Source organism: Triticum aestivum, chromosome 5A (genome assembly GCF_018294505.1).
Source record: "Triticum aestivum cultivar Chinese Spring chromosome 5A, IWGSC CS RefSeq v2.1, whole genome shotgun sequence".
Classification (NCBI taxonomy): domain Eukaryota; kingdom Viridiplantae; phylum Streptophyta; class Magnoliopsida; order Poales; family Poaceae; genus Triticum; species Triticum aestivum.
In genome coordinates, this window is record NC_057806.1 from 57522788 (window position 1) to 57594876 (window position 72089).

At 46.9% G+C, this 72089-nt stretch overlaps 1 protein-coding gene across 1 annotated transcript; it reads right to left on the bottom strand.

Moving 5' to 3' along the window:
• Positions 1–38908: 38908 nt before the first annotated feature.
• Positions 38909–44761, bottom strand: LOC123102307 (E3 ubiquitin protein ligase DRIP2). Its single transcript, XM_044523610.1, has 7 exons — positions 44249–44761; positions 42498–42597; positions 41175–41496; positions 40644–41038; positions 40491–40541; positions 39665–39737; positions 38909–39389 (listed from the first exon to the last, which is right to left on the bottom strand). Exons 1-7 carry the CDS (start codon positions 44559–44561, stop codon positions 39225–39227), a joined length of 1419 nt encoding a protein of 472 aa, XP_044379545.1. The 5' UTR covers positions 44562–44761; the 3' UTR covers positions 38909–39224.
• Positions 44762–72089: the final 27328 nt, after the last annotated feature.

Consider the following 72089-nt stretch of genomic DNA (forward strand, 5'->3'; position numbering starts at 1 on the left):
TTTTCGGGGAGGCTTTTAAGCCAGTGACGAGCTGGCCCCTTGAGCTTGAGGGGTAAGTACTTGATGGCGTGGAGATCATCTCCTCGAGCCGTATGGATATGGAGGATATAATCCTCAATCCAGACCCCAGGGTCTGTTGTTCCGTCGTATGCCTCTATGTTTACGGGTTTGAATCCCTCTGGAAATTCATGGTCCAGCACCTCGTCGGTGAAACATAGGGGGTGTGCGGCACCCCTGTATCTAGGTGTACCGTGTTGTTCGGATGTTTGTTGTGTTACATCGTATGCTGGGGCGCGCTTGCGTGGTCCATAGATGGACCTGGTTGCACCGTCCTTTTGGTGCGAGCCCTCGCGTGGATCGCGTATTGGCTTGTGGGTGGCATTGTTTGCCGGTCTATGTTGGTCGTGAGGTCGTCTATCCGGCCAGGTGGCCGTTTTTATTTTTGGTTGTGGGGGGTCTGAGGCCTCCTCATCGAATTCAGGTAGCTCTTGGTAGGGCGATTGCCGCCGTACTTCGCTGCTGTGTTGAGTACTTTGCTCCATCTGATTTGGAGTGTGTCCTGCGCAGCCTTGAGCCTTTGCTTCTACTTTTTCAGACTCCTCGCGGTGGCAACAAGCCTTTGTCGGGCATTCTGCTGCTCCGGGTGCCTATCCGGCGTTATGTCGTCTGGACTATTATCTTTGATAGAATTGGTTTGTTCGGTTTGATTCTCCGTATTGCCGTGGTCCGGCAGTGGTTCGCCCTGCTCCAACGTTGGGTCTGTATGATCGTTATTTTTGTCGAGGCGGGATTTGGGGCGGCGCTTGCACCGCCACTTTGACTGCTTCTCGAGGGAACAAGCCTTCGGTGCGTCCTTCCGTTCCTCGTCATCGTCTTCTTTTGGTGTGTCCACCATGTATATGTCATATGATGAGGTAGTCATCCAGCGCTCTGTGGGCGGTGGTTCCTCTTCGCCTCCCGCATCGTTGTCCATACTGTCGATGTCTTCAGAGTCGAGCATGTCGGTTGAGTCGTCGACAGTGGCTATTAAGTGTGTGGTGGGTGGGCGTCGAATTTCTTCGTCATTCGCATCCCAATCCTGTTGGCCATAATCCGGCCAGGGCTCTCCTAACAAAGAGAGAGACCTTAGTGAATTCAGAATGTCACCGAAGGGCGAGTGCTGAAATATATCCCCGGCGGTGAATTCCATGATCGGCGCCCAATCGGATTCGATTGGCAGGGGCGCAGGCGGTTCGGAGTCAGAAAAAGAGTCCGGCACCTTGGAGTCACGGGCTGCACAGAGGGTTAGGCAGGTGTTCGGCTCGATCGCCATTGAGACTGCAGCCCCTGAGGCGGTGTCTAACCACCCATCCTCGATTGGCGCAGTTGGCTCTGAGCTAAGGGTCGGAGCTGATGCGGGCGCAGCCTATGGGGTACTGTTCGGCGGCAGAGCTAGGTCATACCCATCGTGACAGTGCGGCGCGCCCGGCTGTGGCTCGAATCCGTCGAAGATCAAGTCTCCACGGATGTCGGCTGTGTAGTTCAAACTTCCAAATCTGACCTCACGGCCAGGGGCGTAGCTTTCAATCTGCTCCAGAAGGCCAAGCGAATTAGCCCGCAGTGCAAAGCCGCCGAATATGAAGATCTGTCCGGGGAGAAAAGTCTCACCCTGGACCGCATCGCTATCGATGATAGTAGGAGCCATCAAGCCTAACGGCGACGACACATGGGAACTCTCAATGAAAGCACCAATGTCGGTGTCAAAATCGGCGGATCTTGGGTAGGGGGTCCCGAACTGTGCGTCTAGGCCGTATGGTAACAAGATGCAGGGGACACGATGTTTTACCCAGGTTCGGGCCCTCTTGATGGAGGTAAAACCCTACGTCCTGCTTCATTAATATTGATGATATGGGTAGTACAAGAGTAGATCTACCACAAGATCAGAGAGGCTAAACCCTAGAAGCTAGCCTATGGTATGATTGTATGTTATGGTTGTTGTCCTACGGACTAAAACCCTTCAGTTTATATAGACACCGGAGAGGGTTAGGGTTACACAAGGTCGGTTACAAAGGAGGAGATATCCATATTCGTATTGCCTAGCTTGCCTTCCACGCCAAGTAGAGTCACATCCGGACACGAAACGAAGTCTTCAATCTTGTATCTTCATAGTCTAATAGTCCGGCCAATGGAGATAGTCCGACTGTCCGGAGACCCCCTAATCCAGGACTCCCTCAGTGACCGAATGTTTTTCGGAGTCCCAGATGAGATCACGGACATGACGAGGAGTCTCGAAATGGTCGAGAGGTAAATATTGATATATATATATATATATATATATATATAGGACGATGGTATTCGGACAGCGGAAGTGTTCCGGAGGGTACCGGGTACATATAGGGTCACCAGAAGGGGTTCCGGGCACCCCCCAGCAAAGATATGGGCTTATGGGCCAAGGGAGGGACAGACCAGCCCACAAGGGCTGGTGCACCCGTCCATCAAGCCGGCCATCCCTAGGGAAAGGAAAGGGTGGAGGGAAAGTCCCTCCTTCCTTCCCCTCCTCAAGGGAGAAAGGAAAGGAAGGCGCCACCTCCCTCTTCCTTCCCCTGGCGCATATACAAGGAAGGGGGCCGAACCAGGGCAGGAGCCCAAGTGGGATTTGGCCCCACTTGGGGTGCCCCTTAGCCTCGCCCCTCTCCCTCCCACCTATATATATGAGGAGGGGGGCGCCTAGAACATACAACATGAATTGTTAGCCGTGTGCGGCGCCCCCCTCCACAGTTTACACCCCCGGTCATAGTTTTGTGGTGCTTAGGCGAAGACCTACGAGAATCACTTCACCATCACCGTCACCACGCCATTGTGCTAATGGAGCTCATCTACTTCCTCGACACCTTGCTGGATCAAGAAGGCGAGGGACGTCATCGCGCTGAACATGTGTAGAACTCGGAGGTGTCGTACTTTTGGTGCTTGATCGATCGGAGCTAGAAGAAGTTCGACTACATCAACTGTGTTGTCAAACGCTTCCGCTTTCGGTCTACGAGGGTATGTAGACACACTCTCCCTCTCTCGTTGCTATGCATCTCCTAGATAGATCTTGCGTGAGCGTAGGAATTTTTTTGAAATTGCATGCTATGTTTCCCAACACGTCTTTCATTATTCTTCGCATTACATTCCATTCTTTATATATCATTCGATGTGATCTGTTTTGCCAACAATCGTCCAAAAAGGGGGAGATGGTTGGTGCAATATCTACCTAACTTGTGTTTTGGAGATTGTTGACAGCAACAGGTATGGACTGATTTGTTTGCTAGTGCATACAAAGAGAAAAAGTCCATACACAACCGAAGATAATGTTGTCTCTGGTGCTGAGTTCGAGGAACTTCACCGAAGTGTATATGCGTTGTAGAGAAGAACGAGCTATAATTGTTGAAGCAATGAGTCGAGAAGATAGATGCGAAGAAATTGACCCCTCGAAAGTTTTCTGTTGATGTCGGTGTCAAAACCGGCATATCTCGGGTAGGGGGTCCCGAACTGCGTGTCTAAGGCGGATGGTAACAGGAAGCAGGGGACACGATGTTTACCCAGGTTCGGGCCCTCTTGATGGAGGTAATACCCTACGTCCTGCTTGATTGATATTGATGATATGAGTATTACAAGAGTTGATCTACCACGAGATCGTAGAGGCTAAACCCTAGAAGCTAGCCTATGGTATGATTGTCTCTTATCCTATAGACTAAACCCTCCGGTTTATATAGGCACCGAAGGGGGCTAGGGTTACACAAAGTCAGTTACAAGGGAGGAGATCTACATATCCGTATTGCCAAGCTTGCCTTCCACGCTAAGGAAAGTCCCATCCAGACACGGGATGAAGTCTTCAATCTTGTATCTTCATAGTCCAACAGTAGCCCCTGAACCAGGCTTCAATGACGATGAGTCCGGCGTGCAGTTTTGTCTTCGGGGGTGCAAGGAGGGTTCCTCCTCTGAATACTTCATAGAAGATTTTGAACACAAGGATAGTGTCCGGCTCTGCAAAACAAGTTCCGCATACCACCGTAGAGAGAATAATATTTCCAAAAATCTAATCTGCTGACTCGTTTTGATAGCATGACATCATGCCATGGCCCGGTCTTTATTCGAACCATTTTTCTCAACCAGCGCTGCACATATTGCGAGGCGGTTTTCTTGACCCGTCTTGTCAAAGCAGAGATCGTGTCCCCCTTATTACGGGATTCTCATCAATACGGACGTGGGTAACCCAATCGTGTCTGTTAGTATGACTCCTCGACTTCAGGCAAGTCCCAAACGGCCACGAGGAGGACGCTTGATATTCATCGTCTTTACAAGGAAGCCGAGGCCTGTCCTTTTTCCCTCTCGTGCTCAATCGAATCCTTCCCCCGCCTCGAGTTCCAACACCCAAGGCTCAGGTCAGGCGCTTCAGACCTTCAACCATGTCCGAATCCAACCTCCAAGGTCGGTGGATGCCTTCCTCATCAAGAAACTGAGAGAGGCCAGGTATCTGACCGCCAAAATCTTGCACAGGCTGCCTGCCCGAGGGCAGGTCATCCCCACTCCCGAACCCAACGAGAGTGTTGTGTTCATCTCTCACTTCCTCCGAGGGCTAGGCCTCGCTCCGGATCCCTTTGTTAGGGGGCTCATGTTCTATTATGGACTGGATTTCCATGATCTGGCCCCAGATTGCCTCCTTCACATCTCGTCGTTCATCGTCATGTGTGAGGCCTTCCTTAGCATTACCCCACACTTCGGCATGTGGCTCAAGACTTTCAATGTGAAGTCAAAGATGATCGAGGGGCGTCACGCAGAGTGCGGAGGTGCCGCAATAAGCAAAATTGCTGATGTTCCGTGGCCAGAGGGCTCCTTCCCAGAGGTGTCCAGTTTATGGCAATGGGAGTGGTTTTATATCACAGCTCCCCGAAGTGCCAAGTGGGTAGCCGCCCCTGCCTTTCGCTCGGGCCCTCCACCACAGCTGACGTCATGGATCAACAAGGGGCTGAACTGGGGGGCAGTAAATGATGTGCCGATATTGCAGAGTCGCATCCGAGATCTCCTTGAGAGAGATGTCAGCCTGGTCAAGGTAATGCAAGTCATGCTAGTTCGTTGAGTCCAGCCTTACAAACGTCGACCCCTTCGTATGTGGGAACTCAACCCGGAAGGACCGCGAACTATTCAGCACTTCCTCGGCATGACGCTCGAAGAGATGTACAAATTGTTCTTCGGACCCCAAATAGAGTGTCCGGACACCACCGAGGATGCGGGTCTAAGCTGTAATCGCCCCGATACCCAAGTAAGTAATCCCATGGCCGAACACGTTGTCTTTCTATTTATCATAACATTATGAAAAGTCGCTCTTTGACCAGGACTGGATAACAAAGGCGAAGATGATCAGGTGTTCGGCCCCCCTTCCCGAAGGCTTGGCCAATCCAGTGCTAGACAGAATGCTCGAGTCGGCGCCTTGTCAGGCGCTCTCAGGGGAAGATAAAGGGGGGAATAAAGAGGCTGAGAGCAGGCCTCACACATCATTCATCCGAACCGGGGGAATTAGCGCCTCCGCAAAGGAGGACAACCAGGGAGAAGGATCTGAAATCCCCTCTCCCCAAGGAAGGAAGAGGACCACCTCTGAAGACCCAAAAACAAAGGTTTCCAAATGGGGGAAGAAATCTTCGCCAGAGGGTCCTGCCTCGGAGGGTATCCTTGCCGCACAGTGTCCACAAGGGGATCAGCCCTCTACCCAGCTGTAAGTGAAAAGGTACTTAATAGTAAAAATATCTTACATTACTTCTGAAGATAATAAGCAAAGCATATATCTTGCAATTCGGATCGTAGCCCTTCTTGACAGAGTTTGTCTTCAGGGGATCTTCTTCCGAAGATGATGGAGAGCGAAACACCTCCCCCTGCCACCCCGCCTCATGAGGCGGGCGACCCTAAAGTGTCATCGCGGAGGGTTTCTCCTGATCCGCCAAGGCTAGAGGGTAATCCTTTGGCCACCCGAAGTCCTCAGTATTCGGCTCCTAAAGAGAGCAACAGAAAGAGTCCGGAATCATACCGTGTGCGGTCGGACGCACTGAAGGATCTTCTGGAGCAAGAGGCCATCTCAGAGGTGCATCGTACGCTAATGGGTATGGTGATTGAAAGGATTTCATCCGTCGAAAGCGGGTTGCATGAAGCTTTTATGAGTTTGCTGAAAGGCTTTGAGGTACGTGAAATAGTGTATGTTTTTGACAGTACCGCACACATTAGGTGTGCCCTATGCAGATAGTAGCCCCTGAGACTCTGGTTGCCGTCGAAAACGGCGGCAAACAGAGGATCATATTCCCAGGTAATAACCAGACCGCCTTGATGTGCAGGTGGCTCAAGGTCCGGTGGCTAGCCGGACTGATGAGTTTGCCGAGCTAAAGCGGCAGCTTGATGCGGCAAATGCCGACATCGTGCTTGTCAACAAGCGGCTTGACGAGGCACAGGGTAAGTGATTTCTCTGGTGATAAAATCATAGTAAGAGGAGCATGATGCCAGTATCTTTAATATGTTGTGACTGCAGATGGAGCTGCCATCGTGGAGACCATTCGAGCGGAACTTGCCCGAGCCAAGGAACAAGCAAGGAATAGTGATGCGACCGCTCTAAAGGAGGTCGAAGAGCTGAGGGCCGAACAGGCCGCGCATTGCCAGAGCAAGGAAAGAATAGCCAAGATGGCCGTTGAGTTGACAGATGCCGCTGACCGTTACCAGCTTCTTGAAAAAGAAAGCCGAGCGAAGGCGACGGACCTGGAGAAGGCCATGGTAGCAGCCAAGGAAGCCCGCTCCAAAATCAGAGCGATGAAGGAGGAGCTGTGTAAAGCTGCAGATATCGCGGCTAGCAAGCCCTTTTTGTTGTAGACTAAGTTCGGAGATCCGAAGTATGCTCCTCTTGATCAACTATGGAGTTCTATAGACTCATACGTGGATTTGGCAGCAAGTGCTGCTAATGCGGCCGAGTTCTTCAAGGATCAAAAAGATCGTGAAGTGGAAAATTTGTTCTGGTCACAGTTCCATGCTCCAGTGCGTCCGCTGCTGTTGAATGAGCGAATGGCCGAGTGGGACGAGCTCCATAGGTTGTCTGGACTTGCCATGAGGTCTTTTGTGGATCATCTGTGGCCGGAAGGGCCAAGGCCGAATAGTTACTTTAGTTTAGTACAACAAATCCTTGGTGTTGTGCCACATATCAACGCTATGAAGAGGTCGGCGTGCATAGAGGGTGCGTGGATGGCACTTGCCCGTGTCAAGACATATTGGGCAGAGATGGAGGCCACCACTATTGCAAACAAGGTTCGGCCGTGGGCCAAGTGGCTGCCGAGCACTACTTTGAAGAGGTCCTTGAAGGCGCTCGTTCGATAGAGGCGCAGTGCTCGAAGAATATTATGTTCTAGTGACATGTATTCCTATTGTAAAAACAATATTTTATTGAATTATGAAGGCTTTGTTTATACTTTTGCCTGAAAGTATTATGATGCCTCCTGTGCGGCCGTTTATGTATATGTGTATATAACCTAAAAGATTGCAGTCGTCGGCTTCAGCCCCCACGCATATAATGCGGGGGTGTTCGCAAAAAACGCGTATTCACACTTGATCCGATGTCTTGGTCCATGAAGGAGGTGGTAGCGCAGCGAATGAGGCAATTGGACAATATTGCTTTAACACTTTCACTTAGCCATAGGAGTTTGACGGTGGGACTACTATATAGCCCCTGGTACTTCCGTGCTCGTCCGAATACGGGGCGCGTACATACATGACCAGGAAATGGCCCTTCGTTAATGCGGAGGAATCCCGAAGATTCCGCTAAGTCATCAAGTGGTTGACCAGTCTCGCGCTTTATCATGACCGTCAGTTTTCGGCTTTCTCTACTGAGCTGCTCATCCGGATGAACCAGGGCACAATCACAGTAGTTCTCCCAGTGCCGCCTTAGCCGATAGGGTGGAACGTAAGGTAGCAAAACACGGGAGCCGGGCAAACCCAACATTTGACCAAAGACATGATTCGGAGCTGATGCATATAAGGCCAAACTCGCGACCCCGAACACTCCCTAAGGTATTCGGTCTTTATAATATATGTCGGGCTGAACAGTGCCCTTAATAATAAACCTCGAGTGTCCAGGTACGTGCAATATCCTGACGTGGCCACATGCCAATAACGTCAGCATCCTTCTCGGTTGTATTGAGTATCCGGAGGATGTGAACAACAAGAGACAGTAAAAAAAGGTTTACACAGGGTCTTAATCTGAAAAGAAACCTTTGAGCGGGTCCCTGCTGCACGTCTGCGCATGTGTCTCCGTTGTGCCGTGTCCTGGACGGGTGTAGCACGATTGTCATCTGTAAAAAAGAAGAACTTAGGTGAAAGTTGTCGTGCCAGAAAATTGGTTATTATCAATAAACCATTGAAATTCAAAATAAGTCAAGTTGAGCAGAACTAGCCCTGATTACATGCGGGAAGCCCCTGGTACCGTCGATGAGGGTTTAACCATCAAACCAATCTCATGTATATGTAGTGGTGCGCCGGACTCGTCTAACCGTGTATGTGGTCTTGATGACCTGTCATTTATTCTGGTTGGTGAGGTCGTCTAGTGCTCGGCTGTTAAGGTCGCCGCACATTCTTCCGCGCGTAGAGAACGCTCAATATTTCCACTAACTGTGATGGTGCCATGTGGACCGGTCATCTTAAGCTTGAGAGAAGCGTAATGTGGTACTGCATTAAAATGAGCGAAAGCCGCTCTTCCGAGTAGTGCTTGATAGCCACTTCGGAATGGACGATGTAGAAAGTTAACTTTTCGCTTCGGAAGTTGTCGGGCAAACCGAATACAACCTCTAGTAATAGAGAGCCCGTACAGCAGGCCTCTGGGCCTGGTATTACTCCCTTGAAGTTAGTATTATTGTGGCTTATTTTTGTTGGGTCTATCCCCATTTTGCGGACCGTGTCCTGATATATCAGATTTAGACCACTGCCGCTATCCATAAGGACTCGTGTGAGGTGGTATCCGTTTATTATTGGGTCTAACACCAAGGCAGCCAATCCTTCATGTCGGATGCTTGTCGCGTGATCCCCGTGATCAAAAGTGATCGGGCAGGCCCACCAGGGGTTGAACTTAGGGGTGACGGGCTCTATGGCGCATATGTCTCGGAGTGCATGTTTGCTTCTCCTCTTCGTCACATGGATCATGTTTACTGTTTTAACCTCTGGTGGGAATTTTTTTTGTCGTCTAGTGCTTTGCTGGCGAGGTTCGTCCTCGTCTTCGCTTGCTGTCTCCCCTCCCCCCTTGTGTTCGGCATTTAGCTTACCGGACTGCTTGAAGACCCAACATTCTCTGTGGGTGTGATTTGCAGGTTTGTCGGGGGTGCCATGAATCTGACATAGTTTGTCGAGAATCTTGTTTAGGCTAGACGGTCCATCTCTGCTACCTTTCAAAGGCTTCTTCTGCTGACCTGGTCGAGAGCCCCTGAATCCGGCGTTGACCGTCGTATCATCTGGGTTGTCTTCTTTATTTCGACGCTTGTTTTTACTCCGTCGTGGTTTTCCATTGCCATCCCTGACTTCGGATGTGCTTGGGTCGCTGGTGCTACTGCGGGCTAACCAGTTATCTTTGCCCGCGCAAAAGCGGGTCATGAGGCTTGTCAGGGCTGCCATTGTTCTCGGTTTTTCTTGGCCGAGGTGTCTGGCGAGCCATTCGTCTCGGACGCTGTGCTTGAAAGCTGCTAAGGCTTCGGCATCCGGACAGTCGACGATTTGGTTTTTCTTAGTGAGAAACCTGTTCCAAAGCTTTCGGGCTGACTCTCCGGGCTGTTGAATTATATGACTTAAATCGTCTGCATCCGGAGGTCGGACATAGGTCCCTTGGAAATGTCAGGACCCCGATTCCAAGTCACATCGATCTAGCCGGTAACACCTCATATCACATTGCGGCCTCACGCACGGTATCCCCACGGGTGTCGCCTTACCATGGCTCGGGACCGTTTGCACCTTTTGGCTCACGTATATGATAGTGTCGCTAGCATCCATATGACAGAGAACCCGGGCCGACATGGCTAGTCGTGAACCCAAAGCGGCACAGACCTATGGAGACAGGCATACATGAATCACATCGAGCATGTCGGTCATTAGTGTGTGAATCCGGGCTGTAGCACTGGGCTAATAGGACTCCGGGGAACCCATGCTGTAGCAGGCTAGGCAGGACTCTAGAAGTCACCGTGTGACATTTCCCCGAAGGGACAGACATAGGAACGAAGTGAATCACATGTCGGCCAGTCAAGTGTCATCAGCAGTAGTGCTGGGCTAGCAGGACTCCGGTGAACTGGGCTGTAGCGAACTACTATGGCTCGAGGAGCACTAGACTACATTTCCCCATAATAAAGGCTACCAAGGATAAACAACTAGATTGTTGGATCCCACACATACCAAGCATTTCAATCATACACACAATATGCTCGATATGTGCAAATACAACATGGCATCACAACAAAACTCTACAACTCAAGTACTTTATTTAAAGGCTCCAGAGAGCCATACATAACATGTTCATACAGGCAGGGGTCACATGACCCGACACTCAAGTCATACAAGCATACAAGCACATGCGGAAGCAAATAGTCTGAGTACAGACACTAGAAAGAAAGAAGGCTTCTCGAAGCCTGTCTATCTACATAGGGCCCTCCATGGCCAGGATCACCACCTGGGTGGCAAGTCACTCATCGATGTCGAGATCTACATAAAACCCATCGGAGGGGCGGTGTTGTCGTCTGAAAACAGTAATTAAGCAAACATGAGTACAAAGGTACTCAGCAAGTCTTACATCAGAACCTACCATACATGCTCATTCTCAAGAAGGTGGTGGAGTTATTGCAGCAAGCCAGCTTTGACTCTTGGCTAAGCTATCCTACGGGACACCACTAGTAAAATAGTTTTCGCACACGAGTCCACTAATCACCAACACAATACTCCACTGGGGATACTCCCTCGTCATCCTACGAGAGGGCCATCCTCGGTACTCACACTTATCTTGAGTCTTTTAGTAGTATCCATTAACTTGTCTGTGAACTATATAGGCAACCAAGTAGTCCTTTACTGCGGATGCGGCTATTCGAATAGTTTTATACCCTGCAGGGGTGTACTTCATCACACATGTTTCCACCACTTAGCGTCTGCACACGACATGTGCTCGGCAGACTTCAAGCGAAAGCCGACGTGGGTGTAGACCACGACCTGACTAACCGCACAAGTCTCTAGTCCAGGTTTATCGCCTATTCAGGTTCCATCCGCAAGGAAATCTGGCCGGGGTGTCCTCAACGGCCCCAAACAATGTGTGCAGGGTTGCCGAGACACCAAACTGGCGACTCGGTACACCGTGCCATGGTGTATCTACCGCATCATAGCCCACCCCTAGGGTCAGCACTACGCACGGCCGCCAACACATAACCTACAAACACCAGAAACTAGTTGCAACTCCTGGACAGAAGACGAGAGGGGTCAGTAAGTCGAGCGGGGTCATATTTCAGGGCCCAGTGTGTGGTAGTAGCTGAATCTTAAATCACGCATATAGATCTCAGTTCTTATGGACGGCCTCAATGAAACAACCCACCATGTACTCCTACATGGCCTCTCATCGATACCTTTACCAGAACATGTTCAACACATCCCTCACATTACCGACATAATCATTTCACTCTAGCCCATCACCCAGATGAACCAGACCTGACACAACTCTAAGCATAGCAGGCATAGCAAGGTAGGAAACACATACATGGCTCAATCAACTCCTACACATGCTAGTGGGTTTCATCTAATTACTGTGGCAATGACAGGTCATGCAGAGGATAAGGGTTCAACTACCATAGCACACAGCAGTTTGAAATGTTGTTGTCTTAATGCAGTAAATGAGAGCAGAGGCGAGAACATGGGATTGTATCGATATGATCAATGGGGCTGCTTGCCTAATGTAGTGGTAGTAGGGTACTGCCCTTCAGACGGATATTCGGAGTTATCCTCGGAGGCAGAACCTACCACGAAAGACACACCAAACATAATCAACACATGACAATATGCAGCAATATGATGCATGCTATGACATGGCAAAATGAATGTGTCTTGGCCTAATGCAAGCTAAAACAGAAAGGAATGAACCCATTTGAATCAAAGATTCAAATGTTAGTTCATTTAACATAGCCATATTAGTGCATTATCTTATTTTGCTTAAACAGCAAGGTTAACTTGTTTTGTCATGCATGAAACCATTACCAATGGATAGATTGAATTTTTCTGATCAAAATTCATATATAAATTTTTTTCATTTGGAGTTACAGATTAATTTCTATGATTTTTTAAAGTTTGCAACAATTTCTGGAATTCTCTATATAAAAATAAATCCAGAAATTAGTTATTGCGTCAGCAGTGTGTCAGGGTGGCGTCAGTGGTCAACGTGGACGTCCAGGTCAACCTGACCAGTGGGTCCCGCATGTCAGCAGTTATTTAAACTAACTAAATTTAGTTAAAACTAATCTGGGTTAATTAGCAGAGAGGGGGCCCACTTGTCATAGACTCAGGGGAGTCAACCTGGGCCCACCCAGTCAAGGTCAACGGGTCAAACCCGCCGGCGTTAAGCCGCCGGCGAGGACAAACGCGGCGGAGGGCGTCGGGGTTCCTCCTCCGGTGACCAAATGGTCGACGGAGGGCATCTACGTGCTGCTGGTGAACTTGCGCGCCGAGTGGAGCAAGCGGTGTGTGCGGGGGTGGCCAGAGATGACGCTGACGTCGAGCCAGGCGGCGGCCGGAGTTCGGGCGTGCATGGAAACGGCGTTAGGAGGCACGGCAGGGGGCGCAGAGGGGTGCTACGGCCTCCTGGGGGTGCAGTGAGTGTGTTGGACACGATGGTGTGGCCGGTGGTTGGCCGGAGACACGTCGGCAACGAGCTCGGCGGTGGCGCGTGCGGTGAAGCTTCATGCAGTTGCTACGGTGCACGAGAAGGCAAACAGAGAGGATGGGGAGGTAGTTGAGCTCATGGTGGTCACGTAGGAATGGACGGCGCGGTCGGGGACAAGCTGATGCGGTGGCGACGACGAAGAGGATCTCCGGCGATGGCGGAGTTGGGCGAGGTTGTTGCAGAGGCTGCGGGGCAAGCGAGCGCTCGGGGCTCGGCTTGCTCGAAGGAGTGGAGGGCGGCGGAGCTTCTGGACATGGTGGCTCGGCGCGGGGACGACGGAGGGCGCGACTACGGCGGCGGTGCGGCGGCAGGTGCATCGACCATGGTGCGAGAGAGCAAGGAAGAGAGGAAGGGGGCGAGTGAGGTGTCCACGGGGTCGGGGCGGCGACGTGGAGCCTATTCGGTGTCCAGGCGCATGAAGCGGCAAGCTGCTGGCGCCGTGGCGAGCTCGCGCTTGCCGACGTCAGCTCTCTGCCTGCCTGGCGGGGATGAAGCAGCTGGCTGGCATGGGCCAGCACAGCGCTGGGCCGGCTGATGGGCTGCGGCCAGGTAAGTTCTCTCCCTCTCTTTTAATTTCTGTTTTCTATTTTTCTATAGGTTTGTGGCTTTATTAAAAATAGCTAGGCACTTCTAAAAATCCTGAAAATAATCAGAGGCTCTGTTTAGAATATGTCCAACAGCCCACACTTATCTTCAGAATTATTTGAGCATTTAAAATATTTACTAGCATTCAAATGCCCAAATGCAAATTACATATGATTTAATTCAATGACCTTCTGTTGACCTAGAAAACTGTGCACCAATTTTGCCAGAGGTTCTAACCAAGACAAAGAGAGTGAACTTTTTAGAAGGGCATCTCAGGTTCATTGAAAATATTTTTAGTAAACTTTAGTTCATTCCAGAGGGGGTGCTGGGGGTTCTGTCTTCCCCAATTCAAGTTTCTGATGAAAGGTAGACATGATGCAACACTCTAATGCATGACTAGCTAGGATGTGACAACTCACCCCCACTCAAACGAATCTCGTCCCGAGATTTAGAATCCACCGGGAAGAAGGTGGGGTACTCAAGTCGAAGACGATCCTCCCTTTCCCAAGTAGCTTCTTGCTCGGAATGGTGTGACCATTGAACCTTGAGAAACTTGATATTATGGCGTCGAGTGGTACGCCTGGCTTGATCAAGGATACGAACGGGATATTCCCGATATGAGAGGTTATCTTGTAGATCAAGCGTTTCGTGGTCCACTCCACAAATAGGATCCGCGAAGCAATGCCTGAGTTGAGAAACGTGGAAGACATCGTGAACTCTGGAAAGATTCGAAGGTAGTTCCAATTGGTAGGCAACTTCTCCTCGTTTGGCAAGAATGTGAAAGGGTCCAATGTAACGAGGAGCCAACTTGCCCTTGATACCGAATCGATGGGTTCCCTTTAAAGGTGTAACCCGAAGGTAAGCCTTCTCGCCAACTTCATAAGACACAGGCTTATGCTTGCGGTCATATTGACTCTTTTGGCGAGATTGGGCCGTTTTCAATTTCTCACAAATAACGCGAACCTGCTCTTCTTCTTCCTGGATCATATCTGGGCCAAAGAGTTGTCTTTCCCCGGTTTCTGACCAATTAAGAGGCGTTCGACATTTTCGTCCATAGAGAACTTCGAAAGGAGCTTTGCCCAAGCTAGCTTGATAACTATTGTTATAAGCAAACTCCGCGAATGGAAGGCATTTCTCCCAACCCATTCCGAATGAGATGACAGAAGCTCGGAGCATATCTTCCAGAATTTGATTGACTCGCTCTACTTGACCACTTGATTGAGGATGGAAGGCAGTGCTAAAAGAGAGATGAGTTCCCATAGCATTTTGGAAACTTTCCCAAAATCAAGAGGTGAAGAGACTCCCACAGTCTGAGTTAATTTCCAATGGGACACCATGAAGAGACACTATTCAGGAGATGTATAAATCAGCTAGCTGGCTAGCGGTGATACTCTCACGAACAGGTAGGAAATGGGCTACTTTGGAAAGACGGTCGATCACGACGAAGATGGCATTATTCCCTCTCTTGGTCCTGGGAAACCCAGTAATGAAATCCATACTGATTTTATCCCATTTCCACTCAGGAATAGCCAAAGGTTGAAGGGTGCTAGCAGGCCATTGATGCTCTGCTTTAACACGACGACAGACATTGCAGCTAGCAATGTATTGAGCAATTTCTCTCTTCATCCTAGTCCAGTAAAACCTCTGGCGTAGGTCTTGATACATTTTGGTACTACCGGGATGAATGGTGAGAGGGGATTCATGAGCTTCCTTAAGAATCAACTGGCGTAAATGTTGTTTCTTGGGAACCACCAAGCGGTTCTCGAAGAAGACAACACCTCGCTCATCCATGGAAAAACATTTAGCAACTCCGCTAGCAATGTTTTCCTTAATCCGGGATATGCCCTTATCACGTTTCTGCACAGTTATGATTTGATCTGTAAGGTTAGGCTTCGCCACCAGGGTGGATAGGAATCCTCGAGGAACAATGTGAAGATTAAGCTTACGAAATTCCTCATGGAGAAGTGGTTGACTTTGTTGTAACATCAGGTTGTTACAATAAGATTTACGACTTAGCGCATCAGCCATGACATTGGCTTTGCCCGGGGTGTAAGTTATTCCTAAGTCGTAATCCGAGATCAACTCGACCCAACGTCGTTGCCTAAGATTCAAATCCGGTTGGGTGAAGATATATTTCAAACTTTGGTGATCGGTGAAGATCTCGCAACGATTACCGAGGAGGTAATGTCGCCAAGTTTTAAGTGCATGGACTACAGCTGCAAGCTCTAGATCATGTGTGGGATAATTTTCCTCATGTGGGTGTAATTGCCGTGAAGCATAGGCAATTACCTGACGATCTTGCATGAGTATGCAACCTAGTCCTTGTCGCGAGGCGTCGCAATAGATAATAAAGTCCTTGGAGAAATCTGGTGGTACCAGTACGGGAGCAGATGTCAGGCGTCTTTTCAGTTCCTGAAAGCTGAACTCGCACTGTGGGGTCCACTCGAACTTTTTATCTTTCTTGAGGAGTTCAGTTAGAGGTTTAGCAACCTTGGAGAAATTCTCGACGAAGCGGCGGCAATAGCTCGCTAAGCCAAGGAAGCTCCGAACTTGCTTGACCGTCTCAGGTGGAGTCCAATCAAGGACGGCTTGAACTCGCTCGGGATTGACAGCAATACCCTTACCAGAGATTACATGGCCTAGATAGGTCACTTCTGGCAACCAAAATTCACACTTGGAGAATTTGGCATAAAGGCGATGCTCTCGAAGTTTCGTCAATACCAGCCTTAGATGTGCGGCATGTTCCTCTTCATTCTTGGAGTAGATGAGTATGTCATCGAGGTATACTACGACGAATTTATCCAAATACTCCATGAAGACCGAGTTCATTAACCGAGAGAAGGTGGCTGGGGCATTGGTTAGACCGAAGGACATAACGGTGTACTCGTATTGGCCATAACGAGTAACAAAGGCCGTTTTGGGAATGTCCCCGTTTCTGATTTTGATTTGATGGTAGCCCAACCTCAAATCCATCTTGGAAAAGACTGAGGATCCAGCGAGCTGGTCATACAGATCGTTGATCCTGGGAAGCGGATACTTGTTCTTGATAGTGACCAAGTTGACAGGTCGGTAATCTACAACCATCCGATCCGTTCCATCCTTCTTCTTGACGAAGAGGACGGGGCAAGCCCAAGGAGAGGAACTAGGACGGATGAAACCCTTTTTCAAGGACTCATCGAGTTGGTTCTTAAGCTCGGCTAGTTCTAAGGGTGCCATCTTATAGGGTCTTCTAGAAATTGGAACGGTTCCTGGAACAAGGTCTATCACAAACTCGACATCCCTGTCAGGTGGAACACCTGGCAGTTCTTCTGGAAAGACATCCGGAAAGTCCCGGACTACCGGAATATCTTCAAGGTCTGGAAGGGGGTTGGCAATTAGGGAGTAAAGCTGGCGCTTGGCCACTCGAGTTAAGACATTGACTGTCTTGCCCGATGGGTGAGTAAGTTGAACGGTTCTAGTGGCACAATCAATCTTAGCGTAATGAGCTGACATCCAGTCCATACCCAAGATGGTGTTTATGTCCGAGGACTTGAGAGATATTAAGGATGCAAGTAAGACAAGTCTATCGACAAGAATTTCGTTTCCATGGCTTACTCTAGAAGTTTTCCATTTGGAACCCGGAGTTTGAATTACCATGGAAATGGGCATGTCACAGAATGTCGTATTATGCAATCGAGCATAGCTATCAGATATGAATGAATGAGATGCTCCAGTATCGAAAAGAACAGATGCCGGATGGCAATTAACAAGGAGCGTACCAAGGACGACGTTAGGATCCTCATGAGCCTCCTCGGCTCAGACATAGTTGACATGGCCACGTGCAGTGGTGACCGGCTTGGCGTAGAATGTCTTTCCCGCTGGCTTACCATGACCAACCAACTTTCCAGACTGACTGGGGTTGTTGATCTGGGGACACTCTCGACTATAGTGACCCGGCTCTCCACACTTGAAACATGTCACAACATTGGGGCGTGGAGCAGCATTAGCAGCAGGGCCACCATAGGGCTTGGGCGGTGCAAACTGCTGGTTGGGACGAGGCGCCTCAAAGGATGGCCTCGGAATGAACCTGGGTGGCAGTGCCGTGCTTGGAATCCACACCCGGCGCTTCTGAGATCCAGAGCCGGATGAAGAGCCAAAATCACGAGAGTGCTTGCGTGAAGCGTCATAGTCAGACTGGCCTGTCTCAGCACTGATGGCTTTATTGACCAACTTCTGAAAGGAGGTGCACTCGTGCAGACGAAGATCGCGGCGAAGCTCAGGGCTAAGTCCCTTGCGGAACCTTGCCTGCTTCTTAGCGTCGGTGGATACCTCTTCAGGAGCATATCGTGCCAGATTCCCAAATTCACGACTATATGCATCCACAGTCAGTCTTCCTTGGGTGAAATTGCAGAACTCTTCCCTCTTGCGATCTATGAGACCTTCCGGGATGTGATGCTCACGGAAAGCCTCACTGAATTCAGCCCAAGTAGTGATTTGGCCGACCGGGCGCATAGCTTCAAAATTTTCCCACCAAAGGCTAGCAGGGCCTTCGAGGTGATAGGCAGCATAAGTAACCTTATCAGCTTCGGCTACGTTGGCAGAACGTAGCTTGTGGGTGATGCTGCGAAGCCAGTCATCCGCGTCGAGGGGCTCGACGGAATGGTTAAACTTTGGTGGGTACAACTTGATGAAGTCATTGATTGACACCAAGTCATTTCGCTGATGGCGTGCAGTGTTCTGCTCAATCCGCTCCAGCAAGCGGTTAGTCTCACGCTTGTTTCTTTCCGCCTCCAGCATCACTTCGGCCAGAGAAGGCGGGTGAGGCAGATTTTCACCCCTAACTGCACTGGCTTCCCCCTGCTCCGGGGCAGCAGGGTTGCTGCGGGTGTTGACCATCCTAGGAGAAAACAAGACAACGGTTTAGATAAGGATGGCACAACTTAGCAAGGAAGTGCAGAATGTAATGGATAACACGGAATGCAGAGATGTTCATCCGTATGACATGGTAATATAGAACTGCCATATATATACCAACGGTCATACACACCATACATAGTTTAGTACAAGCCCAGGCTACAGTACAACTATGATGAAAGACGTTACATCTCATCGGAGGCATTCCAAGCTCCTATACATTATTTTTCTACACCTCCGGAATTGATTACACACTAAGTCATATTCCACAAGTCACGCAGGACAGTGGAAATACAACTATTACAATACTAGTGATACTACTACTAACTCAGACAGCTCCGTAGTAGTCCTCATAGAAGTCACCTCCATAGCCTGGAAGTTCAACGTGATCATCCGGGAACAGACGGTCCTGAGGAGCTTGTGGACCATAGGGGCTAGGATGAGGTCTTGGACCAACAAACGGTGGCCTGCGGGGACCACGGGGTGGGGTGATGCCTCCCACATCACGCCAATCCACCATGTCTGGCAGAGCAGATCTCACAGGATACAGATCCCTTGTATCCATACATCCAGCTTGCACAGCAGGTGCAAACCGAGTCAAAGTGGCCCAATGATCAGCACGGGTGTTGAAAAGCTCCAGTCTCAAGGCCCGATTCTCTCGGTCCTTATCCTCGAGCATCTCGACAGTGGTGCGAGTTAGTGAGTCCTCACGTGTGGAGTCAGCATAGATAGCCTGGAGATACCCTTGCGCTCCCGGGAGTGAAGCTGGCATATAACGGAAGTCGGTGTTCCGAAGCAGGCCAGTCCGGACTCGCATGATGGTCATCATGGAATAGGCAGCATCCTGCACAGCCATCTCAACAGTAACCCCGAGTCCATAGGAACAGTGGAGGGGCTCGGTAGATCCAGGATAAGAAGGAAATATCCTGATGGTGCAGAAATATTGGCTTTGATTAAAATCTTGGAATTGCTCTTCGACAGTGTATTCGGGATACCAACGGTAACCCGTCTCGATCATTACCCGGACTAACATAGCAGTATGACCGGGCACATCGAGGCACCGGGTCAGGCGAACCACTTGGTTTTGAGCATGAGTGGTCATCTGAAAGCACAACCACAATGCAAAGACATTAGAATTTCTAGGGAAAATTGGACAGCATAACAGCTGTAAATGCTTAGAAAAAGATTTGAGACATCCACAACAGTTTGCAATACCACTCAACAACATCATATCAAGGTTCTGATTCAACTGGCAACATACTCAAAGTGGTAGAAACTGAACTGAGGCTGGTAACCAACAATCCTATAAGTTACTACGGATTAGTAACACGTGAACCTGACAGAAGAAGAGAGCCTAGTCCTTAACCCACGTTGAATGAGAAGAGAATGACTCAGATCAGAGGGCATAAGGTAAAGGAGTAAAAAGAGCCTTACGTTCCCTCCCACAATCAATTCCCCTACATATAACTAAAGCATTTCTAGACTCGACATCGACCAGTTTGGCTCAACGAACCTACAGGCAGTCCGGCTCTGATGCCAACGCTGTCAGGACCCCGATTCCAAGTCACATCGATCTAGCCGGTAACACCTCATATCATATTGCGGCCTCACGCACGGTATCCCCACGGGTGTCGCCTTACCATGGCCCGGGACCGTTTGCGCCTTTTGGCTCACGTATATGATAGTGTCGCTAGCATCCATATGACAGAGAACCCGGGCCGACATGGCTAGTCGTGAACCCAAAGCGGCACAGACCTATGGAGACAGGCATACATGAATCACATCGAGCATGTCGGTCATCAGCGTGTGAATCCGGGCTGTAGCACTGGGCTAACAGGACTCCGGGGAACCCGGGCTGTAGCAGGCTAGGCAGGACTCCGGAAGTCACCGCGTGACATTTCCCCGAAGGGACAGACATAGGAACGAAGTGAATCACATGCCGGCCAGTCAAGTGTCCTGAGCAGTAGTGCTGGGCTAGCAGGACTCCGGTGAACCGGGCTGTAGCGGACTACTATGGCTCGAGGAGCACTAGACTACATTTCCCCATAAGAAAGGCTGCCAAGGATAAACAACTAGATTGTCGGATCCCACACATACCAAGCATTTCAATCATACACACAATATGCTCGATATGTGCAAATACAACATGGCATCACAACAAAACTCTACAACTCAAGTACTTTATTTAAAGGCTCCAGAGAGCCATACATAACATGTTCATACAGGTAGGGGTCACATGACCCAACACTCAAGTCATACAAGCATACAAGCACATGCGGAAGCAAATAGTCTGAGTACAGACACTAGAAAGAAAGAAGGCTTCTCGAAGCCTGTCTATCTACATAGGGCCCTCCATGGCCAGGATCACCACCTGGGTGGCAAGTCACTCATCGACGTCGAGATCTACATAAAACCCATCGGAGGGGGCGGTGTTGTCGTCTGAAAACAGTAATTAAGCAAACATGAGTACAAAGGTACTCAGCAAGTCTTACATCAGAACCTACTATACATGCTCATTCTCAAGAAGGTGGTGGAGTTATTGCAGCAAGCCAGCTTTGACTCTTGGCTAAGCTATCCTACGGGACACCACTAGTAAAATAGTTTTCGCACACGAGTCCACTAATCACCAACACAATACTCCACCAGGGATCCTCCCTCGTCATCCTACGAGAGGGCCATCCTCGGTACTCACACTTATCTTGAGTCTTTTAGTAGTATCCATTAACTTGTCTATGAACTGTATAGGCAACCAAGTAGTCCTTTACCGCGGACGCGGCTATTCGAATAGTTTTATACCCTGCAGGGGTGTACTTCATCACACATGTTTCCACCACTTAGCGTCTGCACACGACATGTGCTCGGCAGACTTCAAGCGAAAGCCGACGTGGGTGTAGACCACGACCTGACTAACCGCACAAGTCTCTAGTCCAGGTTTATCGCCTATTCAGGTTCCATCCGCAAGGAAATCCGGCCGGGGTGTCCTCAACGGCCCCAAACGATGTGTGCAGGGTTCCCGAGACACCAAACGGGCGACTCGGTACACCGTGCCATGGTGTATCTACCGCATCATAGCCCACCCCTAGGGTCAGCGCTACGCACGGCCGCCAACACATAACCTACAAACACCAGAAACTAGTTGCAACTCCTGGACAGAGGACGAGAGGGGTCAGTAAGTCGAGCGGGGTCATATTTCAGGGCCCAATGTGTGGTAGTAGCTGAATCTTAAATCACGCATACAGATCTCAGTTCTTATGGACGGCCTCAATGAAACAACCCACCATGTACTCCTACATGGCCTCTCATCGATACCTTTACCAAAACATGTTCAACACATCCCTCACATTACCGACATAATCATTTCACTCTAGCCCATCACCCAGATGAACCAGACCTGACACAACTCTAAGCATAGCAGGCATAGCAAGGTAGGAAACACATACATGGCTCGATCAACTCCTACACATGCTAGTGGGTTTCATCTAGTTACTGTGGCAATGACAGGTCATGCAGAGGATAAGGGTTCAACTACCGTAGCACACAGCAGTTTGAAACGTTGTTGTCTTAATGCAGTAAATGAGAGCAGAGGCGAGAACATGGGATTGTATCGATATGATCAATGGGGCTGCTTGCCTGATGTAGTGGTAGTAGGGTACTGCCCTTCAGACGGATATTCGGGGTTATCCTCGGAGGCAGAACCTACCACGAAAGACACACCGAACATAATCAACACATGACAATATGCAACAATATGATGCATGCTATGAAATGGCAAAATGAATGTGTCTTGGCCTAATGCAAGCTAAAACAGAAAGGAATGAACCCATTTGAATCAAAGATTCAAATGTTAGTTCATTTAACATAGCCATATTAGTGCATTATCTTATTTTGCTTAAACAGCAAGGTTAACTTGTTTTGTCATGCATGAAACCATTACCAATGGATAGATTTAATTTTTCTGATCAAAATTCATATATAAATCTTTTCATTTGGAGTTACAGATTAATTTCTATGATTTTTTAAAGTTTTCAACAATTTCTGGAATTCTCTATATAAAAATAAATCCAGAAATTAGTTATTGCGTCAGCAGTGCGTCAGGGTGACGTCAGTGGTCAACGGGGACATCTAGGTCAACCTGACCAGTGGGTCCCGCGTGTCAGCAGTTATTTAAACTAACTAAGTTTAGTTAAAACTAATCTGGGTTAATTAGCAGAGGGGGGGCCCACTTGTCATAGACTCAGGGGAGTCAACCTGGGCCCACCCAGTCAAGGTCAACGGGTCAAACCCGCCGGCGTTAAGCCGCCGGTGAGGACAGACGCGGCGGAGGGCGTCGGGATTCCTCCTCCGGCGACCAAATGGCCGGCGGAGGGCATCTACGTGCTGCTGGCGAACTCGCGCGCCGAGTGGAGCAAGCGGTGTGTGGGGGGGTGGCCGGAGATGATGCCGGCGTCGAGCCAGGCGGCGGCCGGAGTTCGGGCGTGCATGGAAACGGCGTTAGGAGGCACGGCAGGGGGCGCAGAGGGGTGCTACGGCCTCCTGGGGGTGCAGTGAGTGTGTTGGACACGGTGGTGTGGCCGGTGGTTGGCCGGATACACGTCGGCGACGAGCTCGGCGGTGGCGCGTGTGGTGAAGCTTCATGCAGTTGCTACGGTGCACGAGAAGGCAAATGGAGAGGATGGGGAAGTAGCTGAGCTCACGGCGGTCACGTAGGAATGGACAGCGCGGTCGGGGACGAGCTGATGCGGTGGCGACGACGAAGAGGATCTCTGGCGATGGCGGAGTCGGGCGAGGCTGTTGCAGAGGCTGCGGGGCAAACGAGCGCTCAGGGCTCGGGTTGCTCGAAGGAGTGGAGGGCAGCAGAGCTTCTGGACACGGTGGCTTGGCGCGGGGACGACGGAGGGCGCGACTACGGCGGTGGTGCGGTGGGAGGTGCGTAGGCCATGGTGCGGGAGAGCGAGTGAGGTGTCCACGGGGCCGGGCGGCGACGTGGAGCCTATCCGGTGTCCAGGCGTGCGAAGCGGCAAGCTGCTGGCGCCATGGCGAGCTTGCGCTCGCCGGCATCAGCTCTCTGCCTGCCTGGCGGGGACGAAGCAGCTGGCTGGCATGGGCCAGCATAGCGCTGGGCCGCCAGGTGGGCCGGCTGATGGGCTGCGTCCAGGTAAGTTCTCTCCCTCTCTTTTAATTTCTGTTTTCTATTTTTCTGTAGGTTTGTGGCTTTATTAAAAATAGCTAGGCACTTCTAAAAATCCTAAAAATAATCAGAGGCTCTGTTTAGAATATTTCCAACAGCCCACACTTATCTTCAAAATTATTTGAGCATTTAAAATATTTACTAGCATTCAAATGCCCAAATGCAAATTACATATGATTTAATTCAATGACCTTCTATTGACCTAGAAAATTGTGCAACAATTTTTCCAGAGGTTCTAACCCAAGACAAAGAGAGTGAACTTTTTAGAAGGGCATTTCAGGTTCATTGAAGATATTTTTAGTAAACCTTAGTTGATTCTAGAGGGGGTGCTGGGGGTTCTGTCTTCCCCAATTCAAGTTTCTGATGAAAGGTAGACATGATGCAACACTCTAATGCATGACTAGCTAGGATGTGACAGGAAATTAGCCCGAAAAGCGTCCTCGAGCTCCTCCCAACTTCCAATTGAATTTTCGGAGAGGCTTTTCAGCTAGTGCCGAGCTGGTCCTTTAAGCTTGAGGGGCAAGTATTTGATGGCATGGAGATCGTCTCCACGAGCCATATGGATATGGAGGATAAAGTCCTCAATCCAGACCCCAGGGTCTGTGGTCCCGTTGTACGCCTCTATGTTCACTGGTTTGAATCCCTCTGGGAATTCGTGATCCAGCACCTCATCGGTGAAACATAGGGGGTGTGCGGCACCCCTGTATTTAGATGTCTCATGGCATTCGGACGATTGTAGTATTCAATTTTGATTTTGTGCCAGAGCGCGCTTCCTAGATCCATAGATGGATCTGGTCATACTGGATTTTTGGCGCAAGTCCTCACGTAGATCGTGTGTTGACTTATGTGCGACCTTGTTAGCCGCTCTATCGCGGTCACACGGTGGTTTATCCGGCCGGTTGGCCGTTTTATTTTTTGGCTGTATGGGCTCTAAGGCCTCATCGTTGAATTCGGATAATAGCTTACGCTTTGGATAGCTCTTTGTGTGGTAACCTCCACCATACTTTTCTTGTTGTTGAGCACTTTATTCCACTTGCTATTGAGCGTATTCTGTTCGGCCGTAAGCCTTTGCTTCTGCTTCTTCAGACTCCTCGCTATGGCAATAAGCCTTCTGCGGATGTTCTCTTACTCCAAGTTCGTTTCTGGGATGATGTGTGCATCTTCGTCTGGACTGTTTTCCTCCCCAAAGGGGGTTTGATGAGGTTTATCCTCGGCATCGCCGTGTTCGGACGTGGGATCCATACTATGTTCGCCGTTTGCAGCTTCATCATGCTCTGCCGCCGGGGCAATGTGGTCGTCGTTTCCTCTGGAGTCGACTGGAGTGTTATTTTCTCTTGCATTGTTATCGTTGTTTTTGCCGAGGCGGGATTTGGAGCGGCGTCTATGCCGACACTTTGTTTGCTTCTTGGAGGGGTCGTCCTCCGCTGTCTCCTCCCGTTCCTCGTCATCGTTTCTTTGGGTGTATCCACCATGTATATGTCATGTGATGAAGTGGTTGTCCAGTGCCCTGTGGGCACTAGTTCCTGTTCCTCTCCTGCATCGTCGTCCATGCCGTCGATGTCTGCGGAGTCGAAATCGAGCATGTCGGTTAAATCATCGACAGAGGCTACTAAGTGGGTGGTGGGTGGGCAGCGAATTTCTTCGTCATCCGCATCCCATTCTAGCCGGACATAGTTCGGCCAAGGTTCTCCTGACAAGGAGAGAGACTTTAATGAATTTAGCACATCGCCGAAAGGCGAGTGCTGAAAGATATCCACGGAGGTGAATTCCATGATCGGTGCCCAATCGGATTCGACAGGCACGGATGCAGGCGGCTCGGAGTCCGTGGACGGAGACGAATCCAGTGGTTCAGCAACACAGCTCTCGTAAGGGGTGAAGTCAGTATGCGGCTCCATCACCACTGAGAGTGCGGCCTCCATGGCGGTGTCCATCCCTCCATCGTCAGATGGCGCAATTTGCTCCGGATTGAAGGCCGGAGTAGTTGCAGATGCGATCCCCCGAACACTGTCCGACGGCAGAGTTACGTCATGCTCGTCATGATTGTGTGGCGCACCTGACATGGGCTCGAATCCGTCGAAGATCAAGTTTCCACGGATGTCGGCAGTGTAGTTTAAGTTTCCGAACCTGACCTGATGGCCAGGGGCGTAGCTCTCGATCTGCTCCAGATGGCCAAGCGAATTGGCCCGCAGTGCGAAGCCGCCGAATACGAAGATTTGTCCGGGGAGGAAAACCTCACCGTGGACCGCATCGTTACCGATGATCGAAGGGGCCATCGAGCCTTATGGTGGCGGCACAGTGGAACTCTCAATGAAAGCACCAATATCAGTGTCAAAACCGGAAGATCTCGGGTAGGGGGTTCCGAACTATGCGTCTAAGGCGGATGGTAACAGGAGGCAGGGGACACGATGTTTACCCAGGTTCGGGCCCTCTTGATGGAGGTAATACCCTACGTCCTGCTTGATTCATATTGATGATATGAGTATTACAAGAGTTGATCTACCACGAGATTGTAGAGGCTAAACCCTAGAAGCTAGCCTATGGTATGATTGTCTCTTGTCCTACAGACTAAACCCTCCGGTTTATATAGGCACTACAGGGGGCTAGGGTTACACAAAGTCGGTTACAAGGTAGGAGATCTACATATCCGTATTGCCAAGCTTGCCTCCCACGCCAAGGAAAGTCCCATCCGGACACGAGACGAAGTCTTCAATCTTGTATCTGCATAGTCCAACAGTCCGGCCAAAGGATATAGTCCGGCTATCCGAAGACCCCCGGATCCAAGACTCCCTCAGCTGAAGCAAAGCTTTTGATACGGTACTATCGACCGTTGGAATTGTGCCGTCCGGCCATTGTTTGAACCCGATATCTAATTTGGTCTTTTCCCAACAGGGAAGATTGCGGCTATACATAGCCACCCCGCTCCAGCATTGTCCGTTGGCTGCTCTGTTGGAGATTTCTGAGAAGATTGATTTGAGCAACCCCTCTCCAAGTGATCTAAGTTTAAGATCCACCGAGAGAGAAAACAAGATCCCAAACTTAGACGGTGGTTTAGCATCATAGTAGTTCTGAGTGAAAGTTCTTGTACCTATTACTCTTGAGAGTTGTGCACTCTCTAGACGGATAGGTTTCGGCTTCGAGTGTTGAAGAGTTGTTGTCTTCACCGAGTCGGATCTTCAGCAACCAAGAGTGATTGTGGTTCGTGAAGGTCGACCGAAGGTTTGGAGATCGCTGACAAGGATCTACCATGAGTGAAATCAACCTGAGTCTAATCAGCTATGCGTTGAAGGAGAATAGGGTGAAGAGAGTTTATCTTCCGTGTTAAGTCACAACCCCTCCAACCAGATGTAGCCCTTTGGCAGAAGGGTGAACTGGTCTACCAAATCTCTCTATCGCCATTGAGCACCACTGGTTCTATTTTCTCTACTGCATTTCCTTCAGTAGTTTATATTCGTGCTCTGTGCCGATAGTTTGTTCGATCATTTCATTCAGTTTGTTATCAACTTGTGTTTTAGTGTTCACCATATTTCATTGTTTTCGTCTTTATTCATTAGTTATCATCTTGTCCCTAGGATTAATTCATCTGTGGAATCTTTCCATAGCTTTTGTATCAGTGCATACCATGATGTGTCTCATTCTCTACATCCATTTGCATGTTGCATTACTCTCATCATAGTTAAACCTGTGATTCATCAAGCTCGTACTGTTGTCAATGCTTTCATCGATGAAAATGCTTCTGACGAAGAAGACTGATTAAGTTCATTTCCTTTGATACTCGCTGTTGTGAGTGGGATTAGTTTCAAAGCTTTCGAAAGAAAATTTAAATCTCCCATTCAACCCACCCCCCTGGTCGATATACTCTCGGTCCTAACACGCGCTCTCTTTACTTAGTAGCTCTCCTGAATTGGAGAGAAACTCCCCCTCCTTGGCCGGCCAAGGTGAAAGGACATGCGGTGCCCCCATGTATGGTTTTGGTAATTGATGACATTCTCTATGGACTAATGGTTGCATTGAGTTATATTTGAAGGATTTTTTCATAGGCATTTCTTGAAGTCCATGTGTTGGTTTCAAGGAGTTTATGGGTTGACCAAGGTGCTATTAAGGAATTATCCAAAGATTGGTCATGTAAGTGTTGAGCTTATTGCAAGCATGTCTTGAAGAAGAAGATTGTGTGATCATTCATGTTTACCTTCCAGACATCATCCAAACGAAGAGAGTTGGAAAGATTCAAGGTTGATCAAGACTAAGTCAAGAGTGAATCAAGTTGATCAACTCACAAAGAGTAGAAGATGTACCGGGAGGGATCAAGTGATCCCATGGTATGGTAAGCATTGTCCATTGCACTTTGTGTACTAACCCATGGTCTATGTGAGAGTCTATGTGGGGTTAGGTACGTGTCCATGGGCTTGCGTCAAGAGGATGATATCATACAACCCATGGGAAGGATGACATCAAGTGGTGATCGTCATCAAGATTGTCGTGTGCAAGTTCAAGTGGATAATCACGAAGAGATCAAGTGCTTGAAGCTTTCCATCCATTGTGGTGTCAATGGACTTGTGAAGATGTGCCGAAGAGTGGCTCACCCATAGTGGAGTATGGGGGAGCAATCATCTAGTCTCCATCGACCCAACGCAATCAAGAAAGGTGGTCCATCTTGAGGAGGACAAGATCGTCATCATCTAGCTCAAGTGGATCATGTGCAAGGCAAAGGTTTGCCCTTGATAGGTTTTCTATTTTACCGGTCTCATGGTGGTAGTTGGGAGACCGGGTTATAGGATCGATAGCCGTACTATCAAGGGGGGGGGGCTCTCAAGTGAGTAGCTTGATCGTATCGTTCATCGAGAGCTCAAACCATTGCATCCTTACATCATGTTTCTTGGTTCTTGTTTGGTTCTCTTTGTGAGTCTTAGAGCTTATGGTCATCTTGATGACAAGCTTGAGTTCATCAAAAACGGAGTTTGCATGCGTCTTCTATGATGTTTTCGGTGTTGGAGGTTTTACCGGTCTTATCCGAGGAAGGGTTCTCACCATTTTCTTTTGGGGCTTTTCTCATTTGCTTCTTATTGATATTTCTTTCAAGATTGTGTTAGCCCTTGTCGCTAGCTTTCCAACAAACTTGGTTTCATCAAATTAGGAGTCCGTTTGCAAAAGTTGTGGCAATTTTGGTGTTCTGAAAAGGCTGCAGCGGTACTACCGCGAATTGGAGCGGATGTAATTTTTTAATACCGCTCCGGACCAAAAAACTCGTCCCAAGTCCTGCGGTGGTAGGCCCGGATGTATTTTTTAGTACCGCTCGCTAGCAGTAGTACCGCTACCCTTTGCGGTAGTACCGCGATCCCTAGCGGTAGTACCGTGAGGACGAGCGGTAGTACCACTCCGGTGGTTCTACTGGCCTTTTGCCTCCTCGTTGTTGTTTTTCAAAGGGGTACTACCGCCCTAGCGGTAGTACTGCTCCTTGGAGCGGTAGTACCGCTCTGTGCGGGCTGTGAGCATAACGGTTGGATTTTTCCCCACCTATAAAAGGGGATCTTCTTCCCCATTGAACCTGATCTCTTGAGCTCATTTTTGCCCCCATTGTTGACCTTCTTTGAGCTTGCTAACTCTCAATCCCTCCATGGATTCTTGCTAGTTTTGAGGGAAAAGAGAGAGGAGATCTAGATCAACATTTCCACCAATCACTTTCTCCACTTTGTGAGGGGAACCCCTTGGATCTAGATCTTGGAGTTCTTGGTGTTCTCCTTCTTGTTCTTCCTCTCATTTTCCTCCTAGCATTAGTTGCTTCGGTGGGATTTGAGAGAGAAGGACTTAGGCACTCCGTGTGCCCTTGCCATTGCATTTGGTGCATCGGTTTGAGTTCTCCATGTGATACGTGGAAGTTACAAGTTGAGAAGCTTATTACTCTTGGGTGCTTGGTACCCTTGAGCTTGTTCCTCTTGGGTGCTTGGGCGCCCTAGACGGTTGGTGGTGTTCGGAGCTCAATCATTATGGTGTAAAGCTCCACGCAAGCGTCGGGGTCTCCAATTAGGTTGTGGAGATCGCCCCGAGCAATTTGACGGGTACCGGTGACCGCCCCCAAGGGTTGCCAAAGTGTACGGGTTTGGTGACCGCCCCCAAGGGTTGACATTTGTACGGGTTCGGTGACCGCCCTCAAGGGTCCCTTAGTGGAATCACGGCATCTTGCATTGTGCTAGGGCGTGAGGAGATTACGGTGGCCCTAGTGGCTTCTTGGGGAGCATTGTGCCTCCACACCGCTCCAAACGGAGATTAGCATCCGCAAGGGTGTTAACTTCGGGATACATCGTCGTCTCCGTGTGCCTCAGTAATCTCTTACCCGAGCTCTTTACTTATGCAGTTTACTTTGTGATAGCCATATTGTTTCTTGTCATATATCTTTCTATCACCTAGTAGTTTATCTTGCTTAGCATAAGTTGTTGGTGCACATAGGTGAGCCTAGTTGTTTTAGGTTTTGTGCTTGGCAAATTAACCGCTAGGTTTATTCCGCATTTGTTCAAGCCTAAACCGTAATTATTTTAAAGCGCCTATTCACCCCCCCCCCTCTAGGAGACATCCACGACCTTTAGTTGGTATCAGAGCCTCGTCTCTCTTTGTCAGGCTTAACCGCCTAGAGAGTAAAGATGTCGACTAGGGGATTAGGATTCTCTGACACTCTTAGTTTCAATGGCACAAATTTTGATGTTTGGGTTATTCACGTGCTTAATCTCTTTAGGGTCATGGACCCAAATTTAGAGCGAATTGTAGATATGGGTTTTTCTCCTCCAAAGGATCCCCAAAGATTATCTTTAGAGGATGAGAAAAACTCTTATCTCAATGCTCAAGCTTCTAATGTGCTTTTCGATGCTTTGAGCAATGTAGTTATATTTCAACTCATGCCTTTCTGGGATGCTCATGAGTTGTGGACAAAGCTTCAAGATAAATATGGCGTGTCCAAGTTTTGTGGGGATGATTGTTCTCCCTCCACCTCCGGACGTGTTGTGTTCTCAACTTCTTCTACTTCACCTACATGTGGTTTTCCACAAGGTAATGACATGGTGAGTAGTGGTGTTCATTGCAATGATGATAGTGGGCTTAGTTTTGATAATCCTTCATCACTTTCTTGTTGCGATGCTTCATCTTTGGACTCTAGCACTTCGAGCACTCCAAATTTTTCACATGCTTGTGTTGATAGTCCTTGCATATCATGTACAAATTGCTTGACTAAATCTCATGATGATATGCTTGTTATGTCTTGTTGCCATGATAAAAATGCATGTATTTCCTCGAGTTGTTGTGCTAACAATGTAGAGGAAACCCAACACTCCATGAAACAAGATGTGGTCTTGAATGGTGCTTCAAGGGATCCCACATCATCATCTATTGCTTTTTTCCTTATGGCCAAGGCTTCAAAGGTATCTCCCACTTTGAATCCCAATATATCTTGTGATAATATTGATGATGGCAAGAATGATGATGATGTTGATTATGATGAAGAGAATGATAATGTTGCCTCCTTAAAAATGAAGGGGGAAATGGTTTTTAAAGCTCTTCATAAAAATAAAATTGCTCGTTCCAACTTCACGGAAATTATGACCATTGCCATTGAGGGAAAGAAATATATTAAGGAGTTGGAATCTCATCTCGAGGAGCATGAGGTCACCATTGAGAAAATGCAAGGTCATGAGCGTGATTACGCTAATGAGATTGCGGACCTCTCTCAAGCTCTTGAACTTGAACAAACCACCAAGGAATCTCTTGAGGAGACTTTTGCTCTAGAATTATCAAGAGTGAGGGAATCTCGTGATAGAGCTCTTGAGGTGGCCAATGATTTTGAAACTAAAAATGAGGAGCTTGAAGTTGCGCATGCTAAACTCCTTGAGGACTTTGAGCACCTCGAAAATGGCTCAAGGGTCATTAAGAGTGAGCTCATCAAACTCACTGAGTCTCATTCTCAACTTAAGGCTTCATATTCAAAAGAGCTTGCCAAGTTGTCTTCTTCTCTTGTTGCTAATGATGATGCTTGTGCTACTAACTCTATCTCTTGTGAAGCATCCATATTGAAGGATAATGTTGAGCTAAGGGCTCAACTTGAGTTGCTATCTAGCAATTATGGGATGTTGGAAGAAAATCATGTAAAGCTCACAAGCTCTCATGATGATCTTCTAGTATCCCATAATGTGCTAAAGTTAGCTCATGAGGCCATGCTTGCTAAGGTAACATCTAGTGAGCCTCATGTGGATACTAGCACTACTTTTATTCAAAATGCTATATTGCCTTATGCTAGTCCTCGCGATTCATCCATGCATAACATTGGTACATCTTGTGATGAATTGCTTTCCTTGCCTTGTTGCTCTAAATATGAATCTTATACTTCCTCTAGTGCTTGTGTTGAGACTAACCATGTAGATGAAATCAAAGAGCTCAAGGCCCAAGTCACTTCTTTGAAGAAAGATTTGGAAGAGTGTCATGAAGGGAATGCCACACTCAACAATATCTTGAGTGTACAAAAATCCCCCAATGACAAAGGTGGACTTGGATTCAACTCCAATAAGAAGAAGAAGTCCAAGAGCAACAACAAGATGGGCCAAAAACAAGTCAAGAGTTCGGCCAAGATTATTTGCTTCAAGTGCAAAATTGAAGGGATTCATGTTAGGTCTTGCCCATTGAAGAAGAAGGCCATTAGTGACAAGCAACAAGGGAAGCGGCTACAAGTGCATTCTCATGCTCAACCTCAAGTTGAAGAAAGGCCTCTTCCCAACAAGACTCAAGCTAATGCTTCTCAAGTTGAGAAATCAAGTGAGAAGAAAGTGAAGAGTAGACGTTGCTACCTATGTCGTGAGAAAGGTCACCTCGCTTCTTCATGCACTAGTGGTAACTTATCCAACCCAATTATTATTGATGATGTCTATTCTCTTGGGAAGGATAAGGTTGGCAATGTGGTTTCCAAGTTTGTTGGTACTCAAAGTGGTTTGAAGCAAAGAACCATTTGGGTAGCCAAGCCTATTGTGACTAACCTCTTAGGACCCAACTTGGTTGGGGACCAACTAGCTCAAACTTGATCAATAGGTGTTGTTGGAGGGCATTGGAGACTTGGCTACTTTATGAAGAATTAAGGGGACTTCATCATTCTAATTGTCTCAAGCCAAGTCATTCGGATTATCAAGTTTCTATCTTTTATCCAATGTTCCTCCATGTGGTAACCCGTGCTTAAAGTGTTTACATTGATAGTTACTTACCCCTTTGCATGTTTGGTTTTGTTCCTTGCATGTTTTTGTATATGTTGTGCTTCCAACTTGATTATCTTGAGCAATCAAGTATGTGTGTGTTGGTTTGCACATCATGTATGTGTGTGTCATGCATTGAGCCTTTTGCATCTTGTTCATTTCTTAGTTGGCTCTTGTGAGAGATTAATGGAATATCCCATTATGGGGGAGTGATGTGCTTTGTGCACCTCACAATCCTATATATGTGTGTACATGAGTAATACCATCTAGTATTGATATTTCAAGATTATCTAGTCGCTATGTGGTATGTCTTCTCATGAGAAATTCAAATTCTAAATTGTCCATTAATTATCTCTTGTTGGATCGTTTTTTTGCCTCTTGTTTATCTTTAATTGGTATCACATTATGGGGGAGTAATATGCTATGTGTATATTACTAGCCTAGAAAATGTGTACATTTGAGATATTATCACCTAGAATTGATATTGTAAATTATCTTGTTCCTAGGTGGCATGTTAGCTCTACAAGTTGCAATTTGCTTTTTGTTTGGTGTGAAGATGATGTCGGATATCCTTGCTATCTACCACCGGGAATTATTTCCAAATACTTCTTGTCTTTTGACAATTGGTACTCACTTATGTGTGGTAGAAATTATTGATCATCTTTACATTGGCCTTTGCTTTTATTTGCTTTATCTCTTGCCTAGGATTGTGTCAACTCCCATTGTATTCCATACCACTTGTGGATCTTGTTATTTACTTGAGCTTGTCTAGTGTTTGTATAGATATAGTGAAAGTGGTGATCCCATCTTGTGCTTTTTGTATTCAAATGCAAATTCTCTATAATGCACAATGCTTGGGGGAGCTATCTTATTCTTCTTAGAACGCTCACCTTGTGATCCTTATCAAGTGTGTGTTGGTGGAATGCAAACCGTTTCTTTTTGGTACTTTGTGCCATCATGAAACTTTGTAGAGCACTTGGTTTGTTTGGAACCATCCTCTCTTTTGGGAGTTTGACATCTTTCTTTTTGAGTGTATCAATGGATATCTCATTCCTTGATGTATCTTTTTGGATATCCTCCAAGTGATGATTTATTCATTTGGTATCTTTTCTTCGCTTGGTATTTCTTTGTCTTTTGGTGTCGGTTCTTGAAAGTCTTGAGCATGCGTATTTACTTCTTGTAGTTTCTTTGGCATGTTTTCTTTCTTTGACCCAATATATAGGGGGAACTCCACCAAGTCTCAAATTGGATGAGATGTGCATGAAATTCATTTTCATATCTATATGCACATATTTATGTGGAGTTTGTCCTATGTGTTGTTGGTTCTCTAACTCTTTGGTCCCAATGAGTTTGGGTACCATTTTGTTTGTGTTGTTGTTCTAGGAACAAGTGGAGATGCATTGGATGCTCGGCTCACTCACAAGGAAGGTGTTGTCACCATGTGCTTATTGGAGTCAAGCTAGGATGATCAATGAACTACTTTGTACCTTCAATTGGTATCTACTACATCCTTCCAATGTTATCTCGGTAACAAGTATCTTCATATACTTCATGCACACATTTCTTGCATCAAACTTGTGTAGGTTGTATCATGGCATGTTATCCATTCTTTCTTGTGATACTTGTTTCCTTTCTCAAAGCATCCCAACAATGATGTCTTGTTGCTAGTTGTGATGTCTTTGATGTTCGTGTGGTTGGAATTCATTTATATACGATAAGACCATATCTAGCCATGTGCTATGCTCTCAAGCAAATATCTTATTGGTATATGTATGACTTCCTTTTGGATATCTTGTTCCTTCATGTTGTAACTATTTCGGGTGTACATCCTTCTTTGTAGATATATATATATCATCATGATTTCGTCTACCTAGAATCTTATACACTTGAGAGAAGTTGCATATCTAGATGATATCCTTTCTTTCACGTCCACCTTGTCTTTCTTATGTTATTTCTTTGGTGGCTCCGTGAAAGCTTTTGCCTTGAGTGTGTGTCTTCTATCGTTGCATCTTAATGCGCTCTTGTGTGGTGAAGATTATTTTCCTCTTGCTTATCTTTACGAGGTTTTTGCCATCTTAATTGGCATCCCTCGTCTTGATGCGCCTTTCATCTTCTATCTTCACCGCGGGTTGTCACAAGCATAGGTTCTCTATATGCTTATTAGTAAGCTTGTGAACCCATTTGCTAGTTGTGTGTGGGAATGATAGGCCTTGCACCGTGTGCCTCATTCTTTGAAGACTTTATTGATGCTTAATGCTCTTCTGTACATTAGTCTTCTCAAGTGCATTGCCTTGACTCACACACATATTTTTGGTTGAGCCCACTCTTAAGTTGCATCTCTTACTTGTTGCTCAACCATGTGTTTGTTGCAAGTACCAGGCTTAGTTTCCTATATGCTCTCTTGCACTTTTTGTAAGTTTCTATTGATTTTGGGGGAGCTATGATCCTATTTTGTGCACTTTGTATCCAAATACAAAAATTCTTGATGTGCAAAAATCATGGGGAGCTTCTCCAGATTCTTTAGAACACTGCTCCGCTCTTATCATAATATCCTTTATTCATGTGGCTCGTAGGATCATTGGCCTAGTTGGTTCAATTGGTATCTTTTGATAGCTTGCTTCAATTGGTATCTTTTGATTGCTTGTTTCTCTCTTTGATTATGTCTTTGTGGCATATATTCCTTTTTCAATCTTTGGGCCTCAATATAGTTTGTCTTCCTCCAAGTATTTATCGTTGGATATGTGTATTGCATTCCACTCTCTTGTTGAGAAATACACAATTTATGGAGGAACACATTTTATATTGGCCTTCTAAGCTTTTAGCCCATTTTGTCAATCGATGCCAATGAGGGAGAAGTTTAAGAGAGTTTTATGGAGAAGTTTAGAGAGTTGTCTCTTCTGGCTTTGGTATGCTCCTAAGCATACGCATCTCCTACGCATGCATTATTGGTTGTTGTATTGCATGGTGATGAATAATTCCTTATATAAACTCTCTTGAAAGTGTCATCAATTACCAAAATGGGGGAGATTGAAAGGACATGCGGTGCCCCCATGTGTGGTTTTGGTAATTGATGACATTCTCTATGGACTAATGGTTGCATTGAGTAATATTTGAAGGATTTTTCCATAGGCATTTCTTGAAGTCCATGTGTTGGTTTCAAGGAGTTTATGGGTTGACCAAGGTGCTATTAAGGAATTATCCAAAGATTGGTCATGTGAGTGTTGAGCTTATTGCAAGCATGTCTTGAAGAAGAAGATTGTGTGATCATTCATGTTTACCTTCCAGACATCATCCAAACGAAGAGAGTTGGAAAGATTCAAGGTTGATCAAGACTAAGTCAAGAGTGAATCAAGTTGATCAACTCACAAAGAGTAGAAGATGTACCGAGAGGGATCAAGTGATCCCATGGTATGGTAAGCATTGTCCATTGCACTTTGTGTACTAACCCATGGTCTATGTTAGAGTCTATGTGGGGTTAGGTACGTGTCCATGGGCTTGCGTCAAGAGGATGATATCATACAACCCATGGGAAGGATGACATCAAGTGGTGATCGTCATCAAGATTGACGTGTGCAAGTTCAAGTGGAGAATCACGAAGAGATCAAGTGCTTGAAGCTTGCCATCCATTGTGGTGTCAATGGACTTGTGAAGATGTGACGAAGAGTGGCTCACCCATAGTGGAGTATGGGGGAGCAATCATCTAGTCTCCATCGACCCAACGCAATCAAGAAAGGTGGTCCATCTTGAGGAGGACAAGATCGTCATCATCTAGCTCAAGTCGATCGTGTGCAAGGCAAAGGTTTGCCCTTGATAGATTTTCTATTTTACCGGTCTCATGGTGGAAGTTGGGAGACCGGGTTATAGGATCGATAGCCGTACTATCAAGGGGGGCTCTCAAGTGAGTAGCTTGATCGTATCATTCGTCGAGAGCTCAAACCATTGCATCCTTGCATCATGTTTCTTGATTCTTGTTTGGTTCTCTTTGTGAGTCTTAGATCTTATGGTCATCTTGATGACAAAGCTTGAGTTCATCGAAAACGGAGTTTGCATGCGCCTTCTATGATGTTTTCAGTGTTGGAGGTTTTACCGGTCTTATCCGAGGAAGGGTTCTCACCATTTTCTTTTGGGAATTTTCTAATTTGCTTCTTATTGATATTTCTTTCAATATTGTGTTAGCCCTTGTCGCTAGCTTTCCAACAAACTTGGTTTCATCAAATTAGGAGTCCGTTTGCAAAAGTTGTGGCAGTTTTGGTGTTCTGAAAAGGCTGCAGCGGTACTACCGCGAATTGGAGCGGATGTAATTTTTTAATACCGCTCCATAGTGGTACTACCACGGCTCCTACAGCGGTAGTACCGCTCCGGACCAAAAACTCGTCCCAAGTCCTGCGGTGGTAGGCCCGGATGTATTTTTTTAGTACCGCTCGCTAGCAGTAGTACCGCTACCCTTTGCGGTAGTACCGTGAGGACGAGCGGTAGTACCGCTCCGTTGGTTCTACTGGCCTTTTGCCTCCTCGCTGTTGTTTTCAAAGGGGTACTACCGCCCTAGCGGTAGTACCGCTCCTTGGAGCGGTAGTACCGCTCTGTGCGGGCTGTGAGCATAACGGTTAGATTTTCCCCCACCTATAAAAGGGGGTCTTCTTCCCCATTGAATCTGATCTCTTAAGCTCGTTTTTGCCCCCATTGTTGACCTTCTTTGAGCTTGCTAACTCTCAATCCCTTCATGGATTCTTACTAGTTTTTGAGGGAAAAGAGAGAGGAGATCTAGATCCACATTTCCACCAATCACTTTCTCCTCTTTGTGAGAGGAACCCCTTGGATCTAGATCTTGGAGTTCTTGGTGTTCTCCTTCTTGTTCTTCCTCTCATTTTCCTCCCTAGCATTAGTTGTTTCGATGGGTTTTGAGAGAGAAGGACTTGGACACTCCGTGTGCCCTTGCCATTGCATTTGGTGCATCGGTTTAAGTTCTCCACGTGATACGTGGAAGTTACAAGTTGAGAAGTTTATTACTCTTGGGTGCTTGGTACCCTTGAGCTTGTTTCTCTTGGGTGCTTGGGCGCCCTCGACGGTTGGTGGTGTTTGGAGCTCAATCATTGTGGTGTAAAGCTCCGTGCAAGCGTCGGGGTCTCCAATTAGGTTGTGAAGATCGCCCCGAGCAATTTGACGGGTACCGATGACCGCCCCCAAGGGTTGTCACCGTAATTATTTTGTGCTTGGCAAATTAACCGTTAGGTTTATTTCGTACTTGTTCAAGCTTAAACCGTAATTATTTTAAAGCGCCTATTCATCCCCCCCCCCCCCCGCCCCCCTCTAGGCGATATCCACGATCTCTCTCAAGGGGGAAGGCATCCTTCCCCCCTTGTTGCGTCCCCTCCCCTCTCCGCCAACGTATATATACTAGTGATTTTGGCCACTTTTGATACACAAGTTTTGGAGCATCCTCTAGTTCTCTATTTCTAGTTGATCCTAGTTGATCAATTTGAGTTAGATCTAGATTCTCTAATCATCATAATTAGAAGTCCAGTGTGGTTCTAATCTCCTCTCTAATTCTCCGGCGACTACAAGCTCTGGACGGTGAAGTACTGCCGGATCGTGAAGACCGTATGCTTGCAACTCGTAGAAAGACCGTGCTTTCGACCTTCCGATCGAGGGACTATTCGTGGGATCGTTCATCTATAGTTCGAGGGCGCCCAATCAGAAACTTCACCGTCCAGAGCTTATAAACTACTGTGAAAATTAATGTGAAAATTAACACCATCTAGAAACTTCACCGTGCGCCGGATCGTGAAAATTAATGTTTATCTAAAAAAATCAGAAACTTCCAAAATGTGTTAACTTTTTTTAATAAACTACTGTTCATACCAGGTGCATATGCACCCAGGAGCAGAACAGCACTCAAATTTCTTTGGCTTCTGATTCCCAATCGAGATATAAATCAGACCTATTACTGCAAATGAACAATACTCCAGTGGGAGTGACGAGGCACGAATCAAACTAAACCAACAGACCATCAGCCATTGGCATGACGCTCCTTTGGAACGAAACTTTCAGCCCGGAAGCAGCCGAGCACTGCAACCATTCACCCCTTCCAGACGAAGGTTGAAACATACCATCACTTTATCCAGCCTCAACATAAGTCAACTTTCGCCAGGTTTAGAACAACAACAGACTTCATCCGTATATAACAAGGGTATAAAACGAACTAGGGGAACATCGAATAAACCCTAAGAGAATCCAACAGCATCAGATCAAGACCAACAAGGTGGGCTGGCTGCAGAACGAGCCAGCCACATTCTTTTCAGTATATGTCGACTGGGAGAGAGAACCCTTTTATCTTTCGAGGACCTCTTCCTTCCCAGGGCAAGGCGCAACCCTTCTGGCGCATCAGGAGATCGCCGGGCGCAACATGGTGCGCTCAAGACTTCGGCCGCCCATAGGTTATCACCATCACATACTCTCCCCCAGAGGAGCCTACCGACGTCTGCAAATGGCGCGACGGGCCAACCCTCAGCCACCTATCCATCAGGTTGTGCACCGGTTGTATGGGGTTTATTGACTGCCCGCAGCAGCTCAGTTCAACCTGTAAACACCAAGATCAGGTACTGTTCACACAAGCTGTGGTTCTGGACTCAAGAAGAATAACTTAGATGCATAGCTATAGCAGCAGTAAGGTGATAAGAAATGCTGGTAAACATCAGGTGAGTTTGGACTTCTACTTCTAAGATGAAACTTCTAAATTTAAGAGCAAGCCAAAATTTACGCTGATTCCACTTTACAATAATGTGTGTTCTTCTACAAATAATGCTCATAGTTTTGGACAACTCGTAAAACATTAAGCAAAGGTAGAAGTCTCACCTCAGACTCACTTCCAAGACTGAGCTTCTGCATAATATACCTTTGGATGGATGATGCGGCTATACTTCCATCTCTATCATTAGAAAATGCATTAGCCACAACCGAAAAAACTGAAAGATGTATAGATGCAACATAACATAAACAACTGATGATTGCAACAATAAAAATTCAAGTGACCGCACCTACAAGGGGGGAGACTAATCAAACTATGTAAGTTGACTTTTCTATTTTGTTGTATTTTACTTTAATATATGCCAAAAAAGTTAGGTGCGTATTTACAGGAGAAATTTTGAAGCTCACTTGACTCCTCAGCCAAGTTACTTACACATTTTGTACAAACGGACTAAAGTGATCAGCAGGTGGCAAAGAACAACTTAACAAGCTTATAAGTTGTGACAACTGCATTACTAGAAGACCATAAAGGAACAAGATGTGCAGCTATGCTTATCTCCAAATCTAAGCCCCTTCCATGTGCCCCCTTCTATGAGCTAGACAAAATCCACAATTATGAACTGATCACCAATTTCCACCCACTGGAAGGATACATACTTTGAAACTGAAACTAAATAAGATTTTGCAAATGAATTCATACTTGCATGGTACCATCGCCTAAGACCATGGCATAGTATCTCTGGACATAGTTTTCTTCTATCCAGGTTATTAGCATTCTTTCCTTGGTATTTTACAGTTTTCATGCTATTCCATTAGAAAGATACCATATAAGTTCAATAACCAAGTGCCAAGAGCATCCATTTAAAATGTGGATTTAAAGAACTATTGTGATAGATAAGATCATCAGCAGCAGAGCTGAGGAACATGAGCTTACTTTATTCTCAAATAATGGGCAGGTATCTGTGGCAAGGGTGGGACACCTTTCCTGAAAATATTTGAATGACAGAAGATCAAAGGGGAGGTGGGAGACACCTAAGATAATGTTTTCACTGAATTGAAGATAACTGATACTATAATCTTGACTTACTGCTCAAACGAGGCAATCAATGAGAACCATACGGGGTTCAGTGCCCTACTATTCTGGGCCTTCTGGCTAGCTGCAGCAACAGAAGTTGCATTCTTCGTCCGGCCAGTCCCTTTCTTTTTAAGCATTACTGGCTGTGGAGCATCTTTCTTGTCATCTTGAAATCTGGTCTTCCGTAGATTCTCCACGGGCTTCTCTTTGCTAGCATGTTCACTACTAGGAGATCCATTGGGCTGATCTCCCTTAACAGATGGACTTGACCTGAAGGACTTTGTTTTGCTTGCAGCCTCTACAAGACAGTTTAGAGGTTTCCATAGATCTGCCTTGTCCAAGTCCTTATCATCACCTGCTTTATCTTTATTAGAGTTATGACTTGACGTTTCTGCAATTGATGATGCCTGCAAATAATAATCACTGCTACTGATGACATGATGCACTAAATATACGTAGCTCATGCAAAACACAACAGCAAAGTAAGAAAAAAAATGTTAAAAAGCACATTATTCAGTCAGGATGCTACAGCCGTTTTTTTACCTTTCTTCTTGTTTGAGGCACTTTGCTCAAGCTGTCCAGCAAGCTTAAATTATCAGGATGCTTATTGGCGCTACCATTATCCCTTTCTACAGGATCAAGGATAGGACCAAGGCCACGTAATGCAGCGGCAGCCTTCCTAGTAACGGCTCTTGTTCGGCGCCCAGTCAAACCCGTTGTTATTCGAGGTGTGTCAACCACCAATGAAGAGATAGACCTCTCTTTCCTTTTAATAGGCAGTGTAACTGGAGATTCTTTAGCACCGATCTTATTTCTTTTCAATGGGAAAATTTTTGACCTCACGTCTTGTTTATTGTGATCAGCCCTAAAATCAAAATAACAGAAATGAATAGAAGAAAAGGCACAAGTTTAGAATGTAAAATAGCATTCACCATAATAAAATCCCCCAATTCAGAAGAGCTACATGATAAAGTCCCGATCCTAGCAGGAAAATAAGGGAAACAGATACTCAATTTAAAGTCAGTAAACATTACATACTCGGTCTCATACTATAGAATTCTATAAAAATATATCTAAAAATGACCTCACAAAAAGCAAATCCAGAAAAATAAACTATGCAAACAGCACTAGTATTTTAGACGAAAAGCAATTCATTACTACAGAAAGAGTTACATTTTGCCAGTATACAGATCAATATAAATGGTTTTCTCCATGAACAAATGCTTGAGAAAAGATTTTGAAACAGAGGTATAATGACAGCAAAGTTTTGGTATTAGTAACACTTAAAATGGTGTCAGTTATTGAAAACATAAAATGCTGCCAGATATGAAGAACACTCGAGGTCAACAGTGGATACATATATTTATAAGCAATTTTTATATCAAGCTTAGTGGAATATTCTGTTCCACAATGCATTGTCATAGTAGGAACCTTAGACGGAAGTATATTTCTAACATCATATAAGATAGTTCGCCAAATTGCAGGTGTACAGTTCATTGGCGTGTAACAATCCAGAAGGATGCTCAGAAAGCTTATATATATATTCCAGCTTTATTCAGAAAGCTGGGTAAATCGTTTATACTGCTATTGACTACCTTCAATCTGTAGTTCATTCCAACTATCTGTTTGATGATTTAAGATCAAAATTTAACTCTTAACATATTTTTATACAATGGAAATAGATGCTAACAGTAATCAATCAAGAGAACTTAGCAGTGAAGTAAAAAAAAGACAGAGCAAATAAACATGTATTATGACACTAGAAGACGTAAAAGAACATTTGATAAAGCAAACAATCTAACAGAACAAAAGTTTAACTTCATACAGTGTCTCCCACCCAAAAATATAAGATCAGGAGAAGAATACCTAAGCTTCTCAATTGGGGTGCAGCCGAGATCAATTTTACATACTGGACAATGGTCACACTCTTCATCATTAAGCTTCTTATAGATACACTTTCTACAAACTGCATGATGCCAAGAAAAAAGTTCGAAATAGTGAGGACTCAAGATGTGTGGATTTCATAGCATTGGTGCTTCATTATAGAGGGGTAAAGAAACTGCAGCGTGAAAATTCCTTTCTGTAGAAAACACAAAGAATGCTCTGAAGTGTCTGTACATCATGGAAGAAAATCATGCATGCAAATGAATGAAACCTGACTCTAGCCTTGACCATATAGCATAAAATTCCCCAAAACTGTTACAATTAAACAAAGGAGGTTGATCGACAAAAAATATCATTAACAATGTTTTTATAACAAAAATTGGATAGGAAAACATTGTAGTAAACTCCTGTGTCCTACAGATTTAAGCAAAGCAACAAGATGTGCGTGTTTTTTTTTCAGAAGTTAAAATGGAGATAATATTTCTATCAGCCAATTTGGAACTGTTATTTACTTAACATCCACACATGCCAATCTAAAAAAACAAGAAAAATAAATAAATAAACTAGGAGGAGGTGCGCAATAGATCAAAACCACCTATCTTTCCTCCCAGTTACCAAAATGCCATTAATAAACTAACTACTGTACTTTTTAGTATCAGATATATATCAAAATGAGGTGTCTTCCAAGAAGCTTATTTTAGAACAAAGCTACAATTGGCTAGATAAAATGGTGAAGAGATTTTACAAAAAGGAGACAGAGCTCAAATGATAGTCACACCCTAACCAAAATCAAGTAAAAGGAAACATTGTAGCAATAGATGTGACTATGTGATAGATCAGGTTCATGTATCATTTTACTGCAAGGATTTAAAGCTTGAATCATCTGCCCAAGAGATACCAATGTCACTCCTAACATCTAAACAAAGTGACAATGAAATAATTACAAACACCAGAAACAAATCAAGATTGACAATATCTCAAGGGCACACACGATATGAACAACTACAATTACTGAATTCATGCATGCATAATAATTAGATAGCTTGAAAATATTTACACAACGGTGATTCCACATTGGGGACCCCAAAGCAATGTGTACTGTTCCACCAATTACAGGCCAACATTGCAAGTACCCCGCGTGCAAAACAAAGCAATAGGCTAAAATCATCATTCCAATCTCTTACAGCATTAGTATAAATCATGAACTCGAGCTAGATGCTATCTCAGACCAGAGCACGGCAAGTTAATATAACATCACGAATAGTAGCAATGGGGAACTAAACAACTATCTGAACAAGATTATACGCACCAAAGCAGTTGACAGATTTGCACAAAGATAACAAATCTACGTAAACCCATCCGTTGAACCGCAGATTGAATCTACAAGCATGGAAGTTACGAAACGAACACGAGGAACGAGTCCCCCAGATTGACGTGCAATCAAGAGGCGCACCCGCGACACGAGCATAACGCCAGAATCGGACGCACGCAAGAACAATGAACAATGCAAGAACCATGTAGGGGGTGGCAATACAGCATCCCCGGATCAGGGAATGGCGAGCTCGACGCAACCAAAACCGACGTCGCCGACGGCCGAATCCGGAGCCCCAAGAACGCGTCGAATCGCCGCCGCAATGCTCGACACCGCGGGAATCTTCGTAAAGATTTAAGCCTTCGATGCTACCGGCGGCGGCGGCGCCGTACTAGTTGCAGCGGTGGAGCGGGGTACTCACATGTGTGAAGGCACTCGGAGATGGTGGCGGCGTTGCGGAGCAGGCGGTGGCAGAGCTGGCACGTCATGCAGCGCGCGAGCTGCTCCCGCTTCACCATCACCACCCCGCTCCCCTCCACGGCCACGGGCCGCCGCCGCGGTCGCCCCCGCCCCCTCTTCACTCCCCTATCCGCCTGCGCCTCCGCCACCTTCACAGCATCCTCCTTCGCCTGCTCCCCGTCAGCCTCCTCCATCACCTCCACCTCAGCCACCGCCGCCGCCGCCGCCATCGGTGTGTCCTCCGGCGGGGCCGGCGATGCGGGCCCGCTCTGCATGGCGTGGGGCCCCAGCGCAGCTAGCGCCACATGCTGCGGGGGCGCAAAAGCAGGGACTTTCTACCCGCCGCCTCTCCCCTGAGCGTTGAAATGGGAGGAGAGATCGAAGAAGAGGAGGACGCCGACGAGGTGGAAGAAGGGAGTTGAATATGAGAGAGAGAGAGAAATAAGTATTTGCGTATTAATCGAGGGAAGGGGGAAGGAGAAGAAACGGAGGACGGATGGAGAAGCCAGAGAGGTTAATTGCGTTGGTTTTATGTATGTATATATATTGAAATTGGTTTTCTATCCTTGCTTTTGTACTAGGAGTATATATTTTTTTCATTTGCTTTCCTTATCTTTTGCTGTATAAAACACAATAAGTCTGTATTAGGGGGTGTATAAACATATTTGTGTCGCAATATATATGGTGAGAAAAATGTGATGTGGTAAGGTTACCGAACATTTCTTCTGATATATGTTATGTATGGCTGGATCCAACACCGTGTTGATAAAAGCAAATATTTTGTATTATTTGCAGCACGAAGCTTTCAGAGATGTAACGGACAATAATAGGCGTATTGCCGTTTCCACTTTTGTCATGGAAAAATAGATGGCAGATAGTTGTTGCTTGTTGTCATCGATAACCGCTTTGCATGAATGTGATTAAATGGGCATATCATGATGATCCTTCGCCGTGAAGCGTAAAAAAATATAATAAGTACTACCTCTTTCTCAATTTACAGGGCGTGCACGTATCCCTAGGTCATCAATTTGACCGACCTAATACAAGTCATATATTACAAAAAATATACCAACATAAACTTCCGAGTTTCTACTTTCAAAAGGTATAATTTTTATGTTATATAGTTTATATTAGAGTGATAAAATTGACAACCTAGATATACGTGTAGGACTTGTAAACTGAAACGGAGGTAGTATATATATTATTAATGCCGCAATATACGCACGTTAGAAACGTATCTTGGCGTTATAATAAGCATATATATTATTAATGTCGCAATATAAGCACGTTAGAAATCGTATCTTAGTGTTGACAGTAACACTGTGATGACTATTGGGTTCCTTTTTTATGGATACATCCTGATTCCTGAGAAAATAGCTTCCTAACTAGTATATGTTCCTACAGTACGCAAAGCATGATAGAAATGGGTACATTGTCGTCGTAGAAAACCTTGATACTTGGCAGCCAAGTATTTTTTTTGTCTCATTGATAGTTGTATGTCTCTGCTCGAATTAAAATTACTTCATCGTCATGGTGATCAATTCGGTTCTATATGTGTGCAAAAACAAACTAATACATTGTGTTCTATTAAAGGTAACTAGCTTATACATATAATAATGGAAATTGAATTCAGGCGCAAAAAATGGCAATGGAATACCTATGAAATCGATATTTTAATTTTGTGATTTTATTGTCTTCATTGTATTGTTCTCATTCTTTCTAGTGGTAATGACATAGTAAATACCCATTAATGGTGAGAAAATTGTGTCATACTAAAGTTCATGAACTAAACTTCTCATACAGGCTGGATCCAGCAAATACCGTATCAATAAACACATATACTTTGTATCTTTTGTAGCGAAGTTTCTAGAACCGTAACGGGCAATAAAAGACATCCTACCATTTCCATTGTTTCCACCGAAAAAAGATGGTAGATAGCTATTTCTTTTGTCATCACGCTTTTGCATGGATATGATTAAATGGGCATCTCTTGGAGATCCTTCCCCTTGACGTGTAAAAAAATAAGCATGCAATATTAATATCGCAATATATGCTCATTAAAATCGAAGCTTATGCGGAAATTAGTGGTGTGCTAACTATTTTGTGTATTCCTTTTGTTCTCTCTCTGGGTATATCTCGGAAAACTAAATTTCTTTAGTAGCTAGAGCATGATAAAAAAAGGACATCATTGTTGTTTCATTGATAGTCGGTGTCTCTGCTTGGGTCAAAACTAGTTCACCATGTCATGGTGACCATCGAGGTTCTATTTGCGTGCAAAACAAACTAATGCATCATATTTTATTATGACTAACAAGCTTGCATCGTATAAATAGTGACAGTCTAGCTAATTTTGCTCGTACCAAAGGTAGAACCATGACTTGGTTGGGTTCTGGTTCTGAGGAAATTGTCCAGTTAGCTACTCATGATTGTAATTCTATGAGTTGAGTAATACAAGTTATTCACCCGCAAAAAAAGTTGTACCTTAGTGCCAAGAGTAGTGTTCTAATGACTCTTTTTTTTTCTTGCTCTATATACATATTGTAAAATTATTTTCTTAACTTATCTATGTTCCTTGAGTAGGAAAAGGAATGATATACACATTGTCGTGGTATACAATCTTTATTACTTGGTAGCTAGCTACAATTTGTCTCATTGATAGTCATTGTCTCTACTTGGGTCTAAATTAGTTCACCATGTCAGGGTGATCATCTAAGGTTCTATTTGTGTGAAAAGTAAACTAGTATATATGTTCTATTATGGCTAACAAGCTTGTATCATACAGATATGGCCCTTTAATACATATTCATCACTTTTGTTTAACAATTTTTGCATCTTTCCATAGCTCTTTGTTGTTCAATTGCAATTTTAGCAAGCTTTTTGTAGCTAGGTTTTGCTTCACATTCAGAGTCGTCATCACTTGAATTACTAAAGTAAGCTTCTCGTGAGGTTACCTTGTCACCTCTTGCCATGAAGCAATAGGTGGGAGTGTAGTCGTCAGCATAGTCTTCAGTGTTGGTGGAGTCACCCTTTTCTTCATGGTCGAAGATGGACTTGCTGAGAACTGCGTAGCGAGAGCCAAGCTTGCTACCCTAGAGTCGGATTCCTCCTTAGATTCCTCAGCTTCCTCAGGTTCTTCCTCAGAATCCATTTCCTTCCCAATTAAAGCACGAGCTCTGACGGAGGCGCTTTTCTTCTTCGATGATGACTTTGATGAAGACTTTGAAGATTTCTTCTTTTTCTCATCAGTGTCGTCATCCTTGCTAGACTTCTTCTTCTTTGAGCCCTTTTTCCAAAGGGGCAGTCAACGATGTAATGGCCTGGCTTCTTGCATTTGTGACAAGTTCTCTTATCGTAGTCTCGATCAAAGCTTCTCAAGTGTTCTTCGAGTCATACTTTGAAGACTTTCCAAATTGATTTCTCTTGGAAAACTTCTGGAACTTCCTCACAAGCATAGCCAGCTCTCTGCCACTTTTCTCAACGCTATTGAAAGTGCTAACAACACTTAAGCTATATTTTGGTGTGATGACGATGTGGTTAGTTGAACTAATATCGGTTGCTAAAGTTTATCTCAGGTTATTGGTTCTAAGTGCCCGTGATGGAGATGTGCGACCCCCCATTTCAAAAAGGACAAAGGCGTGGTCTTTCGACGCTTCGAAGGTTTAGTTTTGGTTTGCTTTGAGTCATAGGAAAGACCGCACTATTAAGAGGGGTCTATGTGGATAAATGTTGTGTGGGAATGCCTTTGCCGAGCCTTACTCTCTTACCCTTCCCACTCCAACCACCTCATATGAACCTAGTGTGTGTGCTGTGGTACTCAGAAAGTTGCAACAGTAAGTTACTGGGTACCCCGTGTGCACGGGGTACTGGGTAACTCTCTGGGTACCCCGTGCGCACGGGGTCTTTTGACCCTCATGCGCATGGGGTACTGGGTAACTCTCTGGGTACCCCATGCGCACGGGGTCTTTTGACCCCCGTGCGCACGGGGGGTGCGATTGTCTCTGGATACCCCGTGCGCATGGGGCTAACTTAGCCCGTGCGCACGGGGTCTTTTGACCCCCGTGCGCACGGGGGATGCGATTGTCTCTGGATACCCCGTGCGCATGGGGCTGACTTAGCCCGTGCGCATGGGGTCCAACGGGCAGAAATCCCCACCAGCCCATGAACACTATAAAAGGCCTTTCTTCCTCCTCCAACCTTCAACCCTACTACACCCCATTTTGCTCAATACTCTCAATCCCTCCACCCATACTTGTTGAAACTTTGGGGATTGGGAGAGCAAGACCCGATCTACAACTTGACCAAACCAAATCGTGTTCCCCGCAACATTTCTTCCCCATTGACTTGTTACTCTTGGAGCTTGGGCTCCTAGGCGGTTAGAGGTTCCTCCAGAAGCTTCCTTTCTTTTGGTGTGCTCCGGAGAAGTTTGTAAAGGTGTGGTGGTCGCCTTCAAGACCAACCCTGAGTGGTTCGAGACTCATCCATTGGGGGTGACTCGAAGGAGAATACGGTGAGCCTTTGGTGGCATTCCGCAAGCTTTGGCTCTAGCACCGCTCCAAACGGAGATTAGCTCTTCCCCAAGGAAGAGTGAACTTCGGGTTAAAATCTGCGTCCTCGTCTCACTTGTGGTTAATCCTTTCCCGCACCTTTCTTTGTTGTTGTATGCTTGTTGGCTTGCTAAGTAGTTTGTTGCCTAGCTTTTCTTCTTGGAGCTTGCTTGTCATATAGGTTGCATTCACCTAGTTGCATATCTAGTGAACTCTTTTATCTGCTAAGCCTTAAAATCTACAAGAAAGATTAAAATTTGTAGTCTCCTATTCACCCCCCCCTCTAGTCGACCGTATCGATCCTTTCAATTGGTATCAGAGCCTCGTGCTCTAATATAAGGTTTTACAACCTTAGAGGATATGGTCGATCTAGGGAATGAGGGAGGTAGCCTACCCATTGCGGGGGATGGTCAAAACCAACCCCCCGCCGCGACTGAGACACTTGGTGCTCCGGTCGTTGCTCCTGCCGCTACTACTAACCCGAATGTCCCCTTGACCGCGGCCGATCTTCTTTCAATGTTTGCGGACCTCAAAGTCTCTATGTTGAAAGAGGTTCATGCCCCGGTCAAGGAGGAAATTGATGCTCGCCTAAAGCCATCAACGTCCGCATCAAACTCGTTTAACCCAAATGAGGTTCATGATGCGGATGACTCGAGGGAACCTCTTGCTTCCCCGGCTCATACTCAAGTTCCCGAGTACAATGATGTGGAACCCTTTTACTCTCCTCAACCCTTGCAACATCCCCACATTAATCCTGTTGGGCCTCCGCCCCTTTGAAAGCTAATGCATTTGCTAAGTGGAAGCTAGATATGGATTCTCACATGCGCAGTGCTTCAACTCAATTGTGGTGGATTGTGGTCAATGGATTCAACCCCAAGGACCCAATGAATCTCACTCCAAGGGAAGCAGTTGAAGATCAACTCAATGCTACCCGCACACAACATGCTTCGCAACGCTGTGACTGAAGACTAGAGTGATTCCATTGCTCTTCTCAAAACCGCAAAGGAAATTTGGGATTGCCTTGAGGAGGCTCTTGAAGGAGATGAAGCAATTCGAAGATCTCGGTTGGCCTTGCTCAAACAAGAAGTCAATCTCTTTGTGAGGAATGAGGGTGAGTCCGCAGAAGAGGTTTACCGAAGGTTGAAGTCCCTTGTGCTCAACTTGAGAACCTTTGGGTGCACTTGGGCAAATGATGAATTCATCAAGTTCAAGTTCATAGATGCTATGGTTCTCACAGAACATACCATGGTCATGATGGTTCATCAACGCCCGGACTATCACAAGTTGACTTCGGCTCAAGTTGTTTCCACCTTCTCTACCCATATTCTTTTGGAAACCAAGTCCAAGAAAACATTTGCAATAGCTCAAGCAACCAAGAACTCCAATCTTGCCTTCAAGGCCAAGAAAGTGATGAGCCAATCCTTAAGGGAGGAAGAAGTGAGTGAAGAGATATGTGAGGAGGATAATGATACCTCGTGCCCGGCAAATGATTTTGCAGAAGACTTGGCTCTCTTAGTCAAGAAGTACTCCGGGACCATGGCAAACAAAGGAAGAAATCTTCAAGGAAGATCTTTTGGACGAAGGAAATGCTACAATTGTGATAGCCCAAGACACTTTGTTCATGATTGTCCATATGAGAGACGTGAAGACAAGTCCGAGAAGCTTGTGCTTAAGAAGAAGAAGTTCACCAAGTTTGCAAAGAGGAAGGATGACAAGGCTCTTGTTCATGAAGAATACATGTCTGGAGATGAAGATGACGGTGATGATGATCAAGTGGGCACGGCCGCCTTCGCCATGCATGCCACTACCTCCTCCTCCACCACCGGCCTCTTCGACTCTCCAAACGAGGACAAGCCATTCACTCATCGATGCCTCATGGCCAAAGAGGTAAAAACAAAGTCCAAACCCAAGAGACCCGACAACTACACTCCCAATGTCTCATGTGAGATAGTGGAGGATGAGTGTGAGGAGGGTGTGGATAATGATGAGGAATCCTTAATGGCTTTCATGAAAACTCTTCATGGTGAAGCTCGTGCTCGTTTTGGCGATCTCCTTAAGTCACTCACCGAACGCGATGACTTTATTGAGAACGTTGAGAACCTCCTTATAGAGGAAAAAGAGAGAGTTGATCTCCTCGGGCACGAATGAGGGAGTCCTGGATTAGGGGGTGTTCGGGTAGCCGGACTATACCTTCAGCCGGACTCCTGGACTATGAAGATACAAGATTGAAGACTTCGTCCCATGTCCGGATGGGACTTTCCTTGGCGTGGAAGGCAAGCTTGGCGATGCGGATATTCAAGATCTCCTACCATTGTAACCGACTCTATGTAACCCTAACCCTATCCGGTGTCTATATAAACCGGAGGGTTGTAGTCCGTAGGCAATCAACTCCATACACAACAATCATACCATAGGCTAGCTTCTAGGGTTTAGCCTCCTTGCTCTCGTGGTAGATCTACTCTTGTACTACCCATATCATCAATATTAATCAAGCAGGAGTAGGGTATTACCTCCATCGAGAGGGCCCGAACCTGGGTAAAAAACATCTTGTCCCTTGTCTCCTGTTACCATCCGACCTTGACGCACAGTTCGGGAACCCCTACCCGAGATCCGCCGGTTTTGACACCGACATTGGTGCTTTCATTGAGAGTTCCTCTGTGCCGTCACAATTAGGAAGGATGCATCCTCCCATATTTAAAGACGACGCCGTTGCTAAGGGAGCCTTGGCTGTCGGCCAAACCCTCCGGCTAGGTGGTTTCCTCATGACCGTCTGTTTGGCTGTTGCACCGACGGTGACCTCTCGGGTCATCAAAAGCAACCTACACGTCAGCTCGGAGCTTGTCGAGCAGCTAGATCCAATGGAGCTCTCTTCCGTAAGCTCTTGGATCGCATCGCCGCCCTGGGGGTCGCTACGGATTACGACCAGGTTGGGCTTAAACCCGATCTAAGAGAAATTAACTCTCCCCAAGTCACCTACCACGTTGCTGTGGTACAGGCGCAGTGCGGCGACCCTTCATCTATTTTAAGGACTAGCTACGTCCAAATTCCCGACTCCTCCAAGCCGGATACCCGCGGAGAGGAGGATGTAACTCAAGACCTGAGCTTAGGATCAGGCAACGGGCTAGATTCGTTGGACAACATCCAAGAATCCGAACTTCAGAGTTCGGAAACTCTTTGGCCTCCGAATCTTGGATTGGGCGAGGTTTCAGATTCAACGACACCCGCCCACCCGAACATAAGCGATCTCTCCCAAATTAGGCAGAGGCCCGAGGAAACAGTACATCATTACTGGGCCCGATTCCTCCTGGTTATGAACAGGATAAAGGATTGCCGCGAGGGAGACGCAATCTCAATTTTCTGCAGTAATTGCACGGACGAGGGAATCCTTAACGCCGTAAGTCGTCGTGATATTACACGCTTCGCTGACTTGGCATCCATAATACAAAAATATTGTGTGATGGAAAGCGCCTGGAAAACCGAAATGAAGTTTTGGGATAATCCGGCCTTGAATAGTAATCCCGTCCGAACTAAGAGGGTGCATCATCATAGGACACCCGGGATAAACACCAAAAAACCAAAACCCTCTACAGGGCATGGAACCGTACTAGAAAGGTGGCTTGATGGACCCTGTAGAATTCACAGTACAGAGGACGCCACACCAACTCACAGCCTTAGAGCATGTTGGATACTTCGGCAGGTGGCCAAAATTGGCGAGGACCTCTTAATTCTGGAGGCCACAGAAAGCCAGCCCAAGGACACCAGTACCGTTCTCACAGTCTTCGAGACTTTCGCATCAAACAATTTGCGAAAAAGAACACTCCGCAGCCTCGCCGAAGTCTATCAAGTTGCAACAATAAATCCATGGAGCGACACTGCTATTACCTTCAACGCAAGTGATGAACCTAGATTCCGAACAGCCCGAGCACCAGCCGGATTGGTCCTCAGTCCCATAGTGGACGACTTTCGCCTCACCAAGGTGCTCATGGATGGAGGCAGCGGACTGAACCTCATTTATGAGGAAACCCTTCAAAAAATGGAAATAGACTAGAACCGCATCGAGCGAAGCAGCACAACCTTTAGAGGAATAATCCCCAGTCGGGAAGCGCGCTGCACAGGAAAAATCACACTAGATGTGGTGTTCAGCGCGCCGGATAATTACAGGTCCGAAGAAGTCACGTTTCAGGTGGCCCTGTTTAAGAGCGGATATAACGCTTTACTAGGGTGAGAAGCATTCACAATCTTCCAAGCAATACCCCATTACGGGTACATGAAGCTTAAGATGCCCGGGCCGAATGGAATTATCACTCTAGCTAGTGATCCGGACATAGCACTCCGCGCCGAAAACAAGACGGCCGCATTAGCCCTTGAGGCGCTATCCGAAGCCTTAGTGGCCGAGGAACTGACTGCGCTGCGCTCCACGGTTAACAGGGATGATGTGATACTCGATAAGAGATCCAAATCCACATCCTTCAAGCCAGCCGACGAAATAGTCAAATTCCAGGTCCATCCAATGGACCCCAATAAAACATCTTCAATCGGGCACGACTGAACCCTGATGCAAACGCCGCACTACGAGAGTTCCTACAAGAGAACTGGGACATCTTTGCCTGGCACCCTTCAGACATGCCAGGGATCCCACGCAGGCTGGCCAAACACAGCTTAAATATCCTAAAAGGATTTAAACCTGTCAAACAAGCTCTTCGGCGTTTTTCCGAACCCAAGAGACAGGCTATGGGAGAGGAGCTAGCCAAGCTATTGGAGGCCGGATTCATCAGAGACATAAAACATCCGGACTGGCTAGCAAACCTGGTGATGGTACCAAAGAAGGACAAATCCTGGCGCCTGTGTGTCGACTTTAAAGACCTTAACAAGGCTTGCCCAAAGGATCCCTTCCCCCTTCCCCGCATCAACCAAATTATCGATGCCACCGCACACGATTTGTTGTGTTTCCTCGATGCATACTCCGGTTACCATCAAATCAAGATGGCAGAATCAGACCAAGCTGCAACAACATTCATCACACCATATGGCCCATTCTGCTTCAACACAATGCCCTTCGGGCTAAAAAACGCCGGCGCAACATATCAGCGCATGATCCAGACATGTCTGGCAAATCAGATCGGCAAAACAGTGGAGGCGTATGTGGATGATGTGGTCGTCAAATCAATACATGTCGAATCTCTAGTAGACGACTTGAGGCTTACATTCGATAACCTCTGAAAATATGACATCAAGCTCAACCCAGAAAAATGCGTCTTCGGCGTTCCAGCCGGTAAGCTCTTGGGCTTCATTGTATCCGGTAGAGGAATTGAAGCAAATCCAGCCAAGATCCGAGCTTTGTCACAATTGGAAATCCCAAAGGACCTCAAACAAATACAAAAATTAACCGGATGCGTGGCGGCTTTAAGCCGCTTCATCTCCCGCTTGGGAGAAAAGGCACTACCCCTCTATCGCCTCCTTCGGCGCACCGAACACTTCGAGTGGACGGAGGCCGCCACGACCGGACTTGATGAAATAAAAGCCATATTGGCAACAAACCCAGTCCTGGCCGCGCCGAACACCGGCAAACCAATGTTATTGTACATTGCAGCAACACATCAAGTTGTCAGCGCAGTACTCGTTGTCGAGCGGGAAACAGATGGACACAAATTCCCCCTTCAAAGGCCGGTCTACTACGTATCCACCGTCCTCACTCCATGCAAATCACGGTACCCGCATTATCAAAAGATTGCATACGCGGTATTCATGGCATCCCGGAAGCTACGACACTACTTTCAAGAGTGTTCCATAACAGTAGCCCCGGAAGTACCACTCAACGATATTATCAACAACCACAACGCAACGGGACGGATTGCAAAATGGGCCATCGAGCTTCTCCCGTTCGATATAACCTATAAGCCACGGTGAGCTATTAAATCGCAAGTTTTGGCCGACTTCGTCGCAGAATGGATGGAGGCCGAGATCCCTAAAGAGTACGGCACATATTCAAACTGGATTATGCATTTCGACGGCTCCAAAATGTTGGCCGGACTGGGGGCTGGTGTCGTCCTGACGTCCCCCACAGGAGACACAGTCCAATATGTGCTCCAGATCATGTACATGGATTCCAACAATGCAGCCGAATATGAGGCCCTCCTACATGGACTCCGGATAGCAGTATCCATGGGTATCCAGCGCCTAGAGGTACGCGGGGATTCAAACCTCGCGATATCCCAAATAAATGGAGACTTCAACGCCAAGGACCCAAAAATGGAAGCTTACCGCAACGCCATCCTAAAAATGTCAGCTCGGTTCGAAGGGCTGGAGTTTCACCATATAGCCCGAGAAAACAATCAAGCAGCGGACGTCCTGGCACGCATCGGAGCAAGACGCGATGCAGTCCCCCCCAACATCTTTTTGGAAATATTGTTCAAGCCATCCGTAGCATGGGAGGGGGAACCCGCAAATAACAGCCCAGACCCAGCCGCACCACTCGACGCCGAACAATCTGACACAATTGGAGGCTCTGCCAATGAAATTACACCTTCAGCCCACGTAATAATGGCGGTCATCGCCCCTTGGACAGAACCATTCCTAGCCTACCTTACTAGGCAGGAACTCCCGGAGGACCAAAACGAGGCCCGCTACATAGTGCGGCGATCTAAAGCCTATAGAGTCCATGAGGGAGAGCTTTATAAGAAAAGCACTACCGGAGTCCTTCAAAGGTGCATCTCCGAAGAGGAAGGGTGGAACCTTCTGGCAGAAATTCATGCCGGACTCGATGGTCACCACGCCGCTGCTCGGTCCCTTGTTAGCAAGGCTTTCCATACAGGCTTTTATTGGCCGACGGCCCGGGCAGACGCTCAGGACCTAGTCCAATGATGCGCTGGTTGCCAACCTTTTGCCAACCAAAGCCATATGCCACCCACCGCACTCCAAACTATACCCATCACCTGACCTTTTGCGGTCTGGGGGCTTGACATGGTCGAACCCCTTAAAGGTGGGACCGATAGGAAAAAATACTTACTGGTCATGGTGGATAAATTCACCAAATGGATAGAAGCCAAGCTTGTTAAAACGACCGAATCCGGACCTGTGATAGACTTCATATCCGGGGTTGTACACCGTTATGGCGTCCCCCACAGCATCATAACCGATAATGGTACAAACTTTACCGCCGATGAGGTAAAACTCTGGTGCAAAAACATGGGCATCAAGCTCGATTATGCTTCCGTCTATCACCCACAAACCAACAACCAGGTCGAACATGCAAATGGTCTTATCATGAGTGGCATTAAACCCAGACTGGTGCGGTCCCTCAAGGAATCTAACACGCACTGGGTAGAGGAGCTCGACTCCGTGCTATGGGGGCTGCGGACCACGCCAAATCGCACCACCGGATACACACCATTTTTTATGGTGTATGGTGCAGAGGCAGTTCTGCCCTGCGATATAATTCATGACTCACCTAGAGTGCGCATGTACGAAGAAAGAGAAGCCGAGCTCGATCAGCAGGACAACTTGGATGCCCTGGAGGAGGAGCGTGACGTGGCAAAAGCCTGTTCCGCATTTTATTAACAGCAGGCTCGAAGATATCAAAGCAGAGAAGTACGGGCCAAAAATTACAATGTTGGCGAACTAGTTCTACGGCTACTGGATAAGAAAAAGGACAAACTCAAGCCCAAGTGGGAAGGTCCATTCATAATCGACCAAGTCCTGACTGGCGGGGCGTACCGCCTGCGAGATGCGTCGGATAACTGACTCGAGCTGAACCCGTGGAACGCCACCCGTCTCCGAAGATTCTATGCCTAGCGCTGGACTTTGTGTTCGTCTCCTTCCTCTATCCATTTTTTGCATTTTTCTGTCTTACATTTCTCTCCTTCCCTCTTTTCTTTTATAGCCCTTAAAGGCTCATCTAGTGACGCGCCACTCGCGCTCATTAAACCTGGGGGCTTCTTTAACAGAAGCTTATTTATACGGGCTTCACGCCCAACACATGCGTCAAACTTCCGCATGTACCCTTTTTTTCACCATTATATGCATCGATATGACTTAAGTTTTGGCCAAGCTGGGTTGCCTGGCTCCTGTGCTTACCCCTACGTTCCCGATTGTTCGGCTAGGCGGTAAAGGGAGCACCTCTGGGATTGTTACTGCCGGGTCAGTCGGATGTGTACCTCAGACTGGGTGAAGCCGAAAGCTAGCGTTCTTAAGGGAATATTCGGTCGGTGAGATAAAAGATGATCTTTTTACTCATTCTATGCGCCCCCAGATGCTTTTTTCTGCGTCTTTTTACACAGTCCGGACATGCACTTTAGGGCATGCCTCCCAGCGAAAGGAACCCCTAACGAAACTATTCTCTCTGGAAGATGTTTCTTACTAACCATGTAATATAACATAACTAGTTGGGCACTTGTCTGATAAAGCACTAATGACCCCTACGCCTGATCTCCACGCATACCATGGTTCTTATATAACCGCTATGGTATTCGGACACACTCCGGACCGTCAGGTCCTGAGGTTGAAGCGAAAAGCTCGGCAACGACAAATGATCTACAATCCGGCTAGAAGGCATTACACATGTCAATTCAAAATTACATAGTCATTCTGACTGATTGTATTCCTCTTCTATACCATCTAACAGGCTGTCTAATTTATAGTCCTGCTGGGAATACTTCGCAGCCAACTCTACTTGGCCGTATACTAAGCTCACAGGGATCTCCTTCCCGTCAGGCCCCACTGGTCCGACCTCGGCCATGTGGTTTGGGTCAGACTTCGTAAAACGGGTCTTCACCATGGCCCAGGCTTCCCTAGCGCCTTGTCGGCAGGCCGATATCTTCCACAACCGGAAGCGCCGCCGAGCTCCCTTCAGCTTCTCCTCAAGCTCTCCAAGGCCCTCGGGCATGGAGTGGGCAGGCCATAAGGCTTGGGCAGTTGCATGAGTTCGGGAAGAACGTCACCCGTAGAACCGGGTATCTCCTCTGCAGGACGACCTGTGAGCATACCTACAGACATTACTCTGTTAGTCGACTTCCTCGCCGAACTCTTTTTTCAAAGTTCGTTCAAGCACTTACTAAATATGCCGCGTCGAAGCCGCTGATTCTCCTTCATGGAGTCCGACAGCTGGCCACGAACATCTTTAAGTTCGACGTCCAACCTGGTGTTGGCATCCTGAAGATCATTCTTCTCTCGCCTCACCTTTGTCAACGTACTCTCACCGGCCTTTAGCCGGCGTAAGAGTTGTTGCTTTTCCGGATCGAGTCCGGCGCCATCTGCAACATGATTTGTCAGATTTGCACCCACACCGCACAATACTAATCTTTCGAAGTGTATCTTACCTGAGGGGGTCTCTTTGGACTCCCCTGCTGCGGCTAGTGCGGCCTCTAGTTGGGCCTTGCACTTTTCCAGCTCCTGGGACAGTACAGTATTCTTCTCTGTAAGAACCTAAATACTAAATGATCCTTAAATCAGTTGCTCTAACTGTTTCAAGTCCCGGGGGCTATGGGTATATATATATTTGACCAAAATTTTCTTACCCGTGTGTCTTTTACATATTGCTCCGTGGCTCTGGCTAAACCATTTTGAGCGGCACGGAGGTACGCATCTCCCAAATTAAAGGCATCTAAAGCCTCTTGGGAGAAACAAGCGTCGCGTAGAACTGTCCGGCGACGCCTGTGGTTCATGGCACTCTTCACTTCAGAATTTGTGGCAGACGGCCTGTCCGCATCCTTTGTCGGAGGAGCGTCCGGTGCGCACCTTGTGCTCGCCTCCGCTTCTTGGCCAGATGTTGGAGCCTGGCTGGTGGAGGCGCGATTGGCAACCTCTCCGGATATAGTCCAGCGAGGTCTCTTCGTTCTAAAGATAGCACGAACATTAATATGCCCGGACAGAATAACACCAGAGAAGCAGAGGGTGCGCTATACCTTTGCGCCGGCATCTCAGTCCGGACTACATTCCTTTTTGCCCCACGGGGCTCTGCGGCCCCTCGTTGGCTAGGCGCCGCAGGTTCGGCCTCCTGCCTCGGAAATCTCCCCTGCAAAACACGGTTGTCGTCAGAAACACCGGAATACGTGAGAGTGGAATCTCTCTCAAGGGAATGAGACTCCGGTTTCTGTCACCTGGGAGGCCGATATTAACCCTGGGTAATCAGCCGTGATGGCTACCAAGGTATTGTCCTTGCTTAGCTGATGGAACACCCCATCGATAAGCTCCACCGATATGTCCGGATCCTCTTCGGAGTCCGGATCGAGGGACCATTCTGGGTCCTCGGGTTGTGGAGGGCGGTTGTTTATATCCTTTACCACCTGTCGCAGTTCCTGCATTGAAGTCGTTAGACTACATATCTAACCGTGGGAGTACAAAACAAACGGGCAAACATAGTTGTTCACTTACCCAACTTGGAGGATCGTACATAGTAAATTCGGCCTGCGGGTTGACGCGGAGGAATTCCTCCTTTTCTCCCTTGTACAAATAGGATAAGATCTTTACTAGGGCGGCAGCTGAAGCCGGCCCCTTACGACCGTAACGGGTGGCGTCATCCTCCCCGTTGAAATCCCACATGGGGTGGCCTCTATATTGAAGTGGCTGCACCCCCCGCATAATGCATGTGGCCATGACTCCAATCATGTTTAGTCCGGAATGAGCCAACAGTCTTATCCGGCCCATTAGGTAAAGGACGTCTCTGTCGCTTTCTCTCTGAGAGCTTCGCGGACGCCAGCTCAAGCGTTTCTTCAATGGAGCACTGTTGAACTCAGGGAGACCGACCCGGATAGGGTCCGGTAGCGGGACGTCATCTATATAAAACCATTCCGAAGGCCAGTCCTCGGACGCCTTCTTCGGGGTTCCGGATAGGTATCCGGTCCCGGCGATGCGCCATACTTCGGCTCCGCCCACTTGGTATATAGACCCCTCTTTAGAACGGGGCACCAGGCAGAATAACCTCTTCCACAGCGCGAAATGAGCCTCAACGCCTAAAAATAGCTCGCAAAGGGCGACGAAACCCGCAATATGCAATACGGAGGCGGGCATGAGGTTGTGCAGCTGGAGGCCGTAGAACTCCAGAAGCCCACGGAGAAATGGGTGAATTGGAAATCCCAGTCCCCTTATTAGATAGGGGACGAGGCACACCCGCTCTCCTTTAGAAGGATTGGGGGTGCTCTCCACTTGTTTTCCGCCATTATAGGTGGCGAGACCGGCTCGGACCGGGACCATGTATGCCTGAGGGAGAAATCCCTTGGCCTGAAGTGACGCTAACTCGCTATGCGGGATGGTGCAACTCTCCCAGTCCCCGGGTTTGGGACCGGAGGGGCGAGGGGAGGAGCTGCGACGGCTGGTCATGTTGGAATGGACCTTTGCTGGAAGCGCTCTGATGATAACTCGCGGAAAGGAGAAGATGTGGTTTGGACCTAAATCCCCATCCCGTTAAATAGGCGGCTCATTTATACGGCTAGGGGTGTGGATGTAAAAACACCCCGGCTTTTCGCATTCGTTTGAACACGTGGAAGACGGCCATTATTGGGCGTGGAAGCCGAGGAGCACTACATTACAAAAATCGGACATTATTCCTACAGGTACACAAGATTTGGAGAGGAACCCGCCTTGCAATGCCGAACAATCTGCGCGCCGGACTCATCGTCATTGAAGCCTGGTTCGGGGGCTACTGAGGGAGTCCTGGATTAGGGGGTGTTCGGGTAGCCGGACTATACCTTCAGCCGGACTCCTGGACTATGAAGATACAAGATTGAAGACTTCGTCCCGTGTCCGGATGGGACTTTCCTTGGCGTGGAAGGCAAGCTTGGAGATGCGGATATTCAAGATCTCCTACCATTGTAACCGACTCTATGTAACCCTAACCCTATCCGGTGTCTATATAAACCGGAGGGTTGTAGTCCGTAGGCAATCAACTCCATACACAACAATCATACCATAGGCTAGCTTCTAGGGTTTAGCCTCCTTGATCTCGTGGTAGATCTACTCTTGTACTACCCATATCATCAATATTAATCAAGCAGGAGTAGGGTATTACCTCCATCGAGAGGGCCTGAACCTGGGTAAAAAACATCTTGTCCCTTGTCTCCTGTTACCATCCGGCCTTGACGCACAGTTCGGGACCCCCTACCCGAGATCCGCCGGTTTTGACACCGACAACAAACTTAATGAAGAGAGTGTCATGAGAGCATCACTTGAGGAAGCCTTATCTGCTCATCAAATTGACTTTGTTAAAACCAACGATGCTTTGCAACTTGCTCTTGAGAATAAAGATGATCTTAACATTAGAGTTGAAAAACTTCTAGTTGACCATACAAGACTTGTTGAGGAGCATGAGTTCCTTGTGATTAGTTCCAAGGTTGTCAAAGGTGACCTCATTGCTCTCACCGAGTCTTATGCTCAATTAAAAGCTACAACCATTAAGGCTCTCACTTCCGTACCTCATATTGATTTAAATGATGATGCTTGTATGGCTAACTTTGCTCATGATTGCACCTCCCTTCAAGAGGAAAATAAGAAGTTGAAAGCTCAAATTGAGAAAGGGCTTGTATCATGCATCCAAGGGGAGAAAAACCTAAATGATCTCTTGAGCAACCAAAAGGAGTGTGTTGCCAAGGAGGGAGTTGGGTTTAATCCCGCATCTAAGAGTGGTAATAACAAGAAGAAGAAGAAGAAGAAGAAGAAGAAGAACAAGAAGATCGGTCTGACTCCTTCCCCTCCCCAAAAGGTAGTGTTTGTGCAAGAAGGGCACAAGAAGAAGGAGAAGGAAATGAAGGGTCTTGGGAATGGTAAGGTCATTAGGGACAAGGCTATTCCCAAGAATTTTGTCGGCAAGAATAATCCATCATATGTTCTCATGAGAGGAGATGATGGCTATACCTTTGCAAAATTTGTTGGAACTAACTATGATGGTTATGCTTGGACTATTTGGGTTCCCAAGACCCTTGTTGCTAACTCACCAGGACCCATTGCAAAATGGGTACCTATAACCAAAGCTTGATTATTGTAGGACTATGTCTCCGGTGGAACTCAATGGGTGATCGACAGTGGATGCACCAATCATATGACCGGAGAAAGGGAGATGCTTGTGGAGTTCGTTGATTCACTCAAGGCCTCTTCGAACATCTCCTTCGGTGACAATAGCAAGGGAAAGGTATTGGGTTTGGGCAAGGTGGTAATCTCTAATGATTCATCTCTTGCAAATTTCATGCTTGTCCAATCCCTTCACTACAATCTACTTTCAACTATTCAATTGGCTCGTGCCGGATATGATTCACATTTTGGTGAATTCCATGTGACCGTCTTTAAGAGGAGCAATCTCAAAGTGGTCTTTGTTGGGCATGTTGAAGACGACCTTTACGTGGTTGATTTCTCGAAAGAGAAAACTCATCTTGCAACATGCCTAATGGCCAAGGCCGACATGGGGTGGCTATGGCACCGTAGGCTAGCCCACGTGGGAATGAGAAATTTACAAGCTCTCTTAAAGGGGAAGCACATTCTTGGACTAACCAATGTGTCTTTTGCCAAAGATCGTCCTTGTAGTGCTTGCATTGCCGGAAAGCTTCATGAAAAAGCTCATAAAGTGAAGACTATCATCACCACCTTGAGGCCCCTCGAGCTTATCCATTTGGATCTATTTGGGCCTCCAACATATGATAGTTTGGGAGGAAGGAGATATTGCCTTGTCATTGTTGATGACTTCACAAGATATACTTGGGTGTTCTTTCTCAAGACTAAAGATGAAACTCAAGAAACCTTCATCAACTTTGCCAAAGAAGCTCAACGTCAACATAACTGTGAGATCAAGGCAATCTGAAGTGACAATGGCACCGAGTTCAAAAACTATACAATGGATGAATTCTTGAGTGAAGAGGGGATAAAGCACCAATATGCCGCACCATATACTCCCCAACAAAATGGTGTTGCGGAGAGGAAGAATCGGACTCTTATTGAGATGGCTAGGACCATGCTTGATGAGTACAAATCACCATACAAGCTTTGGGCAGAAGCCATCAACACCGCGTGCCATGCTTCAAACCGGCTTTATCTTCGCAAGCTCAAGAACAAGACCCCTTATGAGCTCCTAATTGGGAGAAAACCCAACGTCAAATACTTTCGGGTATTCGGTTGTAAGTGTTTCATTTTAAACAAAAAAATCCCGGTTAGCTAAATTTGAGTCTAGAACTTATGAGGGCATATTTGTTGGATATGCATCAAACTCTCATGCTTACCGAGTTCTCAATAAATCCACCAAATGCATTGAGGAAACGGTAAATGTGGAGTTTTATGAAGATAACGGCTCCCGCATGGAGCAAATTGTTCCTAGTGTTGTAGGTGATGAGGCTCCTTCACAAGCTATAAGGACAATGGGGATAGGCCACATTCTCCCACAAGAAACACCCCATGTCCAAGTAGAAGAAGAAGGAGTAAGAGCCCCTCTTGAGGATTTTCCACAAGGGAAGTCATCACCGACACCACTTGTACAAGATGCCAAGGGAAGTAATGAACCTATCCAAGAACAAGATCAAGACCCTCATATTCCTGAGCAAGATCAAGAGCAAACTCTTCCGAATAATGAAGAACCAATCATTGAGGCTCAAGATCAAGCTCAAAATCATGATCAAGATCTAGATCAACCCCAAACACAAGTGTCTTCATCGTCATCATTTCCTACTGAGCAAGAACCTGTGGTTGCAAAGAGAAGAGTGTCTCCAAGGCTAAAGCAATCTCAAGGGCAAGCTTCTTCATCAAGTCCAAAACCAAGTGAAGAAGATCTTGACCGCAAAGAGTAAAAAGTGTCCGCCAAGCTAAAACATCTTCAACACCTCATCGAGAACATCTACGAAAGCATCAAAAAGGGGGTAACTACTCGTAGACGTTTGGCAAACTTTTGTGAACATCACTTGTTTGTCTCTTGTGTTGAACCCCTTAAGGTGGAAGATGCCCTTGACGATCTGGATTGGATAGATGCCATGCATGAAGAACTCAACAACTTCACATGCAACAAAGTGTGGACCCTTGTAGAAAGACCCAATGAATTTCATAATGTCATTGGAACAAAGTGGATTTTCAAGAACAAACAAGATGAATATGGACAAGTAATAAGGAACAAGGCAAGGTTAGTGGCACAAGGTTTCACCCAAGTTGAAGGTTTGGACTTTGGTGAAACTTTTGCCCCCGTTGCCCGTCTCGAATCCATTCGCATCTTGCTTGCTTATGCCTCTCATCATGATTTCAAATTATATCAAATGGATGTTAAGAGTGCATTTCTTAATGGTCCTCTTAAGGAGTTGGTGTATGTCAAGCAACCTCCCGGTTTTGAAGACCCCGATCATCCCTCTCATGTTTATGAACTCCATAAGGCACTCTATGGACTCAAACAAGCATCTCGTGCTTGGTATGATCGCCTTACGACGTTCCTAAGCGAGAAGGGGTTCCAGATTGGGTAGTAGATTCCACTCTCTTTACGAAGAGGGTAAAAGGAGAGTTGTTTGTCTGCCAAATATATGTTGATGATATTATCTTTGGGTCAACTAACCATGCTATTCACGTTGAGTTTGAGAATCTTATGACTAAGGAATTTGCGATGAGCATGATGGGAGAGTTGAAGTTCTTTCTCGGTTTTCAAGTGAAGCAATTGAGAGGCGGAACCTTCATCAATCAATCTCGTTATATCCAAGACATGCTCAAGAGATTCAAAATGCAAGATGTCAAGCCAATGAAGACACCCATGGCCACAAATGGTCAACTTCATCTTGATCCAAATGGTAAAGAAGTGGATCAAAAGGTATATCGCTCTATGATTGGTTCCTTGCTTTACCTTTGTGCATCTAGGCCAGATATTATGTTGAGTGTGTGTATGTGTGCAAGATTTCAATCCGCTCCTAAGGAGAACCACTATTCGGCAGTGAAAAGGATCCTTCGATATTTGGTTCATACCCCAAACTTGGGCCTTTGGTATCCCAAGGGATCATCATTTGAGTTAATGGGTTACTCAGATTCGGATTGGGCCGGAGACAAGGTTGATCGCAAGTCCACATCTGGCTCATGTCAATTCCTAGGGAGATCGTTGGTAAGTTGGTCTTCAAAGAAGCAAAATTGTATATCTCTCTCCATAGCCGAAGCCGAGTATATTGCTGCCGGAAGTTGTTGTTCCCAATTACTATGGATGAGGCAAACTTTGATGGATTACGGTGTCAAATGTGACAAAGTGCCTCTTTTGTGTGACAATGAAAGTGCCATCAAGATCGCCAAGAATCCGGTTCAACATAGCAAGACCAAGCATATTGAGATTCGTCATCATTTCATTAGAGATCATGTGGCCAAGGGAAACATTGAGTTACTCCATGTCAACACCGAGAATCAACTAGCAGACATCTTCACCAAGCCCCTTGACGAAGCAAGATTCCGCGAGTTAAGGCATGAGCTAAATATCGTGGATATCAGTAACTTCGGATGAAACTCTTGCTCGCACACACATACTAATGTACTATCTTGCTTAGATGTAGGCACATGTCTAGGGGGAGCTAGCTCAACTCATGAGCTATTTTATCCTAGAAGTGCATAAAACAAACACAATCTTTCACATAAGCCACTTTAGGTGGTACTTGTGCTTCAAAGATGAGTATTGGTCTTGGGCCCAAGGTTCATATCTTTGCGGTGCCATACCAAGTAAACTCAAACATGGTGGCCTCGGCCACCGCCCTCGCTTGAGGGTTATGTCCGTGTTTGTTTCGTGTGTGTGGTGTGGTGTTTGTTTTCTTTTTTGGTTGGTTCTCCTCGCTTCCTTTTTGGTACAAGTGCTCCACATATACCCTTTCCATAGTGATAGGACTTTCCTCGCGGCGTGTTCAGAAACGTAGACCGAGTGCCTTGTGAAGTAGGCGTAAGAGTATACACTCAGCCCTGTATTTAAAGATCCACTCATGCCAAAGTTCATGAATACCCCGTGCGCACCGGCCTGTACCGTGCACACGGGGCCCCCGTGCCCACGGGCTCTGTACCGTGCACACGGGACCCCCGTGCGCACGGGGCTCACTTAGCCCATGCGCACAGGGTCTGCGGTTTCTGGTCCTGAAGAGGTGGGGCGTGGGGGGGGGGGGGCTCGGGTTCATTCCCACCCATTCGCCCCCTCCACTCCCCAGGAAGCCTCCAGCGCCACCGCCATCGCCTCTACTCGCCGGAGCTCCTCTGGGCTTTGTCGGAGTTCTTCCTCCATGGATCTGGATCCTGATGGGATCCTCCTCCGGTTGGTCCTCTCCTCTTGTTCCATCTCCTTGAGTTCCCTTCTTTTGTTCTAGCTTTAGGTTTCTTTGCTCCCTAGATTCATTTGGCCTTAACTAGTTTGTAGATAGAAGTCTAGTGCTTAGATCCGTTGGTCCCTCTGTTGCACCCACTCCCGGAGCTCTTTCTGGTAGTGGCTGCCGCTGGGAGACCCCGTGTCCACGGGGTGTTTGACCCCCATGCCCACGGGGTCTAAACCCCCGTGCGCATGGGCTATCCAAGAACTATTGCCTAGACTTTTGTCTATCTCCTTGCCATTTATCTTGCACTTGTACTCATTTGTGCCTCGTGCTTTGTGTTGTTGGGTTTTTGTGTGTGTTTCAGACTCCGCTGACAAGAGGTCTGAGCTTCGTCGCAAGCGTGCAAAAGGAGGATCAAAGGACTTCACCATTTCTCGTCGTCAGCCGTCTAAAGGCATGGGTCAGGGGTCTGGGACAGGTCAGGGCCGTGCTCGCCGTGCAGCCTCAAAGCGGCCCGTTGTTGAGGCTTCCGATGAATCTGAGGAAGAATATGACTCACAAGATGATGAGATAGAAGAAGAAGAGGATCGTGGTGAGGAAGATGAAGAAGATGATCGCGATGAGGAAGATGAAGAAGAGGAAGAGGAGTCTAGTTCGGAGGAAGCCACTCCGGGCAGGCATGACCTCCGGAATATGCCTCTTGTCAAGTGGACCAAGCCAGAGATCTGGGCTGAGAGACAGAACCATCCGTATGTTAAGGCCACGAGTATGGGAATGGATCCCTGTTTCAAGAATGGGTTTCAGCAAAGAATCTATCATGAGCTTCTTATGACCAAGTCAAAGAAGTTTGCTCCTCACAAGCAAGTCAACACTGAGAGTTTGTGCGACAATGATCATATGTATCCTGGTGTGTACTCCACTCTTGGACGACTGGGTCTGATTCCGTTTGTCACCTTCAACCACCCCTACAATGAAGATCTAGTGATGCAGTTCTTTGCCACTCTGTACTTCTCCAATGATTCTGCTCGCACCCTCACATGGATGTCCGGAACGTATCAGTGCTCAACTCCTATGGTAAAGTTCTCCGAGATCATTCCCTACCCATTCATGGATGAAGAGACTATTTCTGATGAGTTTGGCATTGTTCGGGAAAGTGGGCAGCGCACTAAGGATGAGATTGCCTTTGCTTACAAACAAGAGAAGTCATTTGTCACTGGGTCAATCAAAGACCTCTTGCCCCTCTATGACACCATGCGCCATATCCTGCGGTATACCCTCACTCCAAAGGCCGGGGATTCCCATAACATTCGGAGCTCCATGCTTGATGTCTTTGTGTATCTTCATCAGAAGAAGAAAGTGGATGTTCTGGATTTCATGTACTACGAGCTGCGTCAGTGTGTACAAGAGAACAAGTCTTTGATCTATGATCCTTTCATACAGGCGTTGATTGAGACCATCTGTCCAGCAAAGTACATTGCTAGCTTCAAGACTGCTATTCCCAAGCGCAAATCCAACTGGACCCCAGCTGCTCCTGCTCCCTATGTGCCCATCAAGAAGGGGCGCAACCCTAGGCCTGAGGATCGTGCTACTTACACTCCAGGCATGTCCTCTACTGCACGGATCCCTCGTGGTAAGGCCAAGTCTGTTGGCTCTGAGGCCATCTTTGCCAAGGGAGAGAAGAAGTCGCTGTTCAAGACCTTGAGCAACATGTTCAAGATGTGTCAGTCGATTCAGCGTCGTCAGATCAAGGAAATCAACAAGGAGAAGCTTGTTCGGCGTGAGCAGAAGGCAGCAAGGGCTGCTGCTGGTGAGGAGGTCGGTCCAGGTTCTGAGGACGTCGACAGTGAGGCCACTGCTCGGTCTTTCCCAATGGTCGGGTGGCGTTTTGATGATGATGATGCCTCGAGTGCTCCTCCTCTTGTCTAGTGGGTCTCGTGTCGCCGTTTGTCTCCTTTTGTTGTCTTGATGACAAAGGGGGAGAAGTGGTGTGTGTGGTTGTGTGTTCGTGGGTGTGTTGAGATCTCAAGCCTCGTGTTCTCGTTGTTGGTTGGTTTTAGTTGGCTTGAGATACTCTTATTTCCTTTCCGTCTGTGTGGTTGTGAACCTCTAGCGTTATTGTGAGACTCTAGCTTTATTATTGAACCGTGCTATTATCCTCGTATGCTTATTGGGCCTCACATTATTTGCTCACCATACTGTGTCATGAGATCTAGGCACCGTTATAGGTTTATTTTGATGAATCTCATGACTTATCAATAATGATCTTGGTCGAACCTCCTATGGGTGTACTAGATGCATTCTTGTTTTCGGGCACACATATAGGGGGAGCTATCATGATCATTATTTGTTCCATGGCCTTCTATCTGTTTATCCTCTTTGCCATGCTCTAACCACGTTGTTATCAATGCACCAAAAAGGGGGAGATTGAAAGTGCTAATGGCACTTAAGCTATTTTGGTGTGATGACAATGTGGTTAGTTGAACTAATATCGGTTGCTAAAGTTTATCTCAGGTTATTGGTTCTAAACGCCCGCGATGGAGATGTGTGACCCCTCATTTCAAAAAGAACAAAGACGTGGTCTTTCGACGCTTCGAAGGTTTAGTTTTGGTTTGCTTCGAGTCGTAGGAAAGACCGCACTATTAAGAGGGGTCTGTGTGGATAAATGTTGTCTGGGAATGCCTTTGCCGAGCCTTACTCTCTTACCCTTCCCACTCCAACAACCTCATATGAACATAGTGTGTGTGCTGTGGTACTCAGAAAGTTGCAACAGTAAGTTACTGGGTACCCCGTGCGCACGGGGTACTGGGTAACTCTCTGGGTACCCCGTGCGCACGGGGTCTTTTGACCCCCGTGCGCACGGGGTGGTGCGATTGTCTCTGGATACCCCGTGTGCACGGGGCTGATTTAGCCCGTGCGCACGGGGTCCAATAGGCTGAAATCCCCACCAGCCCATGAACACTATAAAAAGGCCTTTCTTCCTCCTCCAACCTTCAACCCTAATGTCTTGTTGAGCTCCACCATTGCTACACCCCATTTTGCTCAATACTCTCAATCCCTCCACCCAAACTTGTTGAAACTTTGGGGATTGGGAGAGCAAGACCCGATCTACAACTTGACCAAACCAAATCGCGTTCCCCGCAACATTTCTTCCCCATTGACTGGTTACTCTTGGAGCTTGGGCTCCTAGGCAGTTAGAGGTTCCTCCGGAAGCTTCCTTGCTTGTGGTGTGCTCCGAAGAAGTTTGTAAAGGTGTGGTGGTCGCCTTCAAGACCAACCCTGAGTGGTTCGAGGCTCATCTGTTGGGGGTGACTCGAAGGAGAATATGGCGAGCCTTTGGTGGCATTCCGCAAGCTTTGGCTCCGGCACCGCTCCAAACGGAGATTAGCTCTTCCCCAAGGAAGAGTGAACTTCGGGTTAAAATCCGCGTCCTCGTCTCACTTGTGGTTAATCCTTTCCCACACCTTTCTTTGTTGTTGTATGCTTGTTGGCTTGCTAAGTAGTTCGTTGCCTAGCTTTTGTTCTTGGAGCTTGCTTGTTGAAAGTGCGTTATATCGACTAGAGGGGGGTGAATAGGCGATTTTTATTAAAGTCTTCAAAACATGGAAGTTTCGAAGACAAACGATAGAAATAAACCTATTACCATGCAGCGGAAGGTAGACTACACTAGGCAAACCATAGTCAAGTATTCAATGAAGTGAAAGCACAGTGACTAATAGCAGCTAGGTAGTATGGATCAGGTAGGAAGATATTATGAAGCCAAACAGAACACGCAGTCACTCAGTGAAGACAGAAGATAGTGCAATCATGTAATGACTTCACAAGGACCAACAGTAAGTAAAGGGAAGGGAAGGATGAAACCAGTGACTCGTTGAAGACAATGATTTGTTGGACCAGTTCCAGTTGCTGTGACAACTGTACATCTGGTTAGGGCGGCTAGGTATTTAAACCTGAGGACACACAGTCCCGGACACCCAGTCCTGAACACGCAGCTCAAGACACCCAGTCCTCACCGTATTCCCCTTGAGCTAAGGTCACACAGACCTCGCCCAATCACTCTGGTAGGTCTTCAAGGTAGACTCCCAAACCTTCACAGACTTTGTTCACCGGCGATCCACAATGTCTCTTGGATGCTCAGAACGCGACGCCTAACCGACTAGAGGATTCACAGTCCTCAAGTGTAATAAGTCTTCAGATCACACAGACAAGAAGACTTAAGTGATGCCTAACACTCTTTGGCTCTAGGTGGTTAGGGCTTTATCCTCGCAAGGAATTCTCTCTCAAAGGCTTCGAGGTGGGTTGCTCTCAAACGACAAAAGCCGTACTCTAACTCTGAGCAGCCAACCGTTTATGGTTGTAGGGGGTGGGCTATTTATAGCCACTAGGCAACCCGACCTGATTTGTCCGAAATGACCCTGGGTCACTAAGGAACTGACACGTGTTCCAATGGTCAGATTTCAAACACACACGACAACTTTACTTGGGCTACAAGCAAAGCTGACTTGTCCGACTCTGGACAAGATTCGCTCTCATAGTCTTCACTTGAAGACATAGGTTTTGGTTAAGCATCACTTCAGTCATTCTGATTGGTTCTCTTGGACCCCACTTAACAGTACGGTGGTTCCTATGACTCAACAAAGAAGAAACAGAACTACGAAAGATCTAAGTCTTCGAGCTCCATAGGCTTCATGCGATGTCTTCTCTTGTCATAGTCTTCAATGAGAATATCTTCATAAAGCACCTTTGACATCAATGTCTTCATACATTTCTAGGGGTCATCTCTGGTAGGAAAACCGAATCAATGAGGGACTTCTACCTGTGTTATCCTGCAATTCTCACAAACACATTAGTCCCTCAACTAGGTTTGTCGTCAATACTCCAAAACCAACTAGGGGTGGCACTAGATGCACTTACAATCTCCCCCTTTTTGGTGATTGATGACAAACTAGTTGAAGTTTTCAACGGGGAATATAATATGTGAAATTGTAAGAGGATAGGGAATTGTCTTCATAAGCTGTGAGGGCTCCCCCTGAAGATGTGCGTATAAGTAGTTTGGTTTTGGAATGCAAATGCACATGGCAGGTTGTGCTTGTGTAGATCCTCTTCAACTTATGATGACAATCCACTATGCATGTGAAGATAATGACATGCATAATGGAAAATGGACATTTGCAAAATGATCTAAGTGCGGAATTTATCGTCGCACATGCGGAATTTATCATCGCATCACAAAGTGGCAAATAAGTAGCAAACGACCATCGAGTTTAAGTGTTACAACTCCAAGAACCAAATGTATCAAAACGAGAGTTGTAAACACGAAGCAAAATATAAAGCAACCGCCCATATGGACCCGCTTGAAGACTATCAAACTCATATGCTTCTCCCCCTTTTGTCAGTAAGGACCAAAAAGGTTTGAAGACATAGAGCATCTACTCGTTCCCATGAAGAGTAGGTGAAGCAGCAGGGTCGTCGGTGGTGTTCGGCGGTGCAGAAGAACTTGGAGTAGTGTCGAAGCGTGCTGAAGGAGGTGGCGGTGAAGTAGCATCGTCTTCATCCTCGATCACTCTGGCATTCATAGTTGCAGCAGAGGAAGAGAACTCAGAGTCTTCAAGAGATGGAGTTCATCGCAGCACTGCCCTTCGAGGAGGTGTGGAGTCAAACTTGAAGCGTTCAGAGAAGCCATCCTCTTGAAGATCATCTTCAGAGCACATAAGCATCAGCCCTTTCCATGTGCGTCGAGAGGTTTCATGTGCAACAAAGGCATTCTTGGTGGCAAGATTGCGAATGCGGTTAACATCCACCAAGAAGCTTTGCATTTGGCGGTTTAGCCAGTCATGATGCCTATCTTGTTTCTGATGAAGAGCCACCAGAAGCTCTCGGTCATTGAGAACACGAGTGCGCTTCTTGGGTCGCTGGGCAATTGTGCTATCGGTGGCTTCAGTAAGATACACACGAGTAGTTCCGGCCAAAGGATACACACGAGTGACTGCTTCAACTCCTTCAATGTTCTGAGAAAAGCTTTGATGCTCCGCATTCTGAAGACTTAGAGGTTCCT

What these genes read in the sequence shown, in the direction of transcription:
- LOC123102307 (XM_044523610.1), bottom strand. Translation starts at nt 44,561, where the DNA reads ATGCAGAGCGGGCCCGCATCGCCGGCCCCGCCGGAGGACACACCGATG. An exon ending in GCCCATTATTTGAGAATAAA is followed by an intron (nt 39,738 to 40,490) that starts GTAAGCTCATGT and finishes TTCTAATGATAG; the next exon opens with AGATGGAAGTATAGCCGCAT. An exon ending in GTCTTGGAAGTGAGTCTGAG is followed by an intron (nt 39,390 to 39,664) that starts GTGAGACTTCTA and finishes TGGTGTTTACAG; the next exon opens with GTTGAACTGAGCTGCTGCGG.